We start from the raw sequence: 70,953 nt of genomic DNA, 5'->3' as shown, positions 1-70,953 counted from the left end.
CCTGTAGAGGGTGTTCCAGAGGCTGGTGAGCTAATTCCCTGGACGACCAGCAGGAGGTGCCGCAGGGGTGAGGCTGGATGTCTACATATGGTGGAGAATGCGGGCATAGGCGGTCCACCCCTGACACAAGGGGCAAGGCGAGGACAGCAGGACTATTGCCTGGACTGGGGAAACTGAGGAATGGGACAATGGATCCTGTATACCGCTGGGTATATTATGCAGAGACCCCGGGGGTTGTCCCTGGGTGGGGCCCGGCGTCAGAGGCCCAGTGGAAGGGGGATGACGGCCTGAAGGGGGCCCAGGAGACCCAGGATGGACTGTGGGAGGCGCTGTGGGCCCTCCAGGCACAGATCGGCCAGCTGGCGAAAGAGCAGCGGGCCGTGCGAACACTCCTGAGGAGGGAGTATACAAGAGACCGCGGAGGCCGTGGGCCACAGAGTGCCAGGGCCAGGAGGCCCGTGACGAAGGCTTGCTACGCCTGCGGTCAGGCTGGACGTTTAAAACTGGACTGTCCCGACGGGGCTGGAGGCAGAGGACCTCACCCCGCAACGCAACGGTGCCCGATCCCTCAAGTAGGCCGCGGGGTGAGGAAACCTTGGTGGCTGAGGGCATGTTGGGCCTGTGGGCGCAGGGGGCACTTGGAGCGGGAGTGCCCCGGCCCCAGGAATACGGCCCAGGGCAACCCACGGAGGGTTGGCCCAGTGAAGGACAAAAGGAAAATACCAAGGCCCGGAGCAGCACAGAGGCGGGATGCCTGCTGGGGCTGTAGGGAGCCCGGGCATATAAGGAGGCACTACCCCCTCAGAGGAACTGAGGAGAGGCCAGAGGAGGTGCCTGTGAGGCCAGAAGGGCCAAAACTGTGGGAGGTGGCGACAGGGATGGAGGGATCCCTGCAGGAGGCAGGAACCCAGACCAGCCCGGGGTTTGTCGCCGATGATGAGACCCAGACCGGATGGGCCCAGGAAGAGGCTGGGACCCCAAGTGGTCCACGATCAGGCCACCAAATGGATCCAGACCCTGAGGGTGGGGGGTCAGGAAGATGGCCTGGGGGACCAGGACCTGCGGACGCGGCTAGAGGCCACGGATGGCAGAGGCGGGACTCCAAAAAGCCCACCAGGAGAGGGAAGACCTGGCTGTCAAACTGAAAGACAGTGAGGAGAAGCAGGTGCGGCTGGCGAGACACCTCCGGGCCACACAGGCCAGAAGGCCCCTTGATTCCCTGGGGTGGGGGTTTTGAGGGGGGAGGTGTGTAGCGGGGTGGACACCCGCTCCCAGGGCCGGCTCCAGGCACCCAAGCTGGTGCTTGGGGCGGCACCTGGAGGGGGGCGGCGCGGCGCTCTGGCCGCCGGGGGGAGAGCCGAGCCCCAGCCGGGGCTCGCCGCCCTCTCGCGGCCCTGCCCCCGGCGCTCTGGCCGCCGGGGGGGGGGAGAGCCGAGCCCCCGCCGGGGCTCGCCGCCCTCCTCCCAGGGCTCTGGCCGCCCTCCCCTCCGGCGCCCTCCCCCCGGCCGCCAGGGGGAGAGCGGAGCCCCCGCCGGGGCTTGCCGCCCTCGCCCCGGGGCTCCGGCCGCCCTCCCCCCCCGGCGCCCTCCCCCCGACCTCCGGGGGGAGAGCGGAGCCCCCGCCGGAGGTCCGGCCGGAGGCTTTTTTGCCTGGGGCGGCAAAAAAGCCAGAGCCGGCCCTGCCCGCTCCTGCCCTGAGGGGTTGGAAAAGCCCTGCAGAGGGCTGGGGCTGGGCAAGGTAAAACCCTGGCTGACTGGGGGAAGTGGCTGCAGCTGGGCCACACCCTAATCAGAGCCCAGATGGCCGATATAAAGAGGCTGGGAGCCAGGAGCCCAAAGAGTCTCTCTCTGTGTTCAGGGAGAGAAGGGCCTGGCTGCAGGGAGCTAGACACAGGGTACCTGTAGTGGAGCAGGGCTGGGGAAAGGCTGGGGAGCGCCAGCCTGGAAAGCCCCAGGCTGCGGCCTAGTATTAGGCCAAGGGGTACTGGGGGTTGCAGAAGGCAGCCCAGGGCTAGTCCAAAGCAGCAGGTCCAAACCCCCCTTGCCAGTGATGAGTGGCCTATACTGCAGTCTGCCCCATGGAGCGGGGGCTAGTTGGTGACTGGTAGTGGCCTAGTGCTGAGGCAAGGTGGGGATAGTGGGTGGGGGTTCCCCAGGGAGGGGAGACCCAGATCTGTGGGGTACTGCCGGGGACGGCAAGTCGGATCACCGGCCTGCAGAGGGCGCTCCAGAGGCTGGTGAGCTAATTCCCTGGACGACCAGCAGGAGGCACCGCAGGGGTGAGTCCGGACGTCTACAGGGTCCTTCTAATCCCAAGAGATCAGCCACACAGCAAGGTCAATATATAGCTCAGTTCTTACCTAATAATCACGCTGTTGCCAATCCTTTAGTATCTAATATATAAAGGTTTATTTATAAGAGAAAAGAAAGAGGAGAGAGTTCAAATGGTTAAGGAAATCAAATACATATAATCCTTGCAGAGTTCTTAAATCAGGTTTGAAGCAGTGATGGAATAAACTGCTGGCTTGTAAAGTCCTCAGTTCATTGATTGGAATGCTCCTTTTAGTGTAAGTCTATAGTCCAGAGATCAGAGCAGGAAAGAGGCAAAATGGAGATGCTTTCAGGGTCCTTTATATCTTCTCCCAGGTGGAGGGCCTGCTCTCAGTCTCTTTTTGTGGAAAAGTACAGGCACAAGATGGAGTCCAGGGTCACATGCCCTTGCATTCTTTGATAACTCATAGGAGCAGCCATTACCCATATTTTGGCTAAAGCATCCACAACTCACTGGGCATCTTCTTCTATGGCCCATTTTGTCCTTTAATGGGCCATCCACTTGAATGGTCCATGTGCAATGTGCTGACTAGACTGGATGTAAACTACCTTGTGGGTGTTACCCCAGAAGCAAACACATGAAATACTGGTACATAATCAATACTTATAACTTTAGATACAAAGATGATACATGCATATAAACAGGATAATCGTATTTGATAGACTGAATCTTTTCCATTGATATCTTACATGGCATACTTTGTACAAGATTTGTTTCAATTGTCTAATAGTGGTACTATTAATCATATAAATGGTCATATTTCAATCATACAGATTCATGTGTGTTCACCAAACATACCCACTACATTAATAAGTGGGTGAAACAGTTTATCTCAGTTCTTAGGTGGCCCCATCACTCTAGTTGCTGAGTCCCTCACAGTGCAGCCGGGAGCTAGGAGCCCTGTTCTATAGCTGGACCCACAGTCATCCTTGGGTAGGGCAAATCGGGGTGACTGTGCTGGGCAGAGGACGAGGAGATTAGCAGGGAGGCTGATTTGTCCCGGGCCCTGCACCCCCCTAGGGATGGCCTTGTCTGGACCTTAGGCACAGAGAGCAGACATGACATGCCCAAGGTCACGCATTAGACCGAGCTTTCTTGAGCCCAGTCCAGTGCTTTTACCACAATGCTGACCATCCTGGCAAATACTCCAAATTTGCACTGAAATTTCAAGGCTGCCTGAGAATTAGTGATTAGGCTGAAACATCAGGAGGCCTGAGAGAGACTGAATGTAACTAACTCCTCTGGAATTGTTCCATACCACCAGAGTTAACACTTCATACCAACGCAAAAGTGCCTTTTGTGATCTTCAATGACCCCAAGTGGTCCTGGGCTGTGCTGTTCATCTCCTCTGAAAGATGAAGCATAGGAAAGACCAAACAGGGCCAAGTAAACAGCTAGACCAGATGAACTCTTAGGAAACAGAGCATCTCTTCAGACAAGTGCCCTAAGTAAAGAGAGAAGGAGAGGAAGGATATAGGAGAGCTTCTGATATGGTATCAGGCTGGCTTCTGTATTAGGGACCAGATCTGGAAATCAGCATCACTCCACAGAAGTCAGCAGAACTATGTCAATTTACATCAGCTGAGGATCTGGCCCCAGTTCCCTCATCCGAGGTGTTCTGCATGGCACCGGCCCCACTTTTGTAAGTTTTGCTCCATCCATGGTGACCTTCTAAACTCCCTCTTGCAGCTTAACCAAGATAATGACGTCTCCCTCCCGCCCCCTGAGGCTGTAGCTGAGATTCTGCCAGATAAGCAGATGCTCCTATATGAAAAGGCAGCCGCCCCAGCAGACAGTGACGTGGATGATGCGGACATGCTCAGAAGGTATGGGGAGCAGTGTTCCAGCTTGGGCTGGAAATCTTTGTCTCTGGTAGATGTGTCCTTAGCCACCTCCCCTGGTTCCTCCTGCACCAGCTTCTTCTTCCTGCCTCCCATTGGGGTCCGGATAGTCCATTGCTAGTGACATTTTACGAACATAGGGATTGGCTGATTGAACCAACCCCAAGGTCCATCTAGCCCAGTATCCTGTCTCTGTCATGGCTTCAGAGGCAGGTGTGAGATCTCTGTCTTGGGAAGCTAGGGAATAACCTGCTCATATCAGAAGTTCTCTCCTAACCCCCAGCACTTTTTTTGAGAATATTTTGCCCCTGCTAGTAAGAGAATGACAGTCCTGACTGGAGCCAACGACAGTGTGTGGAGTGGTGGGCAACCTTCCCTGTGACCCCCTCCCTGCACCCATCCTGCAGTCCTGTGCCCCACACACTTGGGCCAATGACCTTCCATCCTGATATGTCTCACCACTGAATCGTGTTGAATTGGGCCAGGCTTCCTAGTGGCTTCCTAGTGCATCCCAAGGGCTGGCTGGAAGTCTCTAGCAGACTCACTTCACTAGGGCCACAAGTGAGATTGCACCCTGGCCCCAGTGGTGCAAGGGCGCAGCATTAGCATGGGGCCCACACATCCCAGCTCACTGGGCTTTGACTGGTTTTCTGGGGAACTTCCAGCCTCCCAGCTGACTCACAGGCCCAGCCAGGTAAAGTCAAACCACCTCTCACCATCTTCTGCTCAGCCCTCTCCCCTCCTCCTCCAGTACTCCTCTGCCTCATTGGGCATAGTCTGCCCACTTCTGAGCTGGGTCTTCCTGGGGCCAGCCTGGCCAGCTGCTGGCCTGGTGGAACAGCACAGTGCAGTAGGAATCACTTCACACCACAGAGGTCTGCCCATAATGCATTGCAGTGGGATCCAGCATGCCATTCAGCAGCGGGGCCTAGTTCAGAAGGCGGTGAGCTGGACAAGTTAGTCCATGGTAGGGGAAAGAGCTAGAGGATATGGGGCGACAAAAGACAGGTGCGATTTAAGGACCCAACATCCTCTGCAAGGCAAAAGGCCCAAACCCCCCCCCCCCCCCCCCCCCACACACACACACACCTGCACCCCTCTCACAGCCCAACTTTATCCTGCCTGCCCAACTGCCAGCTTCCAGCTTGCCTGTCTTCTGGAAAGCCCTCCTCCAGCATTGGGTTTCCATCTCACCCAGTACAGTTGGCACAGGCTTCCCCAGGGCCTTGGGCAGGAGCGAGCTGGTTGAGACCCCACCTTGACAGCACAGAGCTGATGCCTGGAGACTGGGGCAAGCTGCCAGAAGAAATGGCATTCCTTAATGGGGAGTACACCTGTTTCTCTGAATGGCATGGCTAGTGACTTGGGGCTGCTCCTGGATGCTCAGTTAGCTGTGGTGGCTGAGAGGTTTTTTTTTGTTTTTTTTTTTCCATCTACCTTTGGCAAGAACCTAGGGACATCTCCACTGTCATCCAGGCCCTGTAAGATCCAAACTGGGACCTGATCCAAGGTCCATTGAAATCAACAGTCATTGACTCTGATAGGCATTGGATTAGGCCCTGGATTAGTGCAGTGGGCTACTGGCTGCCTGCCAGACTAGCAGTGGCTCAGAGCAGGTGCATGTCACCCTGTGCTCCAAGATCTGCACTGGCTCCCAGGCAGTTTGAGGTGTTGGGTTGGTTTGATGGTGCCCAAAATGGCTTGAGACCTACCTGCTTCCTCTCTCAGGCAGGGAGGGACAAGGGACACTAGTTATTTCTTGCTCTGATGGGCTTGTAGGTTGCCTGGCTCCCATCCCTGACCCTTTGCTTTCTGTTCTGCAGAACCCAGGATGTCACCAGGTTCCATCTGGATCAGGTGAGTAAATGGGGCTGCTCGTTTTCACTCCTAGAGGAGACATGATGGTAAGGTACCAGGAGGGCAATGGACGAAGCAGGCTAGAAATGTGGGTAACTGGGCACTTCAGGTCTGGCAGGGTACAGCTAACATTGGCCAGACAGGAAAGGGGTGGGATGTGAGGCAGGGAGGGAAATGAGCGAGAGGACAACATGGTGCTCAGTGGGCAATGGTTGTAACACTCTGTGGAGACTGCTGGGCTTAAGCAGTGCCAGGTGGGTGGGAAGTAAGCAGCACGGGTAGGTGGAGGCCTGTTGTTAATCAATGGCTGTTGACTGTTTCATGTTGTTCTCGAGTGAGCTGCAAACCAAACCCCCAAGGATTCATCCAGCTGTAGTGCACCATTCTGTGTTCTGGCTCTGCAGCCTGTCTGTTGGAGGAAGGGCTAAATGAAGTGTGTGGCTTGTAACTTCCCGGGATAACCATGGGAACAAGATCCATTCCATTGATAACATACAGATAAATAGCTTGGCAGCGTCATTGTGTAGGTGCAATGAGGACCTGGATTTTCCATTAAGGCTTGATCCATAGCCAACTGCAGTCAGTGAGCGTCTTTCCATTGATTTTAACAGGGTTTGAATCAAACCTGCAGCTAACTCTGTGTGTGACATGCACAGGGCCTCCCACCTAGATACCAGCAACCTACAGAGAGCAGGAGAAGCAAGAGCAAATAGTGAGACATCCCAGCCAGCAGGCCATCTTAGTATTTGCAATGAAATGCTGCCATCTGCAGAAAAGAATAGGAAGTGCCGGAGCATTATGCAGAATTGATCATGAAGGGATTTGATTTGAGCAGGGATTTGATTTTGTTTAAATTGTTTCACACTTTCAAAAGAAAAAAATCCTTTTGTAGTGGTACAAAAAAAAAAGAATTGAAATTTCCCACAGAACAAAATTCTGGGGAAAAATTGGGGCAGCTGGAGTGTGAGTGTGAGATACAAACATGGAAAGGGAATAGTCAGAGAGAGAAAGGTAACCAAGATGTGTTTCTGTATTTCCTTGCAATGAGCAACAGTACATCGGACAGGGGGTAATTAGATACAGGCTAGTCCCAGGTGGCACCAAACTCCAGGCTGGGATTTCTCATGGACCATCAGCAAGCAAAGTCTGTGTTACATAGAGCAACCTATCCAGAGTCAGGTCAGAGATTAGGGGTTCCTGGCTTCTAGTGTCATGCTCAGTCCAGTGAACCATATTGCCAGCCAGCAAAAATGAGGGGAGATAGCAGAGCAAACCCGTTCTGTGAATGCCTGTCGATCTAACTGCAGAACTCTTCTGGGTGAAGGTTTCAGATGGGGCAGCTTCCCTAGCATCCCAGACAGCACAGTTCACATGGCCATGTGCCAGCAGCAGGCTCCAGCACTTCAGGACTCTGACAGGCTCCTTCAGGACTCTGACAGGCTCCTTCCATAGCATCACAGCATGGAGAGCTCATGTAGGACCAAGAGAAATTACAGGCCCCCCTCCCCAAAATTGTTGACCTTAACAGGCTGGCCTGACCCAGCTTTCAAGCCAAGGAGGGGACTCATCAAAGCTGCTCTTGGGCCACCTCTCTTGGGTTCAGAATGGTATGAAGTACTCCCTGCCAGAAGGTCCTCTCTTGTTGATTGTGTAACTATCCTACTGGGTGCAATAGGGAAATCTGTGCTGCCTACAGGAGATGGTTTAGAAACCTTGTAAAAAGGCTCTCACTCTCTGTTAAATTCTGTAGGGTTTGGGAGTCATGTTTATCAGGATCCCATAGGTTTCATCCCTATTAAATTCTATATGGCTTTCCGATAAGGGATGCCCTGGAAGGACAGCTTGTGTGGCAGGGTGGGGGTTGCAATATTGGGGCCCCTTTGGCACATGGGTCCCAGAGTGACTAATTTGACTGACTGGGTGCTAATCGGCCGCAGTGCCTGACGCACACCGGCAAGGCTGGCGCCCCACTGAAGTGGAGAAATGGGACTCGTGCAATTTCCAGCTGATAGTCTCCCCTGTTTAAAAACAAACAGGCCTCCTCAAGGCTTCGAGCCATGCACAACTCTCCCGAAGGCCAGCACCAAGGCTGAGAGCTGCCGAGGTCAGCAGTACTGGCACACAGACAGCTCTGTCATGGCCGTCTCTGCCCAAAGCCCTGAGCAATACAGCTGTGGCAGCTGTTGGAGGGGCTGACTCCCTTTCAAATCAGACGTGACTGCTTTCTCCTGTAAAGGCAGCTGCTTGTATGTCTGGCACAACCTGTTGTCTCCTCACCTGATTCCATCAGTGCCACAAACTATTTATCTGGAGCAAATACAATGGCCTGCCAAGGTTATAGCTTCATAGATTTTTAAAGTCATTATGATAATCGACTCTGACTTCCTGCATAACACAGGCCACATAACCTCACGCAGTAATTTCTGCATCAAATCCATGACTTCAGTTGGAGCTATAGCATCTCTTTTAGAAAGAGATCCAGTCTTGCTTTAAAGACTGCAAGCGATGGAGAATCCCCCACATAATTAATTACCCTCACTGTTTAAAAAGTGCACCTTAGTCTGAATTTGTCTCGCTTTAGCTTCCAACCATTGGATCTCATTTTCTGCTAAGTTAAAAGCTGTCTACTATCAGAAATCTATTCCCTATGGAGGTAGACTGTTCTCAAGTCATCTGTTAACCTTCTCTTGGATAAACTAAATAGATTGAGCTTCTTGAGGCTCTCATTCTATAGCAGGTTTTCCAGACCTTGAATCTTTCTTGTAGCTCTCTTCTGAATCCTTTCCAATTTTTCAACATCCTTTTTGAAGTGTGGACACCAGAACTGGACACAGTCTCTAATACTGGGCTCACTAATGCAATACACAGAGGTAATTCCAGCTCCATACTCCTACTTGACATGTCCCTGCTTATACAGCCAAGTATCATGTTTGCCCTCTTAGCCACAGCATTGCACTGAGAGCTCATGTTCAGTAGACTGTCTACCATGCCCCCAAATGCTTTTCAGAGTCACCACTTTCCAGGATACAGTCACCCATCTTCTAAATGTGACCTACAATCTTTGTTTCTAGAAGTATGACTTTGTATTTGGCTGTGTTAAAACATATGATGTTCAAATGAGCAGCCCTTACCAAGTGATGCAGGTTAATCTGTATAACTGACCGATCCCTGGCTGGAAGTTGAAGCTAGACAAATTCAGACTGGAAATCAGGTGTAAATTTTTAACAGTGAGGGTAATTAACCACCAGAACAACTTATTAAGATTGGATGGGTTCTTTAAAGACATGATCTAGTTCAGAAGGAATTACTTTGGGGCAGTTCTCTGGTCTGTCTTATACAGGAGAGCAGACTAGATCATCACAGTGGTCCCTTATGGCCTTAGAAACTATGAACACCTGTGATTATTTACCACTCCACCAGTGTTCCTGTTGCCGTGCCAGGGGATGAGAGAAAGAACTGAGATTTGGGAGGCTGCTTCTCAATCCACATTTGCTCTGTCTCTCTCTGTGAAAATGGACACCTCTGGGGCCTGATTCTTAATGGAGTTACTCCTGGTTTACACTAGGCGAGATCTTACCCCTCCCATTAGGAGAGAAGGATTTTGCTGCATGCCCTTTAGCACTGCCAGTATGTAGCTGATATTGACCAGAGTTGATGTTAAGAATAGAAAGCTCGTGCACTGTGGAACAAGAGTGCATGACAATGGGATATACTGGCCATAGCTCAAACTTCATTGTCCACTCATTGTAACTTACTCCAAGGGCTTTCCCATTTCTGGTGGCTCATGGTCAAGCAACCGCCCCTCATCCATCATGAGAGCTCCAGCCATTCACAGGGCTCGAGGGACAAATCAGCATTTGCCAGACGTTCCTAGCATAGCAGCATCAGAGTGGCCACAGTCTTTCCTTCTACTTAAAGTGGGAACCCTTAGCAGATACTGCCCTTTTACTAGCGACTGCTGAGTGCAGTGTCAGAAGCCATCCAGCGTGCAGAGTACATATCACCCCATTGTTAGCTCCCATTCTATTGGAGTTCTGCTCAGAATAGTGTTGCCTCTGAGGCGGATGTTTGAAAGGATCTGAAATTGCTTTATTTCCTTGTTTTTCCTGCTACATTTTCTCCCACAACCTGTGTGCCCTGCAGCATGTGTGATGCCTCCCTGAAGGGTGGCAGAAGAGCCAAGAGTTGTGCCTGAAAAGCTGCACTGAGCTGAGACTAAATGTAGGTGTCTCGGAGGCAGTGTGCTGCTGCTTGACTTGTACTGCAGCAGAGGATTTAGCCTGGAGTCTGAGGTGCCTCTTGCTTAGGTCACAAGTTCAAACCACTCATCAGCCAGAAAGGTAATCACCCAATGCTCCTTGAAGTCGGGGGTCATATTTTGTGTATGGGAGTGAGTGTTGGCTCCTAAGAGGATGTATAAGAGACCTGCTACGCAGCTGGCATGTTCATCAGCAGATCAGGTACATTGTCCCTGGGCATGCATGGACACAGCATGGCAGGTGTGATCTGCCTGAATGTAGCTGACACGTTCATCAGCAGAGAGGTGACCAAGAATCAGACCGTGTCAACAAAGTGTGACAGCTCAGCAGGTATGATCTACCTGTATGTAGCAGGGAGCCTTGACAGCCCAGAAGTGTGCTATACCTAGGCCTAGCTGGATCTCAGGGAGGCCCAGCAGCTATGTTCTGTATATTTGGTAGCACTGTTAGATCTGGAACGCCAGGCAGCAATCTCTGCCTCACTGCAGCCTGCAGTTCTGTGTGCTGTGAAAGTGGAACTTGGCCGCACTCCCTGAGCCAGTGCTCTCCTAGCTCTAACCTTGGCCAGAGCACACGCTGCTCTTGGCTAATGCAGCTGGCTGTTGTTTTTGTTTCCTCCATTCCTGAGATAGGGCTCTGAAGTCTGCCCTTGCCCCTGGGCGCTAACTCCAAACCATGGCAACGTTATCATCTCCCTGTTTGTCTTCTACCAAGTGCCTCCATGCACAGCAGGCTGGGGGCCTTGCAGGGAGAGAGGTAGAGCTGGTCACTCAGCGGGACTCTTCTTAGAGAAACACAACAGGCCAAAGGCTATTCTCGCCCATATAAAACTCCAGTGGCTTAGCTGGAGTTATGCCAATGGGAGAGAGATCTCTTCAGATCCAGTCCCTCAGGAAAGAGTGCATTGAGGGTTAATAAATCCAGTCTGTTTCCATACCCTCATTTTGCCGTAATGATTCCCTGCTCCCTTTCCACTGGTTTATTCCTCTCTCAGGATCTTCACTGACTGTTAGTTGGATTGATATGTAGGGAATTCATTCCTATAACATAGGGCAGGCAGATGCGGGGGGATGTGGTCTAGTGGTTAGAGCAATGGATTGGGCGTCAGGCTTTTTAGATGCTGTCCCTAGTTCTGCCATTGATCTTGGGCAAGCCATGGTTAATCCCTTGGTGCCTCAGTCTCTCTGCCTCTAAAACGGTGATAGTAATGTTCACACACACCCCTTTAGAAGTATTATTAATAAGTTTTAAGGCCAGAAGGGACCATTATGATCATCTCCTCTGACTTCCTGAATAGCATAGGCCAGGGAACCTACCCCAGTGAGTCCTGCACCAAACCCTGTAACTAGGACTGGCTGGAAAACAAGGATGCGTGAAAAATTTCAAGGTTTGCAATTTTTTTTTCATTCTGCATTGGAACAAAATGGAGATCTGTGTGTGAAAGTAGCAGCCCTGGGACAGAAAGTGCTGGGATCAAATCCCTGCTCTGCATGAAGTAGAATAGGGACATGACCCACATGCTGCTGACTGCCCTAACCACTGGGCTATTGGCTGGTCTGGAATGACTCCCACCCTCATTTTGACCAGAAATTCCATCCTAGACCAGAGGCACCTTCCCAATGAAAATTTAATCCAAACTGATATATTTCCACAAAAGGTCTGGTTTTGACAAATTGGCATTTTCTGACAAAAAAAGTCTAGACGAAAAATTCGCAGGAAGCTTAGCCAATAACCTGTGTTTGAGCTGGAGCGCATCTTTTAGAGACACTTCACCTGGATTTAGAGACTTCAAGTGGCAGACAGTCCACCACATCCATCAGCATATTGTTCCAGCGCTTAATGACTCTTAATACATCTGATTTCTCATCTGAATTTGTTCAACTTCAGCTTCCAGCTATAGGATCTCGTTATGCTTTTGGCTGCTAAATGAAAGAGCCAATCAGAAACCTTCTCCCCATGAAAATACGAGGCCCCTAAGAGAGCTGTGCATCCCTTAACATGGCTTAGGCCTGGTCTACACTAGGAGGTTATGTCGAATTTAGCAGCGTTAAATCGAATTAACCCTGCACCCATCCACACAACGAAGCTATTTAGTTCGATATAGAGGTCTCTTTAAATCGATTTCTGTACTCCTCCCCGACGAGGGGAGTAGCGCTAAATTCGACATGGCCATGTCGAATTTGGGTAGGTGTGGATGGAATTCGATGCTAATAGCTCCGGGAGCTATCCCACAGTGCACCACTCTGTTGACGCTCTGGACAGCAGTCTGAGCTCGGATGCTCTGACCAGCCACACAGGAAATGCCATGGGAAAATTTGAATTCCTTTTCCTGTCTGGCCAGTTTGAATCTCACTTCCTGTTTGGACATCGTGGTGAGCTCAGCAGCACTGGCAACAATGCAGAGCTCTCCAGCAGAGGTGACCATGCAATCACAGAATAGAAAGAGGGCCCCAGCATGGACTGATTGGGAAGTCTTGGATCTGATCGCTGTGTGGGGCGATGAGTCCGTGCTTTCCGAGCTGCAATCGAAAAAACGGAATGCGAAGATCTACGAGAAGATCTCCAAAGCCATGACGGAGAGAGGATACAGCCGGGATGCAACGCATTGCCACGTGAAAATCAAGGACCTGAGACAAGGCTACCAGAAGACCAAAGCGGCAAACGGATGCTCCGGATCCCAGCCCCAGACATACCGTTTCTACGAGGCATTGCATTCTAGGTGCGGCCACCACCACTACCCCACCACTGACCGTGGACTCTGACGATGGGTTATTGTCGACGGCCGCTTCCTCGGAGATGTTCGCGGACGGGGAAGATGAGGAAGGAGATGAGGAGGACGAGGCAGTCAACAGTGCTTACAACGCTGATTTCCCCGACAGCCAGGATCTCTTCATCACCCTCATGGAGATCCCCTACCAACCCTCCCAAGGCGTTAACCGTGACCCTGAATCAGGGGAAGGATCAGTCGGTAAGTGTTTTAAACATGTAAACATTTATTTTGAACAGAACAGGAATGGAATATTAACAATGGGTTTTTCATGATTACTTTGCCCTAGGCGCTCTACTTTTTAGTCCTTGCCAGTGCAGCTACTGAAAAATTAGGTCAATATGTCCGGGGATAGAGCTGAAATCCTCCTGGGACATCTCCACGAAGCTCTCCTGGAGGTAATTTGAAAGCCTTTGCATCAGGTTCCTGGGGAGAGCGGCCTTATTGCGTCCTCCATGGTAGGAAACTTTTAGGTAGTGCCGGGCTAGCAGCAAGTACTCTGGGATCAGTGCCTCGCACAGCATGGCCGCATACGGCCCTGGTTTTTGCTGGCATTCACGCAGCATGCGGTCTTTCTCAGTGTCCGAAATCCTAATCAGAGTGATATCACTCATGGTGACCTGCTTTAAATTAGGGGAATGTTAGTATTGGGACTGCTTGCCTGTTCCTTTACATAACTGTAACCGGCGGTTTACAGCCACGCGGTGGAGGCGGGACAGGGGCAGCATACACGGATCTTTCCCGGGGACAGCCGCGAGGGGGGTGGGATAGGGGCAGAGTTCATGCTGGCCGGATTGCCGGCAGCAGGAACTGGCCAACGCTAGGGGCATTGCTTTGAACGTGAAAGGAGGGCACTGCTATAAATTAAGTTTTCAGCAAGCCAAAAGTCTACGGCTTACCATGTCCGCCTGCTACCCGAATTCCACTGTCCTGCCCCACTTGTGTGATCTGTACTCCAAGACCCCAGGCACTGAATGGGAAGGCCGAAAATTCGACCTTGTCCTGAGTGCGCATGTGATAGGTGCTGTGCATGGTCTTGTTCACAGAGAAAGACTATGTTCATTGTTCACAAAAATGTATCTTTGTGAGGAATTCACTCCCTTTTTCCCATCCCACAGCTGCAGATTAGGCACCAAAAGAGAAGGACACAGGACGAGATGTTCTCCGAACTTATGGGCTGCTCCCGAGCCGAGGCGGCACAGCAGACCCAGTGGAGGGAGAACATGTCGCAATACCAGCGATCACACAGCGAACGGGAGGACAGGTGGCGGCAGGAAGACCAGCAGGCGACTCAAACGCTGCTTGGACTAATGAGGGAGCAAACGGACACGCTCCGGCGCCTTGTAGATGTTCTGCAGGACCGGAGGCAGGAGGACAGAGCCCCGCTGCAGTCTATCTCTAACCGCCCTCCCCCGCCACAAAGTCCCATTCCCCCCTCACCCAAAGTCCCAAGAAGGAGGGGCGGCAGGGGCCGTGAAAACAGTCACTCCACCCCTGCAGACTGCTCAAGTACAGACGGCTCTCATTCCCAAAGTTTTGATAAGTCCTTTCTTTCACTCCAAAAGCACCTCACCCAAGCCCCTGTCCCAGTGTCATCCCCTACCTGTGCAGTTGTTAATAAAAAATATGTTTCTTTTAATTACTGTTTCCGTCAGGTTCTTTTAGAGGAGAGTATGTTTGAAGGGGGGAAAGGGGGTTGGGAATTGGAGAGGACAGTCACCTTTACCAGGGTACAGACATGGGGGCAGGTTCAGCAGCAGGTCTCACACACATTGCAGTCACTAGGCACCCTGGTCAGTCTGGGAGGTGGTTTTCATGTTCTGTGTGGGTGGGGGGGGGGGCTATGTGAGTTTGTGGCGGGGGAGGGAGGTTATAGATCTTATGCAGCGGTCCTTAGCCTGGATGACAGAGCCACGCAGCAGGGGATCTGTAACCGTCCTCCCCCGCCACAAAGTCACATAGCCCCCACACACAGAGTCCCGAAAAGGAGGGGTGGCAGGCTCCGTTGAAACAACCAGTCCACCACTGTGGACCACTCTAGGAGCAGGAGCCTGTCATTCCTCGAGTTTAGAAGCATCCTTTCCATCACTACACCCGCTCCCCACCACAGTCTGCGTCCCAGTTTCAACCCTTTACCACAAAACCCTTAATAAAGAAAACGGTGTTAATGAACAAGGTTCCATTTATTTTATTTTTAAAGGTGTGTTGGAAGGGGGGAAACGGGGTGAAGGGGGTATGTAACTGGAGAGGATAGTCAACATTAACTGGGTAAAGAAATGGGGGCAGGTTCAGCTTCTCTTTAAACCAACTTAATAGTCACAGGTTACCCTGCTCACTGTGGAACCTAGCTTTCAAAGCCTCCCGGATGCACAGCGCGTCCCGCTGGGCTCTTCTAATCGCCCGGCTGTCTGGCTGGGCGTAATCAGCAGCCAGGCGATGTGCCTCAACCTCCCACCCCGCCATAAAAGTCTCCCCCTTGCTCTCACAGAGATTGTGGAGCACACAGCAAGCTGCAATAACAATGGGGATATTGGTTTTGCTGAGATCAGAGCGAGTCAGTAAGCTTCTCCATCTCCCCTTGAGACGTCCAAAAGCACACTCCACCACCATTCTGCACTTGCTCAGCCGGTAGTTGAAGAGTTCTTTTTCACTGTCCAGGGCGCCTGTATAGGGCTTCATGAGCCAGGGCATTAGTGGGTAGGCTGGGTCCCCAAGGATCACTATAGGCATCTCCACATCCCCAACAGTTATTTTGTGGTCCGGGAAGTAAATACCTTCCTGCAGCCGTCTAAACAGACCAGAGTTCCTGAAAACATGAGCGTCATGAACCTTGCCCGGCCATCCGACGTTGATGTTGGTAAAACGTCCCCTATGGTCCACCAGTGCTTGCAGCACCATTGAAAAGTAGCCCTTTCTGTTAATGTACTGGCTGGCCTGGTGCTCCGGTCCCAGGATAGGGATGTGAGTTCCGTCTATAGCCCCACCGCAGTTTGGGAATCCCATCGCGGAGAAGCCATCTATGATGACCTGCACGTTTCCCAGGGTCACTACCTTTGAGAGCAGTAGCTCAACGATTGCGTTGGCTACTTGCATCACAGCAACCCCCACAGTAGATTTGCCCACGCCAAAGTGGTTCGCAACTGTCCGGTAGCTGTCTGGCGTTGCAAGCTTCCAGAGGGCTATGGCCACTCGCTTCTGGACAGTCAGGGCTGCTCGCATCCAGGTGTCCTTGCGCTTCAGGGTAGGGGACAGCAACTCACAAAGTTCAAGGAAAGTTCTCTTACGCATGCGAAAGTTTCGCAGCCACTGTGATTCATCCCAGACCTGCAGCACTATGCGGTCTCACCAGTCCGTGCTTGTTTCCCGGGCCCAGAATCGCCGTTCCACAGCATCAACATGACCCATTGCCACCATGATATCCACGGTGCGGGGTCCCGTGCTTTGCGAGAGGTCTGTGCCACTCTCAGACTTAATGTCCTCACCGCTCTGCCGTAGCCTCCTCGCCCGATTTCTCAGCATGTGCCTCTGAAAAAGGTGGATGATAAGGTGCGAGGTGTTGACAACGGCCATAACTGCAGCGATGGTCGCAGTGGGCTCCATGCTCGCAGTGCTGTGGCGTCTGCGCTGTCACTCACCAGAAAAGTGCGCGAACTGATTGCCCGCTGGCGCTTTCAGGGAGGGAGGGCGGGAGTGACGGTTGAATGACGACAGTTACCCAAAACCACCCTCGACACATTTTTTTCCCCAGCAGGCATTGGGGGCTCGACCCAGAATTCCAATGGGCAGCGGGGACTGCGGGAACTGTGGGATAGCTGCCCGCAGTGCACCGCTTCCAATGTCGATGCTTGCCCCGTTAGTGTGGACTCACAAAGTGGAATTACTGTTCTTAGTATGGATACACACCTTCGACTTTGTAATATCGGTTCCACTAATTCGATTTAAGTAAAATCGAACTACTCTCATAGTGTAGACATACCCTTATTTTGGCATGTGACCTTTTTACCTGAGGGGAGGCAAATCATAAGAACATAACATATCTATAGGGTGTGTTGAATAGGGCGGTAAATCTCCTGGCTCATCAGAGCAGCCCAAGCAGGCTTGGTTAGGAGAGACTGATATTGACAAACCAGGTATAATTGATGTGCTGTGTTCAGAACTCTGAATGTTGGATAGAAATTATCAGCTGATTTACAAAGTGCCATTTGGTCCTTTTTACACTATTGCTGGAGCGATGTTTCGTCCCATTTGCTGCCCTCTCCCCAGGTCTGCACAGATGGATCTAGGAAGGACTAGTGATGTTGTGGAGCTAAGTGGAACTGAAGCCAGGAGGGAGCACATGGTGTGCTGCTGCCCAATGCAGCTGGGTGATAATTCTTGTTCCAAGGTCTCTTCAGTAACCTTCTAGGTGAGGAATTCTACCCTGAGAACATCACTGCTGCCATGATGAGAGCTTTAAGAATCAGAGTCAAAGAATTGACATGTTCCCAGGGCTGGTTCCATCACTTAGTGGTTAATGTGGGACAGATGAACTAAGGCCTGGAGTGCCACAAATGTCTGCCAGAGGCCATATGGAGGAAGCACAGGGGCCCTTCTGAAAGGGGTGAAGATGGGTAGTGAGTAAATCTTGGAATACAGCTCCAATGTCAACTGCTCCTTGGTTAGTCCTTGTCAGTTAACAGACAGAGCAGTGATGCCTGTTTTGGGTGCAGAATACACCATGAGGGGACCACTGGGACCTGCCATTGTATGGATGGGAAGGGAGGAGGCTATGGATAGGGGCATGTGGTGGACACCCAGGATGGGAAGGGAGGATACACTTGGGGGAAGGTGGTAGTCAGGGCCATCCTTACCCATACGCAAAGTACGCAGCTGCGTAGGGAACCAGGAAATTTGGGGCACCAAATTTCCAGCCCCTGCTCCGCCTCTTCCCTATGGCCCCGCCTGAGCCCCGCCTCTTCCCGCCCCTGCTCCGCCCCACCCCACCTCTTCCCACCCCACCCCTACTCCGCCCAAGCCCCGCCCCCACTCCCCTGAGGAGTGCAACAGAGCTGGGCCTGCACTCACCGGTGGCGGGAAGTGCAGTGAATTCCCCCCTGTTCCCCAAGCCAGCCCCCGCACCCCCTGCGGAGGCCTGGGGCCAGCCCCCTCCTCCCCCCAGAGGCCTGGGGCCCCACAGAGGATGCAGATGCGGGAAGGTGGCAGCCACCTGAGATGGGAAGGGAGGAGTATATGGATGGGGGCAGATGGGGGCCATCTGAGGGATGGTGTGAAATGAGAAGATCTTATGAAGTAGAGATGGGAAGAAGACTGCTTGACTCTGGGCTCTGCTAATGAGATACAGAGCCTGTTGCCTCTGGGTCACTCTCTTTACTGCAGTTGGCTGTCTGGTGGCCCCTGGGTGATATGGGTTTGATGCCCTCAGTCCAGGGCCTAGTGGATAGGTGCTACATCACAAGCCTGTTGTTATAGCTGATGCTAGCTGGCGTTCTGGTTGGCAGCCTCTGCAGAGAGGCCAGGGACAGCCTAGGTCATGGGACATGATCTCGCCTCTCAGCCCTAGAGGTCATCCCTCAAGGTCAGCATGGAGGCACACATGTGGTGTTGGGGAAGCTTGTCACTTTGTTGAGCCAAAAGATAGGATTCAGGTCCCTGGAGTTGTCAATCTAGCCCCCCTCACTGCCCCCTACCTCCAGCACTAGATGGACACAATGCTTAAAACAAGGAAAGAAAAATTGACCCAGCTGAGCTGCTGAAACCAAACAAGAACTGACTAGAAGTTTCACCTCCAAACTTCCCCATTCCACCTGTGATCAGAAGCCTGACTGCTGAAATAGCACAAGACAGCATTCTCATGGTCTTTCCAGCCCCAACAGAGGCAGGAGGTGATGTAAACCTAGTGTGACAGCAGCTTAAGATTTCCAAGAATCTCAGATAAGCAGGGGACAGTGTGGTCTAGTTGTTAAGGCAGGTGACTAAGACTCAAGAGATTTGGACTGTAGTCTTAACTCTGCCACTAACATAGTGACCTTTGGTGAGTCATTTCCCATCCCTTCTTCCCCATCTGTAACATGAGGTCAGTAATATTTACCCAGGCTCCTAAAGTGCTTTGAGATTTATGGATGGAGAGTGCTATAAAAGTTCAGTACATTATGGTGCGTGCCTGAACACCTGGGAACTATGGCGATTGTGTCCTATAAATATTGGGTGGGAAACTTTCTGCAGCTCATCCATGTCATTTGCAGTTCACCCATCCCCACCCAGGCTCTTGCTCAGTCTGGTCCCAGGTGGCAGGAACCTTTGGCCAGCATCCTTGGTCATTGGGGTGGGTAGAAGGAAGAAAAAGGGACCTGGCTAAGCATTCGTCTCTAAGTTGAGGTTGTGCAAGCTGTAACAGGTGCTCTCCTGTGGCCAGCAGGAGCTAGATAATTACCGTACAGCCATGAAGAAGATGGCGGACGATATCCTGTCTCTGCGCAGGCATGTTGCCAGCCTAGAGGCAGAGAACAGCACCCTGCGCTGCAACCTGAGCATGCACGAGGAAGTGGGCCGCACACTGCTGAACGACGTGGACGTGGATGTCATGACCAAGGTGGAGATAGTCGACAGGATAGGTAAGGTACGCACCTCCCACCCCACCTCTGCATTGCTCAGTGGGGAGCGAAGGAAGGAAGAGGCTGACATGAGAAAGAGTGGGGCATGTCTCTGACTGTGGCATTACAGGGAGTGGGAAAGTGAAAGGTTAATAGGCTTGGCTAGAGGCAGGCACAGTGCAAGTGCCCCCCAGTCCCTGTTATCCCCATCCCAGCCCTCTCCTCCTGGACTCTCCCTCTTGGCCGATGCTCCTCAGTCCTTACCATCCAGTTTAACTTGTATCTGAATTTGTGGACCTAACAATCTGATTGGGCACTTTTGGCCTTGGCGAATAGACCTGCCCCATAGCTGTGCCCCCTATTCCCTGGGAGTCCTGGGAGCTGTTTGTATCCCTCAGACATGCCCCCATGCCACTGACCGGGCTCTGTGGTCTCTTGCAGTGGCCCTCAAGCACAAACTGGCTGCTGGGACAGTGGAAATGAGCAGGATGAAGGACCGGGTGCAACAGCTGCAAAATGAGCTGATCCGGGTAACTGTGCCGATGGCTTTGGCCTGCTTGGTCATTATTCCATAGAGGGACTCGTGAGCGTATGCAGCTCCTGTCCTGAAGGCCTCAGGGTCTAATTCAAACAGATATGATGCCCAGGGCACAAGCAGAAGGATCTGGGCTGTCCCTAGTGAGGAGAGCTCTGAAGAAGACTGCATGCAAGAAGGCAGTTTGACAAAGGAGATGGGACATCAGAGGTTGCTCCCCAGCCCTAGCCTGCGGAGCGAGAGGCCAGTCTAAATGTGAAAGTCAGCTGTGCTGCACAGCCAACACCCTCTGCCTTTCTTCTGCTGTCCCATGCTGGGGGTCTTCCCCTCCAAAGGAGAAAGGAGACCACCACTCTTTAGAGCCACACGCTAGGAGCCGCACGTTCCTGGTTACAGGTGGAAATTAACACAGACAGAGAGGTCAACCTGGTGCCCAGGAGGCCCTCACAGGGGGCGAGCAGCTTGGAGCTGGGGAGCCATCTGGAGAAGCAAATATTCCCAGACCCCTGGACAGTCTCACTAAGCTCCTGGAGACTGGGGCTGTAGTTTGAGTTCTCCGCTGATTACCCTCCTCTCCTAACCCTGCAGCCACCCTGATTGACCAAGGGAGGAGAGTGGAGTAACAGGTGAACTCCAGTAGCTTTGGCAGCTCAGTTTGGGTCACACCCTGCCATAGTTCCGCAGCCCAATCAGCGACTGCTTGGGAGCCAGAGAGAACCACAGGTCTGCCTGTGTCCATCCACCTCAGTAAAGAATCCCCTGTGCATTCTGATTCACTCCCCGAGGGATCTGATGGTTTCCCTCCCCTCTCACCCACCAGAAGAACGACCGGGAGAAGGACCTGGTGATGCTGCAACGAGCCCATCAGCAACAGCAGACGGTGCTGAGGAAGTACCACAAGAAAATCACCAAGATGAAAGCCCTGGAGGATACTGTACGGCAGCAGGAGAGGGTGAGCAGAGCACAGGTGCATGGGACGGTGCAGGGGAGAGTACCCAGCTGGGCGTCCCACAGGGCTTTGCTCCTCTTCCATGCTGGGGCAACATGCCCTGTGCTCATAGTGCACTCCCTACAGGGAAACCTTGCAACAAGCCACAGCAAAGCAAACCATCAGGGACCTGCCCTGGTGTTGTGTTTGTCAGCATCAACCAGGCCCACAGGATCTGGGCCCCATAGTCTCACTAGCAGGGTGGGATCTTCCTGCCTCCATCTGCTCCCCCTTTGTCACCCTGTCATGAATATAGGGGGAAGGGTAGCAACCTTTATGTATGCAGTAGCATAAAATCCCTCCTTGGCAGCTGTACTGGATTGCCTTACCTGTAAAGGGTTAAGCAGTTCAAATAACCTAGTTGGCACCTGACCAGAAGGACCAATGAGGAAAGAAGATACTTTCAAATCTGGGGGGGAAGGATTTGTTTGTTGTTCTCCAGCAGGTACACTATCTACGTAACAGCTGAAATGCCTAAAGACCGACCTAACTCCTGGCATAGACAGCACTATGTCGACAGGAGAATTTTTCCCACCCACATAAATACCATCTCTCGGGAAAGTGGCTTAACTACGCTGACGGGAGATGCTCTGTGCCTCTGCAGCATTTTAAATGTGGACCGGCCCATGTGCAGTGTAGACACACCCTTAAAGGACATGAGGTCCATTGTCTGTGGCCCATACACAGTCCCCTCCAGCTGGGGAACAGTGGAGCAAGCTGAACAGGAGGGAAGGCCAGCAACAGCATAGCAGAGCTAGGCCTTGTCCAGACTAAGGTTGTGATGTTAGCATGTGTGACTCACACATTTTAAAAGTCTAGTGTTGCTAAGGCCACACTGCCTTTAATGTGCCAACCTAGGCTCCCCTCTGGGCTTCACCTCAGCCTGTTTAGCATGAGTTAAAGGCAACGTACCTTCTGCAGACTAGATGTTTAGACCCTGTTAGTGACCATGTGGTAACGACATGCCCCAAATCTAGTCTAGCCAAGGCCCCAACTCTCTGCGGCACCCTGTTGCTGCAAGGGTTATGTGGGCCTTCGGGGGCTGTGATGGGAGCTCCCCTCTCCACTGAATTTCTGCCTTCCAAAGGTGATTGAGAAGATGGAGCGCATGCTGGAGGAGAAGGTGCCAGAGGCTGCTAGGACCTGTGAGCAACTGTTGGGTAAATGCCCCCCTCTCTCTCTGTGAGAGCCAGGGGGCTGGGCTGGGCCCTGTTTTATTGGGAGCCAGGTAGTTCCTGAGTGATGCAGGAGGGGAGGGAGTGGCCCAAGTTGCAGCTCAACTGGCCACATGGGAGGCAGGCGGGAGAAGCTCATAGGGACCCAGCAGAGAGGCTCATCATTCAGGGCCATACCCTGCTCCCTCCCTTACTCATGTTGGGCAGCACCAACCAACGGGGCTACTTGTGGAGTAAGTTGCTACTCCACATGACGTCTGGCCCTATGGAAGGGAAAAGCAGAGCCCCCAGTCAGGGAAGCCTAAAGCCCCCAGCTCCTTGCTGTACCCAGGGTCAGGACCAGCTCTAGGCACCAGCAAAGCAAGCACGTGCTTGGGGCGGCACATTTCCAGGGGCAGCATTCCCGCCGACATCTTCAAAAATTCCAACATCAAGCCCCAGCTCTCCTCGGGCAACAAAGTGCCCACCAACTGCCTGGATGTGGCAGGCAGCGGCCCTCCGGGCTACTGTTACAAAGTCTGCCTGGCCCTGGAGTCCGCCAAGAGCGACTTCCTGTTCCTACAGCCCGAGTCCCCCGAGGAACAACGAGAAAGCCACCAAGAACTTACCAGGGCCGGTAACCCTGCAGTACAGCTGGTGGGGCTCAGGGAGATGCACTGGGAGAGAGTGCCATGAAATACCCCTTCAGGGGTTAGCCCGGCTTTCCCCCTTCTTCTCTCCCTCCCACGCCCCCTTGGAAACGAATCTGAGCCGGGAGAAATCCTTTCATTCAGGCACAACTTTTTAAAGATAATGACCCGACCCTTTGATCAAGTGGCAGAGTCGGAATTAGCACTTGTCAGACAGCAGGCAATTCTCCAGTGCGCTCCTTACCCATTTCAGTTAATGATTTGGGGAACTTCAGGCTCATTTTAAATGAGTGAAAGTAGCAGAAAGCGCTCAGAAGCAACAGCCCAGCTCCTAGTAAGACTGAAATACGGAGCGTGCCCAGGAAAGCCAAGGGCTGTCTCCTATCACGGCTGCACAACCCCGTAGCCTTCCTTCAAGAGACCCAGGCGTGACACCGGGGCAGCAAAGCAAGCGGTGATTTAAGCCTCTTGAAATGTCACTCTCTATTCTGTATTTCCCCTCCGCACATATTACAGGCAGCATGAATTACTCAGGCGCTTTAGTGGCCCATGGGGCTTTTCAGCTCCTTCGTCTCAATACGAAATTCAGGCAGATACACCCGGCTCAAGCAGATTCAGATGCAGTTGTTGCCCAATGCTGCATCAGTACCGCACCCAGTCAAAAAAACCCAACACAACAACAACAACAAAAAACATTGCAAAGTGCAAACGTGTAAAAGCCACACAAAAAAGGGGGGGGGGGGGCAAATTTTTTTTTGCTTGGGGCAGCAAAAAACCTAGAGCCGGCCCTGCCCAGGGTGCTCCCTTTCACAGACAGGTTCTGATTCCACTATAGTAGGCTGGCAGGGGCAAAGGAGAGGTGAAATGACCTGGCCTCTCCCTGGAAGGGGGTGAGTAGTGAAAGTGCTGGAGGGTATGGAACTGAGCAGAGGTCTGAGCGGCTTCTCTGCTCTTCTCCCCCAGCTGATAGCTTCTCCAAGGAGTTCTACTCCACCCTGCTAGCTGAGAACATGAGACTGCGGGAGGAGCTGGGCAGAGCCCACTACCGCTCTTCCCCCATCATCCTGCAGCAGCAAGCCTTGCCGGTGAGATGGGTCGGCTTGGGGCCACGGCATGGGGAGGGTCTCCTGTTAGCCAGTGGGAGTGATTCACTTCATGTGCAGGACACTGTGGCTGGCAGTTTGGTTGCTTTATCAGTGTGACAGGTTCCCCCCAGGGTGCCATTTGAAACTGGGGTACCACTGAGCCCCCTGACCCACCAGTCTGGGCTCCCTCTCACACTGTACTGCTGTGAGAAGCTGCAAAACCCTCCAACCTACACATTCACCAGCATTCACACAGGCTGGGAGTCGGACCAGTGTTCCCTCTAATTTTGCCCACGCATGTGTGGAATTAATTTTGTTATATGCACCAATATGGAGGTGATGTGTGACACATCACCTCCATATTGGTGCACATAACAAAATTCATGTGGCAGGGGTCGAGAGGTTCGGAGTGTGGGAGGGGGCTCAGGGCTGGGGCAGAGGGTTGGGGTCCGTGGGGCTCCGGCTGGGGGTGCGGGCTCTGGGGTGGGGCTGGGGATGAAGGGCTCGGGGATGGGGCAGAGGATTGGGGCACGGGGGGGTGAAGGTTCTGGCTGGGGGCGCGGGCTCTGGGGTGGGGCTGGGGATGAGGGGTTTTGGGTTCAGACTTCCTGGGGCTACAGCAGGGAGAGAGGTACAGCAGCAGCAGCACCTAGGCTGGGGGGGAGGGTCGCCTCTGCCCACCATGGCAGCTCCAGGGCTGGACCTGCCTCTCCCCCAGCGACGGCAGGTCCAGGCTGGGGCTGGGTTGGGGCCAGGGAAGGGGGACCTCTTCCCCTGCTTTGGCAGATCCGGGGCTGGGCTGGGTTGGGGCCAGGGGAGGGACCGCACAGCTTAGAGGGAATTTAGGTAGGGACACACCCAGCTGCAGTTACACGCAGGCTCTCTAACCACCAGCTTCCCAGCCTGGGACCCCAGAGCTGAACCATCCTGCACTGGTCAAATCTGGCCAGTATATGGGTTTTACACCTGGTCCTCCTCTCCCTCAATGTGAGGAGAACAATGCACACTTGTGGTAACCAAGCAGAGATTTTCCCCAAGCACTCCAGTCAAAACTCATGGGTTTAGATTAAAACAAAACAAATGTATTACCTATAAAAGCTAGATTTTAAGTGATTATAAGGGGTAGCAAACAGATCAAGACAGATCACCTAGTAAATAAACAAAAATGCAAAATAAGCTTAATATACTAAATAGATTGGCTATGAATAGCAGATTCTCACCTTAATTGATGGTACAGGCAGGCTACAGATTCTTAAGGCACAAGCTGCATTAACTTTACAACTTGGGTTTCTCAGGTCTTCATACACATGCTAGAAATCCCTTTAGCCTGGGTCCAGCACTTCCCCCAGTTCAGTCTTTGTTCCTTAGGTGTTTCCAGGAGTTTTCTTGTGTGGGGAGTGAAGAATCCTGACCCGATGATGTCACTCCCTGCCTTATATAGCTTTTGCATATAGCGGGAACCCTTTGTTCCAAAGCTTGATTCCCAGACCAATCTGTGGGAAAATACTGACATCCCAAGATGGAGTCCAGCCTCATGTGGCCTGGTCACATGTCCTTGTAGAGTCATAGCAGCCATCACTTTCAGGCTGTCTGTAGAGTTCTCAGGAAGACTCACCAGGTGGGAGATAAGCTTCTCCTGAGGCCTATTGTTCTCCCTAATGGCTCATTGCCCTGAGTAGGCCCTTCCCAACCAGCTATCTAGCCTGAACACATCTTTTCTAGTGGGCGTTATCCAGGTGTAACTACATTTGAAATACAGATACATAGTCAATATTCATAACTTTAGATACAAAAATGATACATGCATACAAATAGGATAATCATATTCAGCAAATCATAACTTTTCCAATGACATCTCACATGACTTATCTTGAACAAACTGCATCATAATTATGTTATAATCATATCATAATAATATCACTATGAAGAATATGGGGGTGCAGTGTCACAATCAGGTTGTAAATGCTTTGGGACAGGGACTGTTTCTGCTGGCAGGTTTGTGCAGTGCCTGGCACAATGGGGCCTTGACCGCTGATTGGAGCCTCTAGCCACTACTGCAATGCAATATTATATTGTATTTGAAAAGCTGCCTTCACCACAGCCTCCACAGATCCAAGGCCTGCTCAGCACTGGCTTTTCTGCCCCCACTCCGACCCCACATCAGCACTCCCATTATATGGATTCCATGGAATGGTGGGGGAAAAGGGGTCACTGGCAGCCTGTGTCATGATGGGAAGGGGATGGAGGGCTAGAGTCTCTAAATCTCACTTGCCAGCTGCATTATCTGTTTGCAGGACATATTCTCCACCAACTCAGAGAAGCTGTCTTTGCTGGCCAAGGTGGAGAAGGCGCAAGGACGCATTCGTGTCCTGGAAAGCCAGGTAATTGTCATGCCCTTTCTCACAGGTCATCCCCCTAGTACACACATCCCATTCCCAATCTCCACCCGTTGCGTGGTCCTGTGGCATGAATGAGAATGAACTCTGACAACCCTGAGCACTGACTCACCCCTTGGTGTGCCCCCAGAAACTGGTGTTTCCTTCGAGGTATCTATATACATGATCACAGGTGGATTAGGGGCTAGATGCAGACAAAGCATTGTCTCATCTCTGTTCCTTTCCCAGCGAAGGGTAGGACTTGTTATGATTTATTGGCTGGTGAAGATCTGACTCTTGCGATTGGCCTGGAAGGCAATCAGTTGCTGGTCAGTTGTAACTCTTGTGGATGGGAGTTCCACAGTCAAGCACTGGCCGCTGAAAAGATCAATCTCATCCTAGTTTTCTCCTTGAGTCTCATCATTGCTCAGGAGCACAACATGGAGGGAGAGGCATCCGTTTCTGAGATAGCCTAGGCCCAGCCCATGGAGAGCTCAGAAGAGCAGCGTCAAGGCCTTAAAGCAGATATACCCAAAAGCTCCCTTTCCCCCCAGCCTCCCTGGCATTGAGCATTTTCACAGGCTTTCCCACAAATAAATCCCTGAGGGAGGCTGCAGCCATGGGTCTAGCAAGTCCCCAAATCAGCACTAACGAGGAGAAATGGGCCTCACAGGAACCCCCTGGGTGTGGCCTCAAAGACCCAGTTGCCCAGGTGCCATGTTTTCATATTCTCCAAGCTACCCCTAATTCCAGCAGCACTTTGCTGTATATGGCAGTGTATAGGTTATGGGAAGCCGCCAGCTGGGGATATGTGGCTTGGATGGGGAGCCCACAGATCAGCAGTCTGAAATGCACTAGTCAGTTTCCCATGTGTCAGTGAGCAGAGTGGCGGTGCCGTGCACCACTACTGCCTTCAAGAGCAAACCCAGGGTGAGAGGGCAGGCAGGGCAGCACTACCATAGTGCGCTGAGTATCTGTTCTCTCCCTCGCAGCTGGAGGAGTCTGCGAGGAAATGGGGGCGGGAGAAGCAGGACCTCAGCACCCGGCTCCTGGAGCAAGAGCACGGCTTTGGGCGCTCATCCAGCACCATCCTGCATGATTTCTCACTGGTCAGTGACATGCCTGCCGTGCCGGCCAACCCACAAGCTGGGCTCACCCAGCTACAGTCCGATTCCTCCCATACTCAGCTGCTCACCCTCCTGCCATGGCCACTGTCCATCTGGCTGGTGTAAGAGCCACGTTACTGGTCTCTAAAAATGTCCATCTAGTTTTCCTTAGCCAAAGATTGATGGCCAGGACAGGGGACAATGTAAGGGCTCAGCACTCCGTCTAGGGCACAGAAGTTGCTCAAGGAACCTCCCCTCCCCACAAGCATATCCAGGCTGAAAGTCTCTTTGATTTGTGCTAGTATAATGTCGACAGACTCCAGTCGTCGGCGCACGGGATCAAACCAGGGATCTCTGGAGCTTAGTGCATGAGCCTCTACTGCATGAGCTAAAAGCCAGCTGCCTCTTAGTGAAGGCTGTAGGGCAGACTCATTTTATATCTCCCTCTAAGTGGTCTCGATGCCACTAGATGGGACAGAACACCACACCCAGGAGGTGTGTGGGTTACACTAGCTCAGTATCACGCCCCCTCCATACACTCCCAGAAGGGGAGGGGAGGAAGAGGAGAACCAGGCAGAGCAAGCTAAGGTGGAAGAAGAGCAGGAAAGAGAGTGGATCCTCACAGCCAGCCAGTCCACTGCTGTGGGAAGGACTGTTGGGTTAACTCCACCCATCTGCACCACAGAGGCAGATCATTGGTCTAAATTTTGGTGCCTGAACAGCTGGTCACAACAAATTTCTGAGTCACCCATGTCCCTGCAGTGTGCAGGGTTGGGACAGGGCTACCCTCCGTTATCTGACACTCCCATGTGCTCTCTGGACTGCAGCAGTCTCTTTTAGCCTCCACACACACATGCTCTTAGGTTCCATCACTCCTGGTTGGCCAGGGCCCACTTCACCTAAGCCCTTTGACCTCTCCCCATATCACAGGGGGGCTGTTGTCAGACTTGTGACTTCCCAATCTTGTAGGGTGGCTGCATTTGTTGATTGGGGTAAGACTGAGTATAATCTGCCCCTGCCCGTTCAGCTGGGTGGACAGTCATCCACCACAGCCTGCTCTGGACCACAGACGTGGGGTTTTCAGCATAGCAGGTGGGCGAGCATATTACTGAATGGCATACAGGGTCCAGCCCAGAATCTCCTTTTTAAAGCTTTGGGAGGAGGGAGCAGGTAGCGTCAGGGCTAGCCCACAGAGCACACACTGGGAACCACGAGATTGGGGCACTGGACAAAAAGGACTCTGCCATTACAGAGGAATGTAAGGGCTGAAAGGAAGTGGGAGACAGGTGGATTAAGATTCCAGGAATATCCCCTGATGTTCATGCTCTTCTCCCACACAGAAAACTTCACCAGACCCCACAACACATATCAAGAGGCACCAAACGCTTGATCCTCTGCCCTAGCACCTTCTGCAAGATGGACTTATTGGCAGTGCTGGGGAAAGACTGTGAATGTTCTATCTGGTCTCCCCCCCGCCCCCTGAAACAGAGCTCTCCTAGGGGGTCTACTGGAGATCTTTATTAAATGCTTGATGCTCAACCCCCAAGTGCTGTTACTGCAGACTGGATGGCCAGGGAAATACCTATGCCAGTCAGAGCTCAGGGATATGCTTGGCCAAGTGATAGGATCCAGTCTGTGAAGCCCAGATCAAAGCTTGGAGTAGCGCTAACTCTGGGTTCTATCACAGGGCATTGGGGTTTGGGGACTTTGAATCTGGTCCGGGACCCTGCCCCAATAGGTCACCCCCCCCACCACCCAACCCTATCTCCTCCCCATCTTAATGACCATCTGTACGTATCTCTCCCCGAGGGCTCAAGGCAGTTTAGCTTAGGGTGACCAGATGTCCCGATTTTATAGGGTCAGTCCCGATTTTGGGGTCTTTTTCTTATATAGGCTCCTGTTACCCCCCACCCCCATCCCGATTTTTCACACATGCTGTCTGGTCACCCTAGTTTAGCTTGACTTTCAACATGTTTTCAGCAGCTGATTTTTGCTGGTCCCTTGTATGATCACTTCTGCAGTGTTCCAAGCACAGTTAGATGACAGCTGGTGTTGAGCTTATTGTATCTTCCCTTCCCCGCCTTCTCCCCCCAGGCAGTAGTGTCTTGGAACATTGCATTGCTGGGGTGGGGGGGAGAAGGGTGTGACATGGACTGAATTCATGCCCAGCAGAGGTGGCCTCCGTCTCTTTGGAAGGGTGGGTGAAGAACTCCATCCTTGGCTGTGATGATGGAACGCTGCCCGCTGTATAGCACATCAGCTATGCCCGAAGGACCAATTTGGATCAGTTTCACCCTCCAAGCGTGTGATGTTCGTGGAGGTTGACATTCCCTTTACCTGTGGTCCAATTCCTTTTATGTGTGGGACATTCCACATGGAGCTAGGCACAGTTTAGTTGGGGTGGTGATGCCAAACCGAAACTGGGACTGTGAGAAAGCACCCGCCTGCACATCCCTTGAAGATGGCTCCCACAGTCAGTCCGCAGACCAGGAGGAAATCTGAACATGTAACCAAGCCAAGGGCACTCTGCAGTAGAGCGAGTGGCAGCCTTAGAGGTGGGGGAATGGGCCACTGCACACACGGTGCATTGACTCTTTGTTGGCCTATGCAGCCTATGCCCCCTAGGGAGTCCTGAGTAGAGAAGCAAAACATCATGGGCCAAATTCATCCCTGGGGTAACCCCATTGACTTCAGCAGAGTTTCACCAGGGATGATTCTGACTCCTGGAATGGCCCACCAGGCTAGACTTAGCCCCGCAAGATGAGGTGCCCAGCTAGTACGAGTGATGAGAGCAGCAGCAGCACATGGCCATGAGGGCCCTTTGCCCTGGCTGCTATTCCTCATGTCCGCAAGGACTCGTGTGAAGCCACTGGGCTCCAGATCCTTGCAGCCAAGGTCACTTGTGCAGTGACAGAAGCTATTCATTCTTGTCACTAGCGCCGTTCCGCTGGCAACAGGTGTTAGCCCCCAGTCGGTGAGTGCTACGCATCCCGATCTGCAGAGGGAATGGGGCTGGGCCAGCTCTTAGTTTGCACTGTAGAGACTTGGGCTGTTGGCTGTTAGGTCCCTGGTTCAGTCCCCAGTATTGGCCGAGAGGGCAGCCCCCATACCTAACTGGCCTTGGGGTGTGGCAGGTTTAGTAGACAGGTGACAGCCGGGGCTGCACCCATACCAGCTCTGAGCACAGCATGCAGGTTAGCAGGTGCTGCCTGAGCCGTGCTCGCCACTGGGGCTGACTTGCTGAGTGTACCTGATACGGAAAAGGCCCCTCGGGTGCTGCCCCCAGTACGAGGGGTGTTGATTTGCAGAGCCAATGGAACGGCAGCACTTCAATGGGAAGTGGCCATGTCCCATGGCAGCAAAGGGGTGCCGTCTGCCTTGTTGCTTTAAGGGGTGGCAATTTCAATGAGAACATGACCCTCCAAGGACATCTGGTCTGGTTTGCCCCTTCTTCAGTAGCCCTTCCCTTTGCCACCCCTGTGATGTGAGCCCAGCCTGTTGGGGGGTGGAGAATATCAGCTGTAGCCTGGAGGGAGGAAAGGGGGTGGGGGACTTTAAAACTAAACAAATGAACAGGGCCCCCAGTGGTCTGCCAGGTGCAGGGGGCAGAGCAGGAGCACATAGCCAAGGCAGAGCATGGCACGGGGGTTAGCCACATCACCAGCCAGAAAGGCAGCTTTGGAACACATATCCTGGAACCTCCAGCTCTGACTGGTCAAGGCCTGCTGCCTGGGGACATGATGAGGAGCAGGATGCTGGCGTGGCCAGGTGCCTCTTTGGCATGTGAAATCAGGGCATCTCACATGTGAATTTGGCATGCCAACAGGTACTTCCTATGGGGACTGGGAGCCCTCAACATTCCAGCATCTCAACCACACATCCCAGGTCCTTCTCTAACTATTCTCCAACTGCACAGACATCCCGCGGATCTCTCCTGAGTGCAATTCCAGTGCCTTCCAATAACTGCACCTTCCCCACCCTCCTCCTGTAATACAATGGACGGAAGAGAAATGGACTTTCTGGTTCCCATCTTTTCTTAAAACATGTATTGTTTGCCCTTGAGTGGTTCTTGGTACATCATCACCCAGCCGAACTTCACCAGATATTGTTGTGTTCACATGCTAAGTTCTTAAATATCTTCCTTGAGTCCATTACAGGAGTTGTCACTGGAAAAAAAAATCACCAGCAATGACAATGTGATCCCAATAAATGGAAAGCAGAAAGCAGTGGTTGACAATTTTTAACACAATGGTACCAATCTAGTGGTATTTTCACTGACAGGTCCAGTGGTTCTTGCCAGCATCACAGTGCTTCTGTCACACCTTGGTACAAATTTGTACTACAATGTATTGTCACTGGTGGGTCTTTGGAGCAGGCATTATAGTGATCATGGCTTCCATAAAGCTAACCACAATGATAGCACCTGCCCTTGAAGACATAAACAACCTCTCAACCCCCTAGGAGTGCAAATATAATGTAAGAGGCACTTGCAATGCTGGTGCAAGCAGGTACAATTCCATTGAAGTTAGGGGGAACTCCGGAAGTGTAACTGAGATCAAAATTTGGCTCCTATTCCCATCTCCAAAATGCAGTCACCTCTGAAGTAGATGTCAGCTGCTCCTTAACAACACACAGCAATACCACACACAGTAGCTTCAGGCTTGAGTTTAGGCCTGTCAGTGAGGCACACCACCTTCCAATTGTAACTGTAAGAGGAAATGTAAGGTAGCAGAATCTAATGGCCATGACTGGGAATTTGGAAGGTGCTTAGAGTCAAATTATTAACATTCTATTACTGCTGGCCTCATGTTACAGTTGGCTCGATTGCTGTGAGAATGATGGGGAAATCAGCAATTTTGTGGTAAGGTACCATTTTTGTGGGTGTCATTTCTCACAGAGTTGGCATGTCTTGCATTTCTCAGAGTTTTGGATTCAGAAATCCCAAAGAAAGATAAAGCAAAGCTCATCCAAAATTACCATATTTTGCCTGGTCTCTGCTTGACTCGGAGTCTGGGTGGTGTCCATCAGAAACCAGAAAACAGCCTGCGTTTGGATGTCACTAACAGGAGACTTGCAAATCCCAGTGAGCATGCGCTCAGTTCTTATCCCACCTCCGCGTGTGACTGTGGGAAAGTGATGCCTCTCTGTGCCTCAGTTCCCAATCTGTAGAATGGGGCTAACATGACTGACCTACCTAACAGGAGGGGATAGGGTGACCAGATGTCCCATTTTTAAAGGGACTTTTTCTTATATAGGCACCTATTACCCCCCACTCCCTGTCCTGTTTTTTCACAGTTGCTATCTGATCACCTTAGGAGGGGATGTGAGGCTAAATTCATGCATGGTTGTAAAGTGCTTTGAACTTCCCAGGTTATGTCTGCACTGGATCTGGAGGTGTAATTTTCAGGTTGGATAGCCATATCATGCTGATTCTGATCAAACTGGCATGCAGAAAATAGCATCACAGCCTTGGCAACATAGTGCAATACAATAGCTGCCCCAAGTACAAGCCCATCTGAAATCCTAGGTATGTATACAGGGGGCTTGTTGAAGTCATTGCCCAGGAAGCCATGGCTACACTGCTGTTTTTAGCATGCTATCTGGATCAAACTAGCCTGGTGTGATGAAGTTGGGGATTTTTGTAGTGTTTTACATGAATTGTGTGTGCGTGCCTCAGTTTCCCTGTGTGCTGCAAGCGAGAGACAGGCATGCTGAAGGCTCAGAGAGGTGGAGAAGCCTACGGCTTATCCCCCGAGAGAGAGCAGACCCCCGAGAAGGGCTGTTGCAATGAAGGGGGTTCCTCCCAGGGACCGTATGGAGCCAGGAGAGAGCATAAGTCCTGTGAGTCCCTGACAACTTGGTAGCAGAGGATTGTTGGTGGATGCACCCTGTAGATGGTTGCCTGCCAGTGATAAAACAAGGGAATTGAAGGAACCAGCAAGGAAAGGGCCTAGAACCAGCTCCCTAAAAGCTGGTTTGCATGTCTGTTCAGGGAGCAAGGGCTGAGCATTGGGAGGCTCACCCAGGAGGTGTAGATTGCCTGGCTGGTAGAGAATGACCAGTCTGAGGAGCAAGTTCCAGATCCCAGCAGGGTTCTGGGATGCCCGAAGAGCCTGGGAGTAGCAGGGGGGCAGTTGGGGTAGTGGCAGGGGGTCCACCATACCCCGTTCCCCAACCAGGAGGAGGGCTTCCCAACCACAGTGGATATGAAGAGATGAAATCTGGACCTGCGAGCTAAGGAGCTGGAGCCGGAGGAGCAGAGGCTAAGTGACAGCTTGGAGCAGTGAAAACATGAACTGGAGTTGGAGGAGAGGCAGGCCAAGAGCACCTCCTATGGGGTAAGTGGGGAAAGACCACAAGATGCCAATTTGGCAGGAAGCCTAGATTCCAAAGTGTGCCCCGGTATAATGGGGGAGGTATATTGATGCCAACCTCACTGCCTGTGAGAAGGCTTGTGATTTGAACTAGGTTGACAGGCACAGCTGTCTCACACCCCCTGCTTGGTCCCAAGGCCATACGGGTGTTCAGCCAAATGGATGGTGCAGAGACTGGGGACTATAAAGGTTCAAACAGGCTTTGCCACTTAAGTTTGAATGAACCCCAAAGGCAGACAGGAAAATATTCCAGGGTGTACGAGAAACCCTGGGCATCACGTACAAGGAGGTCACCTGGTAATGCAGGCTGAGAGAGAGAGCTGGGAAGCAGTCACCCAGACAGCTCCTGGGGCAGAGCTGGCCAGGGGAGGGGGAAGGCACACGGGCTTCCACTCCAAGCCCAGCAGATATGTCTGCTTGTGACTCCTGGGCTCAGGCCCCTCTGATCCCCAGGGGGAGCCGCAGGTGGGGATCAGTGGGAAGACATTCACGGGATGAAGAGATTCGGGGACCAGGACTCTCATGGGTGTGGCGCAACCTCACCAGCTGCTGAGGGGCCATGTAACTTGGGGGAAGGCTCCCAGACAGCAGCCATTCACCTCCTGGGATCCTTCAGCACATCAGCCTTGACGTACTCTTGGGAAGTGACTGTGTCTCTTTAAGACAGGATCCGGACCCTGCACCCGTAACAGCCAAAGAGCTGACCTCAGAGATCTGAAGATGGAGAGGGCAGGAGCCAGTGAGCATGTGAATGGCCCATAAATGGCCTGGTGGCAGGGAGGGGGGTACTTTTCTCCCTGGCTAGTAGCACAAGGGAAGAACTGCAAAGCTCCCATTACCTGCCTGTCTGTAGCCAGCCCCCTGCACAGGGGAGAGGTGACACTGGCTCTGATGCAGCAACCAAAGCAGGGGGCTCGCTCCCTACCCTCACTGGGACACGGGTGCTGGGGGTGGTTGGACCCCCAGTTAAAGTCCTGTAGCGAGGATACATCTTAATGGGGGCCCCAAAGAGATTGGGGTGCATGATCAGCTACCTGCAGAAATACTGATGGGGGATGGACTGAAAAACTGGCCAGATGGCACCCTGGTCCTTGCCTGTGGCTGAGGTCAGGGAGGGCCACTTGTCCTGGCACCAGAAATCCACCCAGCAGGGGTGTGTGGAACCTCCAATGGGGGGAAGTGAGTTGCCAGGGACAGGGCTTAACAGGACTGAGACCAAGGCCTTGTCCCGAGGTGGTAAAACTAAGGCACAATAATGAGGGCTGGGCCCTAAACCCAGCAGCTGAATTCTAGAACTAACTGCAGCAGAATCCCTCCTTGAAAAAGTGGGGGCCTTGTGGCCTTGCAAGATCCTAGGGAAGGATCCAGGTGAGAAAAGTGACCCAATACTAAAAAAGGGCTCCCTGAGGGAAAAGTGAATGTGGGAGATCAGAGGATGTCTGGTGGTCCCACAGAAATACCAATGGTGGGATGTCCCTTCTTCTAAACATCAGCGCACCCGGCAAGAGCTGCTGCAGAACGTTTACTGCCCCAGAAATTCACAGGGGTCCACCCTTTTGAGTTGGTGTATGGAAGGAGAAGGAGGGGACCCCTGGACTTGATGAGAAACAAATGGGGAATCAGTTGTGGATTCTGAACTATCGTTCTGGGGAAAGCTCACTGAGCTCATGGGTTTGGTCAGGAAGAACCTAGCCGGGGCCCAGGAACGGCAAAAGGGCTGGTACAACAATGTGCCTGATCGGGGACCAGAAGAGGGGTCTCAGCTCAGTGCAAATGGTGCCTGGGAAGAGCCCTGTGAAACCAACAACGAGCTGAGTCATGTGCTGCATCTGCCCAATTGGGCAATTGTACCATGTCGACATAAAGAAGCTGTACTTTGACAGGGAGACTGTTGGTACAGCCGTGTGCGTGGATAGGGAAAGGAGAAGGGGAAAGTGAATCTCTCTTCTAAGCCAGGAGCCAACCTCCTCCTGGAATAACTTCCCCTCTCTGACCAGCTAACCTCTGCCCACCTGCAGAGCCGGGCACCACCTGGCCTGGGCTCACTAATTTAGCTGTCCATGGGGGGACGGGAGATGTTCCCCATTCACAGTCACCGGGAAAACAGCCCAGAATTTGGAAAGAGATGTCAGTGACATGCTGGCATTAGGGGTGATCCAGTCATCCTCCAGCCCCTGGGACTCACCTGTGGTGCTGGTCCCCAAGTAAGATGGGTCGATCAGACCCAGTGTGCACTATTGGAAGCTCAATACCATCACCATGTTCAATGCCTGCCCCATGCCTAGGACTAAAAAAATCCTAGACAAGGTGTGTGTGTGGAGGGGGCTTTACCTCACTACTGCGAATCTCACCAGGGGCTACTGGCAGGTGCCTTTGGACCCAGTTGCCAGGTTGAAATCTGCTCCCATCAGCCCTATAGGGCTCTGAGGTCCTGGTCCTACCTTTTGGCCTCAAGGGGGTGCCTGCCACCTCCCAGTGCCCAGAGAATCAGTTACTGAGGGGGGTGGAGGACTGTGCCCTAGCATACATTCATGATATCTGTGTCTTCAGCCCAACCTGGGAGAATCAAGTGTCCCAGTGAAGAGGAGCCTGGGACGCCTCCAGGATGGATGGTAGAGGCCGGAAAAGGTAAGATGAGGATGGCAGATGTGTCATACCTGGGCCACAAGGTGGGAAGCAGCTGCCTGAAGCCAGAACCAGTCAAGGTAACCAGAGATTGGCCATTCCTCAAATCGAGAAACAGGCCCAGATCTCTAATGGGATAGCAGGGTACTACTGAAGCTTTGTAACCCACTTTAGCTCCCATTATGAAGCTTTGTAATTTGGGCAAGCCAGACAAGATGGTCTGGACCTAACAGTGCCGGGGGCGCTCTGTGCACTGAAGGAGGCTCTAGTCCAGGGGCTCGGGGGGGGATAGCTCAGTGGTTTTTGCATGGGCCTGCTAAACCCAGGGTTGTGAGTTTAATCCTTAAGGGGGCCATTTAGGGATCTGGGGCAAAAATCTGTCTGGGGATTGGTCCTCCTTTGAGCAGGAGGTTGGACTAGATTACTTCCTGAGGTCCCTTCCAACCCTGATATTCTATGAAACCCAGACATGGACAAATCCTTTAGGGTGTTCACCAACACGCCTCAGGCAGAGGACTGGACACAGTGCTGATGCAGGCCAATACAAAGGGGGAGAAACACCCCACTGTGTACCTGAGCAAGAAGCTGCTCCTTTGGGAGCAGAACTACACAGCCATTTAGAAGGAATGCCTGGCCTTGGGATGGGCTCTTTAAAAGCTGCAGCCATATCTATTTGGGCGGTGCTTTAAGGTGTACACTGACCACTCACCCTGCCATGGCTGCACCAGATAAAGGCCTAATGCCAACCTCCTAAGGTGAAGTCTGATCCACCAGGATGATCATATGGGGGGTGGTCCATGTTAAGAGGAGCATGAATGTTATAGCTGATTCTTTGTCCTGGAGAGGGGGGCCTGAACTTCCCCAGGTCACTGGCTGGAGTGACCCCACTCAATTCAGACTTGAAGTGGGGGAGAGATGTGATGAAGTTGGGGATTTTGGTAGTGTTTTACATGAATAGTGTGTGCACGCCTCAGTTTCCCTGTGTGCTGTGTGTTTAGCAAGGTGATGAGAGAGGGTTTGTTGTTGCAGAGCACAAGGTGTTACCTCGCCTAGCAGCTAGCTGGGACTCCTGGACAACAGCCTGAAGATGGGGTACCCTAACAACTGGTGACCTGGTGACTAAGAGGCCCAGCCCAGCTTGGCAGTCAGTCAGTTTTGGCCAGTGGGAGGACAAAGGGCTGAGGAGAGAGGACCTGACCAACCAGTTCCAGCCAGAGGGGAACAAAGGCCACAGTGACCTGTTTACCTGGGACCGAAGACAAAGGACAGGGGAGGAGATGTTGGGGGAGATGATATTGGATGATTGTCTGGAAGGAGGGGGCTGCTGGACTGGACAGAGAGAGAGCAGCCAGAGCCCACTTGGATGCGGGACAGACTTAGATGTACTGTGCTGAGAGATGCTAGGCCTGAGGGCCCGGAGAGTTGTCTGTGCTGGGTTCATATGCTCAATAAACCCTTCTGTTTTACTCTAGCTGAGAGTCACTCCGGTCTAGAGATCAGGATTGCCTTATTCCCTCTGGGAGTGGAGGCCCCGGGGGTCCAGAGTGAGTGGACTCCCAGAGGGGACCCACGTTGAGAGACAGGCATGCTGAGGGTCAGAGAGGTGCAGTTCCAGGAAGCGGAGGGGCCTACGGCTTAACCCCCGAGAGAGAGTGGACCCCCCCAAGAAGGGCTGTCGCACTGAAGTGGATTCCTCCCAGGTACCGTACAGAGCCGGGAGAGAGCACGAGACCTGTGAGTCTGTGACACCTGGGTACCTCTACCCAAGGCAGCAACTACACCATCAGTGTCAACATACCTTCAGCTGACGAGTGCTATAAAAAGACAAACCATTATATTTATCCCAGCTAGACAGTGTACTGGCAAACACAATGGTGGGAGGAGGGTAAAGCAGTGGTGCCTATGAAACATTTTGCAAAGGCTGTGATGTGGGTGGGTGAAAGCTGTTGGGCATCTTCCCATTCCAATGCACGTGGGAGGGCAGCGTTGACTGTGCTGACACAGTAAGGGTGACCTTGACTAACTCTGCTAACACTCCAGAACCCAAAAGATTGGGGTTGCTTGAAATGTCTGGATCCTTTTGCCACTTCCATGCCTGGGGTTTGGGGCTGTGTTCCAGAGGTCTACAGGCCAGGGGACCTGCATGAACATTCATCTTGCACTGTGGACAGTCTCTACTTTGCCCTGAACACTGGAGGAATTTGATCACAAAGGCACATTTTATGTCCAGGATGGAGACTTCAGTTAGCACCCTTCAGCTGCCTAGCCAGATTGTATCTTCCAGTGACCATTGCATTGGTCAGCAGCAAAGGCAGTGCCAGACAAAGCCTGGGTTAGGTCCCTGGAGCTCCCACCCCACTGTGAAACACTATAACCTGAAAATAGCACCCTGTAACCCCCATTTTCACCTCTGTCATGTAATTGTGATATTTCATACAAAGCATGCCATGTAAGTTATATGAAAAATCATGCTCTGCTAAAACCCGTTCTGTCCAAATATGTATAGCATTAGTATGAGATTTTTACTGTATGGTTGTTACTTAAATATGCTGTAAGTTTGCTAGTGACATACAAAGGACCCCTGGCCAGGATGGTGTTCCATGACCATTAATCAGCAAGGATGTTGTACTCAAGGGACTTACGATTCAATGACAATTGCCCAGTCCACACAATGGGGGTTTACTTGATCACTGTGACTTAGCAAAGCTCACTGGGACATGTCTGGGCAAGTATCTTCCACACACATGGATTGAGGGTATAACAGTTGCAGCATATCTTGGCCTTTCTCCTCCCCCACCTATGCTGGAAATAACAGGCACACCAAAAAGATGACGGTCATCTGAGGAGACTGGTCCAGACTTAATGAGAAGCCTGTGTATTAAGAACTGTAACATCCAGTAGGGTGAGAAAATCGCTGATCTAAATACTGCCTGGTGTAATAAGGGTTAAGATTTAGCTTGTGCATTTAATCTTTTATTTTCTTTGATAACTTTCTCTGATCTTTATGCCTACCACTTAAAATCTATCTTTCTGTAGCTAATAAATCTGTTTTACACTTTACTTAAAATGGTGTAGTTTGCTTGAAGTGCTTAGGCAATCTCAACTCAGTTACAAAGGCTTGTGTTATATCCTCTCCACATTGAGGGAGGGGTGGATCAGGTAATAAATTTACACTGGTCAGGCTTCTAACCAGGGCAAGATGGTACAACTCTGGGGTGTATGGCTGGAAAGCTGGGAGACTTGGCTGGAGCCTCTCTATTAGTTCATGAGTGGCTTGGAGAAGCATTCATGTAACTCAGCTGGGTGTGTCCCTGCTTGTGGATGCCTGTGTAAGTGCAGTACCTGCCAGAGGTTTGTCATGGCATTAAAGTGTGAGAGGGAGCCCAGGCTGACAGGTCAGAGGGCTCAGTGGTACCCCAGTTCCAAGTTGCACCCCGGGGAATCCCATCACACCCACCCCTAGCCCCTATTCATTTCTCCTTACTAGAGTCTAATTTTTATGTCTAGAAACAAAGTTCCATCATATGTACAGATTGTCCCAAACACAGGTGACAGCTCTTCAGCTGGCTCAAGATGGGTTGACGGTGGCTCCATCACCCATTGGCCCGGCCTTGTCACAGAATCAGTGGGGAGCGGTAGCTTCTGTTCCATTCATGGCTGGGAGTCCAGGGTCCGTAACGTAAGGCATATTGGTTTGTCTGGGATCAGGATGAGGTCAAACTTGGTACCAATGTCCACTCCTCTCTTGGTTTCTATCTTGAAGTTCTCCAGCATCTGGGAAATAGAACAAAAGAGACAATGAAAATCTGTCAGAGATGCAAACTCATCTTGATTCCAACCAATGAGACAAATGGAGGAGAAGGTCTCATTGCACTGTGGCTGCAGTGAGATGCTGTGCAAGCTTCCCGCAACTCCCCAGACAGCTTTGCCAATGCCCCCACTTCTGACCTACACTAGAAGCACCATTGACTTGAGCCAGACAGTGGCAAGACACTATGTGCCACTTTTTCAACTTGTGGCACAATAATTTCTTGCCACAAGCCACTATCGCCCTCTGGAAGATTCAGAGTTGACTACCCCAGTGCAGGAAATTTGCAGGACTGAGCAAGATGTGTGGCATTACCTCCCACCACTCTCCACTAAGAAGGATGTTCAGTGGGGCCTTAGGTGAATGACCCTGATAACCAGAGGATGAGAAGGGAGCTCTCTGGGAAGAAGGCAGTGTGGGGGAGCTCCACTGTGGAATAGGGTTGAAATGACTTTATCCCTAGTCTTTGACTTCGGGGCTGGACATTCTTTAAATGTCCTTGTATTCATTGCACTAGATGGTCTTTGCTCTCCATCTGTGCATGCAGGAGATGATGTGCACACCCAAAAATGTTGCTCATTTGGGGAAGATTTTGTACCCCTCTAGTTTTGCTTTTTTATGAACTTCAAGAAAACTGGCAAAAATTCTCTGTGATCTGCCATAAAACAAACCATGTGACTTGGGAAGCCTGCATTGTGAAGCCAGCTTTTACTGGGGGGAGGGATAGTTCAGTGGTTTCAGCATTGGCTTGTTAAACCCAGGGTTATGAGTTCAATCCTTGAGGGGGCCATTTAGGGTTCTGGGGCAAAAATCTGTCTGGGGATTGGTCCTGCTTTAAGCAGGGGGTTGGACTAGATGACCTTCTGAGGTCCCTTCTAACCCTGACATTCTAAGGGGCTTATCAGCCAAAGGAAAATTCATGACCTTAGCTAGATTTTGGCAGATCATTTTTAAATTTTCCATGAAATATTATTACAAGTATCTTTTTCCCATTTTTAATTTACGATTGTCCTCACAGATGCATTATGTCAATGGGAGAGCGCTTGCCCAACGACATAATTACTCCACCTCAGCAAGAGGTGGAAGCTATGTCGGTAGGAGATGCAGTAGACACCACTGTAAGTTATGTCATTGACTTAAGCAGGAGTATAGACAAGCCCTAAGCTCCTTATGTAGCCTCCATCACCGGTGAATGTGGACATCTCAGATTCTTTAATGCATTTATTCTCACACACCCCTGGGAGGCAGGGCATTGTTATTAGTCTCACTGTACAGCTGCAGAACCTGAGGCACAGAGCGGCTAAGTGACTTACCTAAGATCATACAGGCATCCTGTGCCAGGGCAGAGAATTGAGCCTGGATCTGTGGAGCCCCAGGCTAGCACCCAACCCACCAGATCAGCCTTCCTTGCAACATGTTCATTAGCTGCAGACATCAAAGCACATTATAAAGGAAGGCAACTATTATTAGCCCCATTTCACAGTTGGGGAAACTAAGACACAGAGGCCCTGAACCTCAAAAGTATTTAGGCACCATTGAAATGAGTGGGCATTAGGTGCATAAATACCTTTGTGTATCTGGGCCAGAGAGATGAAGTGAATATCCATGAACACTGAGAAAGCTGGGCCTAGACACCAGGACTCTGAAACCAATGCACTATCTGCTGGATCATGCTGATTCCAGTGGAAAGAAAGACCTCCCTCTGATTTGGACTGGTTTTGCGTATTTGTTGCTAATCTTTTGCACGCTTCTAGCAGGACTCTCAGGGTATGGCTACACTGCATTATAAACCAGGATCTGTGGGATCTGGGCTTGTGGCCTTGGTGCTGCCAAGCCCACGCTTGAGCAGCCACACTGCATTGTAAACCTGGGTTTACAATTGCTGGAACCGGGTCTCACGCCGTACTAACATGTCCACAGTCAGTGAGCTACACAGACTGTCTGACTCGGGTCAGCTTGAGCTGTGTCCACACTGCAACATGACAGGGCTTGAGCAGGATTCCAGCTCAGCCCCACTCACCTAGCAGGGTCCTAAGATCTGGGTCCTGAGTGCTTATTGAGTCAGACTGATTTGTGTGTGGATGGAAGTGGGGGTTGGGGGCTTGGGCTCAAACCTAAATCTGATCCCAGCTTAATGTACAGTGTAGACATACCCTCAGATCCCAGTTTGGATTGCGGGGCGCTTGCTGGCACATGCACCTGCACTGTAATTTTCAGCTTTAGCTGCCTGAACCATCTACCATGCAATGCTCATTCCACTTGTGCAAGCCACGCAGACAGCCAAGTGCCTAGACCTCTGTTTCTCTCTTTCCCAACAGAGCCCTAGGTTCCCCTGGTTCTCTGTGCAGCTGCCCACAGCCCTTCTCTGGCATCGCCGGGAACTTGCCTCAGCGACAAGGTGCTTTGCAAATTCTGCAGCTTTGCCAAGGGAGGAAGGTGTCAGACTCACATGGATCAGGAAGAGCTGCATCTCCAGCTCAGCAATCCTGCGACCGAGGCACTGGCGTGGCCCAAAGCCAAAGCCCAGCCCCCTGAAGTATGTAGAGTCCATTTTCAGCCATCTTGCCGGATCAAACAGCTCTGGCTTGGTGAAGAACTTGGGATCACGGCCCATAGCGTAAATTCCAACTTGCACTAGAGTCTGCAAAGGAGAGGGGAGGGAGGGTGAGTGGACTGCTAGCAGCTCTCCCAGCAGGCATCCATCACAGGGGCTGTGCCAGACTTCAGTCATGACAGGGGAGTGACACTGCAGTCACAATGTGAGGGAACAGCATCTGCCCTTACACCAGGGGTGAGTCTGGCCCATTGTGCCACCACAAACAGAGATCTACACACAGGGCCTGGTGGGCAGCCCTCCCTCAGGGTGGGTGACACTGACTTTAATGGTATGCTCCATCAGGAGAGTGCTGCTGTATGTGCTGCGCAGAGAGGCTGTGCGCTGTTCACTCTGTAACTGGCAATGGTTTCAGAGCCTGTGTCTGCTCCAGCCAGCCACACGTTTAGTTCCCCCATTTTCTTTGGGCCCATCTAAAGTGCTCTTACAACTGAGTGTAAGGTCCATATCTACGCACGGCTTAAACTCACTAGGTGAATTCCCTCCCCCACCCCTTTACACTGGGTAAAAGGGCAAAGGGAACAGCAGAAGGGGTCCCATATCCAGCTGGGGGAGAATTCCCTCAGTGCAGGCAGGTGTGGTGGAAGGCTGCCTTCTGAAGGACATGTGTGGGGCTCAGGTGCAGCAGAGATTCTCGGCAGAGCAGTGCTCTGTGGGGCAGGCTATGAAGGCTGCTGTAGGTTAGACAGGCCCCTGGGCAGTGGACACTCCAGCCGCCAGAGCAACCCAGGATCAGGCAGGCGCAAAGGTAGTTTAAAGTGCCCCTCCCTCGCCCCCCCGGGCTGTGAGTTCTCTGCTGTGTCTCTAAAGCTCAGCCCAGATTCCCATGCCTTGGCCAGCCAGTTTGGATGGGCCCAGGCGCTTGTGCTTTGGGCTGGGTTCAGATTCATGGTAGATCTTTTCTTTAAACACCAAGCTAATGTGCCCCAACCCTGGCATCACTGACTAGCCCAAGCCTGGTACAATCCTGGTTGGCCATAAGCAAGTTTTTAAACAGTGCTTATCTACAATCTTCCCTTGGCTGTGAATGGGGCCTTTGCTACAAGCCATGGGTATTCTGCACTAGATCTGGCTGACACAATGGTTAAAATGGCCGGGGCAGCCTATCATTGCTAGCCTTACCATGAGGCGAACTGAGGCGGCCGCCTCAGGTGCCAGACTGTGGGGGGTGGGGGACCACTAGGACCCAGAGTGTAGAAAATTGTGTCTGCTGCTGGTGCATATGTATTCTCTCTGCTCTAGATGCACAGAGATGGTGGAGTGCTGTGCTGGAGGAAGAAGGGCACAAGAGACATAACAGGCAGGCAGGAGAAAAGGTGAGAGGGAATAACAGAAAGCAGCAGGAGCTGCAAGGAGAGAGAGGAGGAGGAGCCTCTTATGTACCTCTCTAGCACCCCCAGGAGCCTGGACTGATTAACAACAGCTTCTCAGGGAGCTTCCTGTTTCCTGCTGCTGCCCTGAACCCACTTGAGGAGAACAAGCAGTCAATTGAAGTAGTAGGAGCCAGTTAGGCCTTTAAGATGCCTCACTCAGGCCCTGCTACCAGCCTGCTTATTTGTCCCCTTCAATTCAGTGCTGAAAGCCACTATAGATGGCACAGAAAAGCTGAGTGAAAGAAGAAAACGCCCCTCTGGGGCAGCATTCAGAAAAAGAAAGAAAGCAAAGGAAGCTTTTCTATCTAAGCAGCAAGGAGCTCTCCTGAGATACATAGACACAAATAGAACAGGAGTACTTGTGGCACCTTAGAGACTAACAAATTTATTAGAGCATAAGCTTTCGTGGGCTACAGCCCACTTCTTCGGATGCATAGAATGGAACATATATTGAGGAGATATATATACACACATACAGAGAGCATGAACAGGTGGGAGCAGGGGCGGCTCCAGGCACCAGCGCACCAAGCGCGTGCCTGGGGCGGCAAGCCACGGGGGGCGGCCTGCCGGTCACCCTGAGGGCGGCAGTCAGGCTGCCTTTGGCGGCATACCTGCGGGAGGTCCGCCGGTCCGCGGCTTTGGCGGCAGGTACGCTGAAGGCGCGGGACCGGCGGACCTCCCACAGGCATGCCGCCAAATCTGCGTTACCAGCGGACCTCCCGCAGGCATGCCGCCGAAGGCTGCCTCACTGCCGTGCTTGGGGCGGCAAAATACATAGAGCCGCCCCTGGGTGGGAGTTGTCTTACCAACTCTGAGAGGCCAATTAAGTAAGTGAAAAAAAACTTTTGAAGTGATAATCAAGCTAGCCCAGTACAGACAGTTTGATAAGAAGTGTGAGAATACTTACAAGGGGAAACAGATTCAATGTTTGTAATGGCTCAGCCATTCCCAGTCCTTATTTAATCCTAAATTGATTGTATCTAGTTTGCATATCAATTCCAGCTCAGCTTAGGTCCTATTCACATCAGCCATACCATCAGGGGCTCATTCACCTGCACATCTACCAATATGATATATGCCATCATGTGCCAGCAATGCCCCTCTGCCACGTACATTGGCCAAACCGGACAGTCTCTACGCAAAAGAATTAATGGACACAAATCTGACATCAGGAATCATAATACTCAAAAACCAGTGGGAGAACACTTTAACCTGTCTGGTCATTCAATGACAGACCTGCGGGTGGCTATCTTACAACAGAAAAACTTCAAAAACAGACTCCAACGAGAGACTGCTGAGCTGGAATTGATATGCAAACTAGATACAATCAATTTAGGATTAAATAAGGACTGGGAATGGCTGAGCCATTACAAACATTGAATCTATCTCCCCTTGTAAGTATTCTCACACTTCTTATCAAACTGTCTGTACTGGGCTAGCTTGATTAACACTTCAAAAGTTTTTTTTCACTTACTTAATTGGCCTCTCAGAGTTGGTAAGACAATTCCCACCTGTTCATGCTCTCTGTATGTGTGTATATATATCTCCTCAATATATGTTCCATTCTATGCATCCGAAGAAGTGGGCTGTAGCCCACAAAAGCTTATGCTCTAATAAATTTGTTAGTCTCTAAGGTGCCACAAGTACTCCTGTTCTTTTTGCAGATACAGACTAACACGGCTGCTACTCTGAAATAGACACAAATGTTCACTGTGAGCCTTCCGGCCCCAGTGAGGATGTGAGTGGTGAGGAGATGCCTGATCTTCCAGTTAGTCAGAGTGCAGGTGACCTGGCAGCTACTGCAGCATCCATATCTGCATCTCAAATGGATGTAACCATGCACATTCCTGAAGAAAAGTGTAGATCGGAGAAGAGTGTGGTGGAGGCGCAAGAAATAGCTGCTGCTGAGTTTAGTTCCTTAAGTCTAGATGATCCAGGACTGTGGACCCACTTGAGCAGTAGCCTGAGGGACTTCCTTGTACTGCATGGGCCACAGCAAGTGAAAAACTTCATGTTCCCCAAAGACAATGAAAATAGAAGTTTCCATCCAACACATTACTGGCGTGAAATCCCCAATGGTGGCAAAGTGGAGAGGCCATGGCTTATGTACTCAAAAACCCAGAATGATGCATACTGTTTTTGTTACAAACTCTTCTAGTCTAATGTTCCAGCCACATTGGGTTCTACAGGAACAAAGGACTAGAAAAATCTGGCTAGAAATCTGGCATGCCATGGGAAGGCAGCAAATCACCAGAGAACATTCCATAGGTGGAAAGAGCTTGTGATGAGACTAAGGTTAAAGGCCACCATAGATGATCAGCATCAAGAGAAGATTGCATCAGATTTGCATCTTTACTGGCAAAAATGTTCTGAAAAGGCTCACTGCCATTGTGAGAATGCTTGCTACCCAAAACCTAGCACTTCAGATCAGCTGTATGTGTCAAACAACGGAAACTTCCTTAAAACTGTGGAGCTGATGGCTGAGTTTGATGCTGTACTCCAGGAGCATCTAAGAAGAGTCACCACCCAAGAAATGTACACACACCACTACCTTGGAAAAACAATTCAAAATGAGATCATACAGTTACTGACAACAAAAGTCAAACAGAAGATTGTGGCAGATCTGAAGTCAGCAAGATATTACTCTGTTATTCTGGACTGCACACCTGACATCAGCCATATGGAACAAATGACTTTAATGGTGCATTTTGTAACAACAACGGAACCTAGTGAAAATGTCCCTGCAATGGTGACTGTCAGAGAGCATTTTCTAGAATTTATTGACATTGATGATACTACAGGAGCTGGTATGACAAAAGTGCTTCTTAAAGAGCTGGAAGATATGGGAATTGCGATAGCTGACATGAGAGGTCAGGGCTATGATAATGGTGCCAACATGAGAGGAAAGAACAGAGGAGTGCAGACACAGATCCGAGAGTTAAACCCTCAAGCTTTTTTTGTCCCATGCAGTACTCATTCATTGAACTTGGTGGTCAGTGATGCAGCATCAGCTTCTAGTGAGGCTGCTGAATTTTTTAATGTAATTCAAAGCATTTATGTATTTTTCTCTGCATCAACTCATCAATGACAAATTTTGAAGCAACATCTGAGAACATCCTCTCTGACACTGAAACCACTGAGTGCCACACGATGGGAAAGTCGAGTGGAGGTGATAAAGCCTATCAAACACTAAATTGGGAAGATAGATGATGCCATAGTTGCCATTATGGAGGATAATGCTATGACAGGAACTGTTCGTGGGAGAAGAGTGGCAGAGGGAAATGGAATCACCAGAAAAATACATAACTTCACATTTCTGTGCGGCTTAGTGTTGTGGCATGACATTCTATTTGAAATAAATGTTGTAAGCAAGAGACTCCAAGGTGTTGACCTTGATATATCTGGAGCAATGGAACAACTGGACAAAGCAAAGTCATACCTACAGTCTTACTGGTCAGATGAGGGATTTCAAAACGTTCTGAAGACTGCACAGAAGTTGGCAGAGGAACTTCACACCGAAGCTATTTTCCCACCCATTCAAGAATACAAGAGTCACCGAAGAAAAAGACATTTTGATTACAAGGCACGGGATAATCCCATAAGAGACCCCAAACAACAATTCAAAGTTGAATTCTTTAACCAGGTGCTAGATTGTGCAATACAGTCAGTGAAAGAACGTTTCATGCAGCTCAAGGAACACAGCAGTATATTTGGGATGTTGTATGATATTCCAAAACTCCTCACTATACCTGAAGAAGACGTACACCAGCAATGCAGAGCACTAGAGACACATGATGACATGCGCGATATTGATGCGAGTGATTTAGGTGATGAACTGAAAGCCCTTTCAAGATACATTTCAGCAGGATCAACTCCAAAGGCTGTTCTGGAATATATGTGCACAAATAAGATGACCACCCTCTTTCCAAATGCTTTTGTTGCTCTGTGCATACTTCTAACACTTCCTGTAACAGTTGCCAGTGGAGAACGCAGCTTCTCCAAGCTGAAGTTAATAAAAACACTTCTACGCTCCACAATGACACAGGAGAGGCTGGTCGGCCTTGCAACCATCTCAATAGAGCATGAGCTGGCCCAGACTGTGGACCTTCAGGAAGCAGTTCAAATCTTTGCAACCAAGAAGGCATGGAAAGCACCACTTTGATTATTCAAATGGATAAAAATGCCAGTGTTTACTATGCAGACAAGAAAAGTTACATTTGCTGTTCAGGCGTTTGAAAGTTAAGGTTACTTAAAATTTTGGAACAAGGCATTTTAAGTTTTTAGTTCTCCTTTATTGGGGTAGGTAGCAGAGCAGTACCATGAGAGGAGTAGAACAGGAAAAAGGTAGAACTGAGACCTTTCAAAGTTTTGGCCCAAGCTAGGGGGCATGGGGGCGTCATTTGAGCTCCCCGCCTCAGGTGCCAAAATGTTGTGGGCCAGCCCTGCAGCCTATAGCTGTGCTCCCACGCTGGCCACCACCATTGGAGAGGCACCAAAAGCAGCAACAGTGGAAAATGTTAAGACATCTAGTGGAGACAAAGCCAAAGTTCCACAGGTGCCTGTTCCCCTCCTTCCGTCTGGCCCTGCCCCAATGGGAAGCTCACCTTGGCAGGGATGAAATAGTCCTGGAGGATAATCTCCTGTGTTGTGTATCTCTGTAGGGTCACTGCTACTGGATGGAGCCTGCAGGAGGAGGACACATCAGGGTGGTATTTACTCATCACTCATTTACAGTTGATATTGTCCCAATGGGCAGAGTATACAATCAGGGCTGTGCATGAGACCAGTCATCCACCTTAGAAATAAGAGCTCAGCCCAAAGATTCCCCATGTCATTCTGCTCCCACTTTGATAGAGGACCTACCTCTGTTAAACCAGGCCATCGAGCTATTGCTTGTGACAGGGTATACAAACCCTCTGCTGTCCAGGAGAAGGTTAACAAGCTGCTGTGGGCTTAATAAGCCCTGACCTGCTACACCTGCAATAGGTGTCAGGGAGGGCTGTCAAGCGATTAAAAAAATTAATTGCAATCAATCACGCAATTAAAAAAATAATCATGGTTAGTCGCATGATTAATCGCACTGTTAAACAATAAAAGAATACCATTTAAATATGTTTTTATGTTTTCTATATTTTCAAATATATTGATTTCAATTACAACACAGAATACTAAGTGTACTGTGTTCAGTTTATATTTATTTTTTATTAGAAATATTTCCACTGTAAAAACCAAAAGAAATTGTATTTTTCAATTCCCCCGTTACAAGTACTGTAGTGCAATCTTTTTATCATGAAAGTTGAACTTACAAATGTAGAATTATGTACAAAAAAACTGCATTCAAAAATAAAACAATGTAAAACTTTAGAGCCTACAAGTCCACTCAGTCCTTCTTGTAGTTCAGCCAATCATTCCGACCAGTGGTTCTCAACCAGGGTACATGTACACCTGGGGGTACTCAGAGGTCTTTCAGAGTGTACATCAACTCATCTAGATGTTTGCCTAGTTTTACAACAGGCTACATAAAAAGCACTAGTGAATTTTACAAACTAAAATTTCATACAGACAATGACTTGTTTATACTGCTCGATATACTATACACTGAAATGTAAGTACAGTATTTATATTCCAATTGATTTATAATTATATGGTAAAAATTAGAAAGTAAGCAATTTTCAGTAACAGTGTGCTGTGACACTTTTGTATTTTTGTGTCTGATTTTGTAAGCAAGTAGTTATTAAGTGAGGTGAACCTTGGGGGTATGCAAGACAAATCAGACTCCTGAAAGGGGTACAGTAGTCTGGAAAGGTTGAGAGCCACTGGCTCAGACAAACAAGTTTGTTTATATTTGTGGGAGAGAATACCACCCGCTTCTTGTTTACAGTGTCACCTGAAAGTGACAGCATGGCACTGTTCTAGCCAGTGTGGCAAGATATTTATGTGCCAGATGCGCTAAAGATTCATATGTCCCTTCATGCTTCAATCATAATTCCAGAGGACATGCGTCCATGCTGATGATGGGTTCTGCTCAATAACAATCCAGAACGGTGCAGACCGATGCATGTTCATTTTCATCATCTGAATCAGATGCCACCAGCAGAAGGTTGATTTTTCTTTTTTGGAGGTTCGGGTTCTGTAGTTTCCGCATCAGAGTGTTGCTCTTTTAAGACTTCTGAAAGCATGCTCCACACCTCGTCCCTCTCAGATTTTGGAAGGCACTTCAGATTCTTAAACCTTGGGTCAAGTGTTGTATCTATCTTGAGAAATCTCACATTGGTATGTTCTTTTTGTTTTGTCAAATCTGCAGTGAAAGTATTCTTAAAATGAACAACATGTGCTGGGATGTCATCCGAGACTGCTATAACATGAAATATATGGCAGAATGTGGGTAAAACAGAGCAGGAGACATACAATTCTCCCCTAAGGAGTTCAGTCACAAATTTAATTAATGCATTATTTTTTAACGAGCGTCATCAGCATGGAAGCATGTCCTCTGGAATGGTGGCTGAAGCATGAAGCATACGAATGTTTAGCATATCTGGCATGTAAATATCTTGCAATGCTGGCTACAAAAGTGCCTGTTCTCACTTTCAGATGACGTAAATAAGAAGCGGACAGCATTATCTCCCATAAATATAAACAAACTTGTTTGTCTTAGCGATTGGCTGAAAAAGAAGTAGGACTGAGTGGACTGGTAGGCTCTAAAGTTTTACATTGTTTTGTTTTTGGGTTGCAGTTGTGTAACAAAAAAAAATCTACATTTCTAAGTTGCACTTCCTCGATAAAGAGATTGCACTACAGTACTTGTATGAGGTGAATTGAAAAATACAGTTTCTTTAGTTTATCATTTTTACACTGCAAATATTTGTAATAAAAATAATAAATAAAGTGAGCAGTGTACACTTTGTATTCTGTCTTGTAGCTGAAATCAATATATTTGAAAATGTAGAAAAACATCCACAAATATTTAATAAATTTCAATTGGTATTCTATTGTTTAACAGTGTGATTAAAACTGCGATTAATCATCATTAAATTTTTTTTTAGTTAATCACATGATTTAAGTGCGATTAATCCACCGCCCTTGTGTCAGGAGGTGTTAAAACGGGACAGCCCAGCTTCTGTAGAGTCTGGCTGGGACGGAGAGCAGCTTCCCAGATCTTACTCTATGAGGAAAGTCTGACTTGGGGCCAGAAGCCCAGAGGAGGGAAGGTCGGCTTGACAGGGAATGTGCTCCATGTGACTTGCCTGTTGCTGCTGTGTGTGGGACCCTGCCTGAAAGGAGTGACAGCCAAAAACCCCTTTTACTTTGTGCACCTGCCTGGGAACTCAGTAGTAGTTTGGTGGGAGCCCAGCTATGGCCCTGTCACATTGCTTAAGACAGTTTCCATTGTGCACAGCATGCTGGCTGGGTAGCTGATCAAACCAGCATATTGCTTCAATGGGATGGGAACGCTAGCAAGTCATCTAGCCCATTTCCTTGCATTGAAGCATGATTGACCCTGGTTTCCAGCAGGGTCCACCAATCCAAACACTGGTCGCTGAACAGTTATTGCTAGAACTGGGGAAAATTCCCAGTGTAGATAAGACACATGATGCCTAAAGCCAATTCTGCCAGATGGGCGTAAGATCTAGTCTTGAATCACTCCATGGTAAGTGATTCCAGTGACAATTTGTGCTATCAACAAACTGGTCCTATAACACTACCCCTAATATTTAGCCTAAACTGTCCCAGCTGCAATTTAAGATGTGTTGTCCTGTCCTCCTTGATTGCATGATCACGGTCCTTTCCATGCTACCCCATGCATACAGCCGCCATGCATCACTGTGATACAGTTTTCCACAAAGGATGTGTCCAATCCTCTCAAGCTTTTTCCATGGGTCTTACATGCCAGTTCTCCCATCTTCTGAGCCATTCTCCTCTAACCTCATGTTTGTCAATGTCTCCGTTTGACTGAACCCACAATGCCAGTTTAAGAGCCTAAATACATTTCCTGATATCCTCTAGGGGACCAATTCTGCTCCTGAGGTAAATCAGGAGTCACTTGATGGTCTGTCTATGCAATTCCACTGGTGTAAATTATCAAAATCAGGCTCAAAGCACTTAACACATGAATGTGTTAGAAAAATCATTCATTATTATTTATATTATTGCAGAGCCACCTCCAGGCATGGTCTACTCACTGTACAGGTGCTGTACAGAGAATAAAAAAAACAGTCTCTGCCCCAAGATCAACATCTCTGCCAATCTAGCAGTCATTATGTGCACAGCAATATCTCATGTAGCCTTGGGTATGAGAAGCTGTTTCATTGAGAGGGTGGAGATGATGGCCATGAAACCAGAGCTCTTCCCTGTTGTCTTTGTGTTTTTTGCTATAAGCTGTTTAATGTCCACCTGGCCACCAGCAGGGAGAAGCAGAAGCTTGGGGCTAGATCTTCAGCTGGGGTAAATCTAAATAACTCCAATTAAGTCAATGAACTGATGCTGATTTGCCACAGCTGAAGATCTGGCTCTTTAAGTAATGCACATCTAGCAGCCCAGCACCCTCCCTGGCACGAGCAGTTTAGTGTCTGCAATGGGAAGGAGTCTAAGGGTACGTCTACACTACGAGATTAATTCGAATTTAGATAATTCGAATTTGGGAAACAGCTTGTATAAATTCGATTGTGCGCGGCCACACTAAGCACATTAATTCGGTTTTTAACCACATTAATTCGGTGGTGTGCGGCCACACTACCCCTAATTCGAATTAACAAAATCGATTTTGGTGCTACTCCGCTCGTTGGGGTGGAGTACAGAAATCGATTTTAAGTGCCCTTTAATTCGAAGTAACTGGCTCCGTTGTGTGGACGGGTTAAGGATTAATTCGGATTAACGCAGCTAAATCCGAATTAAAGTCGTAGTGTAGACCAGGCCTAAGTCCCAGCATGGGCCTAGATGTGCTGGCCCAGATGAAAATTCTCTTTGGACAGGTTCCCCTTCTCCCATTGTCCTGCCTGCAGAGCTGGACTCCTAGCCTTTTAAATTGATTCAGAACTTTCCTCTCTGAAGCAAGCACTGCAATCTTTGAGTAGCTTTGCTCCTGCACGTGCAGGGCTTTATTAGTTTAGTCTGCCATTTCCCAAGGTTAGATCTGGTGTCAGTGGCAGATGGGAACACACTGTTATTATGGCAGCAATCGGCAGTCCTGAAGGATCTCTTCCAAAGCTGTCTAGGTTTTCTTTGGCTTTGTGTTTGCACATAATGTGCTCAGAACTCTTGAGCACATCTCTTGCAGACCCATGAAGTTTATTATTAATCCCCATCCTTGTGCCACCTATCTCTCTGTCATGGGAGATTGATGAGGCCAATATTAGACAGACAAAAGAATTCAACTGATTTCCTGGGGTTGTCAATGTTGGAATCAATTATCAATGGTGCTATTTTTTCAAAGTTTCTTGAGTGCTTGATATTAAAGATTCTGAAATACGAGGAAGCAGTAGGAAAGCTTTCAAAAAGAGACCAGACAAAATGCCCCCTCCCTTTGATCCACAGGCACAGGTCTTCAAAGCAGCGGATGTGCCATGCGTCTCCTATGCAAGGGCAGAGTGGGTCATGGAGGAGTCGAGGAAGCTGCTCACACACAGAGAGAACCAGTTTAGTGATATCCTTACTCATGGTATCTTATGGGATGAGTGCAGGGGACTGGACCATATAAACTCTCAAGGTCCCTTCCAATCCTATGATTCTATGGTTCTAGTCTAAAACTGTATTATAATTTTCAACTGCTAGGCAGCACAGTGCATAGCATCCCTTACCAGAACTAGTAACAGCAAACCTAGCCGTGTTCTAAGGTATTTTAAAAAGAACACATATATTGGATCTCTCTGTAGCCAGGCCAAATCTGGTACAGAAGTCTGACCTGCAAGTAGCAGCCTTGCAACCTCCCGTGTACAAGGGGTACATGACACTTTGCAGCATGGGCCTATTTGTCAGTCTGCAAAGGCACTGTTCAGTGTAGCAGTGACCCAGAGTTAGCAATGACTTCATATTTGTTCTCTTCTCCTGTTTCCTTGACGCTCAGAGAAATTGTCATGGAAAAGCAAACTGGAAACTTTATGGTGAACCCACTGGGGGAGGGATGGAGGAATCTTCCAATTCTGTGAACTTATTTTTGTGGAAGGACAACAGTGCTGTGCTCTGTGGTGCTCAGATAATTGCCTTTTAAGGAGGCAAATTTATCACCCTTTGCATCAGTTTCTCTCAAAATGTTTCCATTGTTGCTAAGTCATAAACGCTGCACTGATGAAAAAGTGTGTTAGATGGACTGTAGCAAACCCACTATGCTGGCAGAGAACCAGACACCTCCAGCATCAAAAGCACAGAACCCTCCCACTAGAACTAAGGTGATAGCTCCATAGGTAAGTAGGTAGTGACCCGTTATCTTCTAATACAGGGGTTCTCAAACTGTGGGTCGGGACCCCCAAGTGGGTCACAACCCCATTTTAATGGGGTCATCAAGGCTGGTGTTAAACTTCCTGGGGCCTAGGGCCCAAGCCCAAGCCCCACCACTCAGGGCTGAAGCCCAAGCCCAAGCCCCACCGCCCAGGGCTAAGGTTACATGCCCGCCACCCGGGGCAGAAGCCCTTGGGCTTCAGCTTTGGCCCCGCCCTGCCCTGACCAGTCTTTGGTCCCCAGTTGTGGGGTCGTGTAGTAATTTTTGTTGTCAGAAGGGGGTCACGGTGCAATGAAATTTGAGAACCACTGTTCTAAGAGGATTCAAGAGCCATTCAAGGGAGACACTTGTTTTTCTTCAATGGTAAAAAACTCCAGCTCCAGTGCTCAGATTCTGTAGTGCTGGGGGTTGTATAAGTACCTAAGTACCAGGCTGAACTCCCATAGAGAGAAGGCAGGCATCTGTGGACCCACATCTGGGTAGAAAGTGGTGGGGGTCAGGAACTGATTACACTATCTTGAAAAGGAAAACTCCTTACCTGAGCGTTTCCTTGATGACAGCTTTGAGCAGCCGGATGGCTTTCAACATCTTCAGCATATCACCCTGTGCTGCCTGTCTGGCCGCAAAGATCTCCGCCCGCAGCTGCTCCTGCACCACTGGAGTGCGAGCCAGTTCGAACATGGCCCACTGGAGGGTCATGGAGGTCTAGAGCAGGGCACAGAGGATGGTCATGGGGGTCTAGAGCAAGGCACAGGGGAACCGCCTAGAACTCAACACCAACTGGGTTCTGACCCTAGGGATGTTGCTCTCTGGGTGACCCATGCATGCCATGTCTCCGCTCTGTGCCTCAGTTTCCCTTTCTGACAAGGGGGCCTGGTTGTGTGGCTTTAATGAAGCACCTTGAGATGCTCAGAGAAAAGCCCCTGTGTTGATGAAGTGTTACGGGCCGGGACTTTTAGAAGAGCCTATGGGAGTGAGGCACTCAGGTGCCAGAACTCCAGTTCCAAGCTCTCAACATTTGCCATTCTCTGCCTTGTGTACTCCACCACGAGCATCCTCCTTTGAGGAGCAGTGTGGAAAAGTCATCTGGGGGCACTTACGCCATCAGAGGGGTGCCAGAGCCAGGATATGCAAACAGGGAACTATGTTGAGGTTCCACCATTGCTCCTTAGTGAAATGCCAGGTCCAAGGTGATAATGAATTCTCTCCCCTAAACCTTCTAGTACACAGCAATTACCACAGATATTGCAATATTGCTGGCATGTTCTGTACCTTGAGAGAGCACTCTGTTTCAAAGTTTCTTCAAAGTTAAGGATAATGGTAGGTGGCTTGCCTGTAAGATTAATTCTCCACAAGAGGATGAGTGCTGACATTTATGTAGCATTCTATAACTGTGCCTCTATTTCACTTCATTGTGGAATATTTCCACAAATCCATACTGCTAAAAACAGTCATGACACTTTTAAAGTACATTTATCATGTGTGCATATTTTCCATTAATGTCAAAGTTATCACACATTTAAATATGAGCCTCTAACTCCATATTCCTCATCTGTATATAATTGTGATATTACATATAAAGCATGCCTTGTAAGGCATCCGGGAAAGGTTACGATCTGCTGAAAGTCATTTCTCTATCCATATATGTGCATCATTAATGCATGTGAGGTTATGAGAATTGTATTGTATGGTTGTCACTGAAACATGCTGTAAATTGGGGAATCAGACAGATAGCTCCCCAGAGGCAACAGCAAGAAGAGTAACCAACACCCAGGTGGGGTGTGAAACAACCCATCAACAGCCATTGTCCAGCAAGGGAGCTACAATGCAATGACTCACCTGCATGAGGCCACATCAGGGGGATTGCTCAACTTTGCCTGGAGACTCAGCAATGCCCCCCCAGACATACCTGGACTTGTGTTTTCCAGGCACATGGACTGAGGGTATAAAACAGACAGAGTGGACACATACTAGGCCCTTCTGCTCCCACCTATGCTGCAAGCACACAAGACATGGAGAAGAAGACAAGACTCCAACAGGGGAGATTGGCCCAGGTTTAAGGAACAAACCTGTATATTAAGGACTGCAATATCCTGTGGGGTGAGATAAACTGCTTAATCTAGATGTTGTCCAGTCTAATAAGGTTGAGAGTTTAGACTGCATTGCTTATATTTTATTTCTTCTGGTAACTAACTCTGACTTTTTGCCTATCACTTAATATCACTTAAAATCCATCATTTATAGTCAATAAATTTGTTTTACTGGTTATCTTTACCAGTGAGTTTGTATGAAGTGTGGGGCAAATCTGCTCAGGGTACAAAGGCTAGTGTATATCCACTTTCCATTGTTGAAGTGATGAACCAATTAATAAATTTGCACTCCTCATCTTGAGCAGTGCAAGACAGTATATTCCTGGGGTACAGTGCTGGGAGCTGGGGGGGTTGGCTCTGGTGCCTTTCTTTGTGTGATTCATGAGTGGCTCTGGGTGCATTCATGCAATCTTGCTGGGTGTGGGGTCTCCACATGTAGTTGTGCTGAGTAATAATAGCACCTGGAGGGGTTGCTGCTGGTCACAAGCAAGGCATTGTGAGATACAGCCCAGGCTGGAGAGAGTTAAGGGGGAACAGCGGTCCCACAGTCTGAGGCTGCACCCCAGGGGGGATCCTGTCACAATCACCACCACAACAATGGCACTCTCCCCAATCCCCGAGGCTCATCCTTACTGTGTCCACCCCGCCCGCCATCATCTCTGTCACGTTGGCCTTGATGTCATCGATGGGCAGCTTGTCCTGTACTAAGAGGCTGGACAGGATCCCAGTATATTCCTTGGTGCTTTTCCGGTCCAGCCGGAGCTCTCGGTAGATGTTCTGGATGCACTTGTCAGCTGAGAAAAGCGGGAGGGAGATAGGGAGAAAAAGCAAAGCAGTAAATTCAGCATCTATAAGGGCCCAGCCCTCCTCCCACTCCCCATGCCACCCCACCCCACCTCTGAGCCCCTGGTCCCTGAGACTCCTGAGAATGCTAAGGTGCTGTCACTGAGTGGCTTTTTAATGGCATCTCTTAAGTCAAAGGATCTCACCAGCCCCAGCCAAAAACTGTGTGGCTTTCCCATGGGTCAGATCATTGGGCTTTCCCAGACTGGCCAACCCTGGCTAGAATCTGGTACCCAAGGACAGTATGGGGAATCCTGCACTTTCCTGACACTTCATATCTTTCCTATAATTCCCCAACTGAAGCCACTTGAGTGATCCCTCCTGCACCACAGAAAACCCCACCAGCTCCTCCAGCAGTGCTATCCCTGCTGTCTTCCATCTAAGAGACCCTGGCAACATATCAGAGCCCTCAGTATAGCAAGGAGCAAGTATCTTGCCAGAGTCACCCCTTCCTATGAGCAAGAGCTATTTTCTGTGCAAATCCATCCTTTTCCCTGCATGATGCTCCAACAACTTCTCATCTGTGGCAGTATGATACTGACTCTGGGACCTTCCACATGACAGCATGAACGCTCCTGCTCTAGCCACCAGCCTTACTCTAAGATGGGTGAGATCTATGCAGCAGTGCACATGAGCTCTCACCATGCCTGAAAATCACATCCCAGGACTGCACATGGTCCCGCCAGGTCTTAGAGTTGATCCTGCAGAGCAGGCTGGGCGGGATGTAGAGCATGGGTGAGGTGGTGTGGAACATCAGGGTCACGGCATCGATGAACTTCTGCGCCTCGGGGTCAATTAAATCCTGCAGGAGCCCGAGGCGTGCTCCATACAGGACGTTGCACACGGCTGCAGGGGCAAGGGTTAGGGTTAGAACCCAAAACTTCCAACATCCCCAAAAATGTCACTCTGGGGTGATCGGAGGCCATTGGCCACAAGCACCTCCATTGCACAGTATGTTTATATGTAGGGCTGGTAGTGCTGTCTATTAAGGATACACAGGCAACCGTAAATCTGGCGTTTCCTAGCTTCCAAGAGCTTGGCTTTACAACCTTAATGTTCTTTTTTATGTAGTTCTATTGTGTGTAAGATATAGTATCTCTTATCCAACATCATTCCAAGATCTTCACTCCAGAGAGGGGTCATTTCTACCCATCTTTAGTCTAGCACTAACATATTTGTCGTTATATATATAAAACGCAGTGTCTAGGACTGAAATGCAACCACCTCTGTGGTGAAATGGCAGTATTTCAGGGTCAGCCGACACTGCACAACAGTTCAGGACACGAAGAAAGAGCACTACATGTAGCTGAGGCTGCAGAGAGGGTTTGGTGAGGCACGATGACTCCAGCTGAAATTTGGCCAGGACTCTGGAGCCATCAACTGTATTCTTGGAGGAAGTGCCATGAGTAGTCATAGACACAGTTCAGGGGCCAGCTGGTGTAAATTGATGTGTTTCCATTGACTTCAGTGGAGCTGTGGTGACTTAAACCAGCTGTGGATGTGGTCCTATAAATATATTTCATCCACAAGACACTCAGACACGATGGGCAGAGAGGTTCTGGATGATCCTTGCAGAACTTCGCATTGCAGTCTGAGGCATAAGGTTAGACACTGACAGATTCTAACCCATGGAGTTTTTTTCAAGCTGAAGAGGTTCTGCTGAAGGTCACTTGGGTGCTCATCCAAACAGATTTTCCTAAGCAGAAAGGGTGGATTTTCCACCTCCTAAGGGTGTTCAGACCCTATAGGTATGGTTCAACCCCTTCTAATGATAAGGGGCCATTTGCAAAGTCACAGGAATCAGTGGCATGTCTGGGGTGGCTGGTCTGCACTAGTGTAAACTGACTGAGCTCAGCAGGAGCTTTTCTCTGCTTCCCCCAGCCCCAGGTGCCCCCACTGAGCAAATGGACGCCCACAGGCAGCTGCAGCATGCCAGCCCAGCCCACTCACACTCCAGGGCGAAGCGGAACAGCTCATTGGTGAGGTCGGCCGTCCACCTCCCCCGGCCACTCTTCTCGATCTGGACTCGGACCCTCTTGACAAAGTCCTCGCCCACCTCATTCAACAGGGGCACAAAGCAGTCAATCACCTGCAGGGACAGGACCTCTTTATTCAGAATGAGGCGGTCGGAGCGCCACGCCTCTCCCTTCCTGGGAAAATCAAAGGAAGATCACTCACATCACTGTGTTCCCTGATATGTTCCACCTTTCAGGGCAGGGCACAGTATAAACCCATTCTTCCGCCCTACACCCAGCCCCTACCCACCTCTGCAACCCTCCTCATCTCGCCCACGAAGCAACACAGACTGATTTTCCCTGAGTGGCACCCACTGCTTCCTGTCCAGCTGCCATGCCCTGGCTGGTCTGTTCCCATGTGAATTCCTTCCCAGACCTAGAGTCACATGTTCCAGGCCAGAGTCCTGGCCTGACAGTCACACGGGTCCTAGCAGCAGGGAAACAAGTTGCATGGGGAGTGTAAGCTAGGGATCAAGGAGGACGGGCATGTGCTCCAGTTAAGAGACCAGACCTGACTCTCTACTACTGGTAAACCTACCTGACCCACCTGAGCCTCAGACAGTTTCCTAAGAATTAGGTGCCAACCCACTTCTCTCCCCAGCTGATGCTCCAAATTCAGAGGCATCACTATGACAATGCTCCTCTTCTCACATCATGCTACATTTCCTTCCTTCCTAGATTACTACATAAAGGTGAGCCCAGCTACTTTTGTCATTAGAAAGGGAACTTCACTCCCCAGCATACCCTTTTATAGACCTTACTTACTTGAGAAGCACTCCATATGGCTTGTTGCGGAAGTCACGGTAGGCCACCCAAGGTGGCACCATGAACCTCTCTGGGTAGTTGCCCTCCGATTTAAAGAGAGTAGCAGCATCTTCGGGGTTAATGATATTCACACTCTGGTAGAGGCCGAGTTTCTCCCTGTGACATTTGACAGGGGATCAGGACACTCCCACAAGCAAAGAGCCCTGAAGAAAACCTCACTTGCTGACCCTGATAAATGCTGAGTGGGGCAGGAGTTGTAACTGGTACCCCATGAGTAGCAATGGGGGAAATTTACAAGGGCCAGAGTCTCTGTTCAGCATAGATACACACCTAAAAGTCTGGCTGCTGATCAAAACTATGGGCCTGCTCCAAAGTTTGGAGAAGTCTTTCCACTGACACCAATGAACTCTGGATCAAGTCCTGTCTTCTGAATTATGTATTTAATTAACTTGAAATGTCTAAAACATGCCCATTGCAGTTGCCCATGGGCATATGTTGTATGTGAAAATAGGCCACTATCAAAACTCTTATGACATAAATAACACGCATAACCTCCCATACTTGAAACTCAGAGGATGGGCTTTTCAGCAGCACCCAATTGACTTAGCAGCACAAATCCCATTGACTCCCAATAAGACATATGCTCCAAAAATCACTTGGCCATTCTGACTCCAAAGGGCTTTGGACCAGCCCTTAACAAGTGCTTCATAATCTATCTGGGATTATGACTGGAGACTGCACTCAGTGACAGGGGCAGCTCTATGTATTTTGCCGCCCCAAGCACGGCAGTCAGGCAGCCTTTGGTGGCATGCCTGCGGGAGGTCCGCCAGTCCCGTGCCTTCGGCGTACCCGCCGCCAAATTGCCGCTGAAACTGAGGGACCGGCAGACCTCTTGCAGGCATGCCGCCAAAGGCTGCCTGACTGCCGCTCTCATGGCGACTGGCAGGCTGCCCCCCGCGGCTTGCCACCCCAGGCACGCGTTTGGTGTGCTGGTGCCTGGAGCCGCCCCTGCTCAGTGACCCAAGAGGTCTCTTCCCTTCTGTTTTTACTACTTCTGCATTTGTTTAGTGATTAGTGTATGGGATTGGCATCCAGGAGAACTGTCTTCTGTTATTGACTCCCTCTCTGAATCCAAGTCATGCCCCCTTCCCCTGCCTCTGTTTACCCTTCCGTAAAATTAGAACAACAATAATATTTTCCTCTCTCCTATGGGTGTTGTGAGGCTTGTTTAGTTTAATGTTTGTTGATTTTGCTCCCAGTCCTTGGACAAAAGGGGCCATCACAGGAATTAGACATGGAAATGAGTTAGATTGAATGAGCTACGATTTCCTGTCCAATACAGGGGTAGCCCCAAGCTGTTCCCATTGGGAGAGTTTTCGTTAGTCTTACACTCAGGAATTTTGGTCAGTTGATTTTATTTCCTTTCTTAATATCATACCCTGTCATAGCATGATAATAATCCTCCTGGCTGTTTGCCAAGCTAAACTGCACATATTTAGCTAATTTCATCTTCCTCACTCAACCCCTTTGCTGCTGTTCTCTGAACTGCCTTCCTGTTACCAATATCTTGCTGATAATGATTCTACCTAAAACACAGCTGGTCGCCGTTACCATGGAATCTGAGCCCGCCATGGGCTTTGAAGTATTTGTCCTAACAACTCTGTGAGGAAGGGAAATGTTAGTCCCATTTCACAAGTGGTATATTAAGGTGTAGAGAAACTAATGGCCAGATTTTGAAAGATACTTAGGCATCGGTGTTCTCAGTCTTGCAACACCTAACTCGTTGAGGAGCCTAAATCTCATTCTCAAAAGTGATTTAGGCACCTAGGATTCTAAATCCCATTGGCTTTCAATGGGAATTTGGCTCCTAAGGGCATAAATCCGTTTTGCAAATGAGATTTAGGCTCCTAAATAAATTAGGTTGCTACAACACTGAGTGCAGCAATACCTAAGTACCTTTACAAATCTGGGCGTAAGTGAGTTGCCCATGGTCACATGTGAAGTCTGTAGTTGAGCAGGAACACAGGTCTCCAGCATCCCAGGCTAGAACCCTAACTACTGAACCACCCTTCCTCTTCTGCCTGAAGACAATGAGTTGCCCAGAACCATATTTTAGGGGCACTTGCACCAATCCAAAGTATCAATTACCTGGCAGCCTTGCATGAAGCCTTGATATCAAGTTTCAACACCTTCGAAAAAAGTACCCACTTTTGAAAATGCTGGCCTTAACCTCCCTATGCCTCAGTTTTCCCACCTGTAAAGCAGGGGTAATAAGTTACCTACCTCATAGGGAGACAGTGAAGCTTAATCTATGAATGTGCCTTAACATCCTGGGCTACCTTTTGGGTTTAGTGGGGCAGCTGCTCTGGGTCTGTAACTCTTGATGTGATCAAGGGGCGATCACATGGGAAAGGGTCACTCTTCCTGTCTGCCCAGTGCACACAGTGAAGAATTTGAGCAGGCTGCATTGTGGCTTTGGAGCCACAGCCTGAGTCTGCGTGGGACAAAAGGGCTGTGCAGCTGTCAGAACTCAGCCAGAATTCCCCCTGGCGCACTGACGTGGAAGCTTTGTCACATGTATCAAGAAGGCAGCATCTATTTCCCCTCCACCCCTTCATACTGGCTCAGCTGCTCTAACTGGCACAGAGCCATGGTTGCACCATCCATTTGCCCCACAACAACCTCTTTGGGAAGGCTGGCATGGTGCATGCCACTAGCCTTTCACACGGATCATGCAAGAATTATCTGTGGCTGTCCACAGGGCCTAAGTGCAAGGAGCAGCTCCCCTTGAACACCCAGCCACAATCTGTCTTCTAAACTACATCACAGCCACATCCCACAGCCTTGTTCCATAGGGCCTCCCCCTAAATGTCCTTCCTAAGGGTCTGATCCTGGGAGCTGCCAACACCTGCAACTCCAAACCAATGGGAATTGCCGGAGATCAACACCACCCAAGATCAGACTCTAGTTACCCAGGCAAAACACCTATTGCTTCCAAAGGGAACTGAGCACAAATAAAGAATAAGGGCTTCAGGATCAGGCCCATGCAGACTAAACTAGCCCCAGCTGTGTAACAGCTATACAAGGTAGTGGGTCAAATCCCTAAGACTAAGTCTAGGGGTGAATTTGGGCCCATGAGGTTTTCTCATGACTAAAATAACCCTGGGCTAGAGAGATACTGGTGGAAGCAAAACATTGAGATGAAAAATATAAAGCCAGCACCTCAGCTGGTGTAAATGGACACAGCTCCACTGCAACCTGTAGAAATCCCCTGACTTTTGCTAGCTTAGAATCTGACCCATAGCCTTGTACTAAGTACAGTTTGGAGAGAAGTTTGCTGTTAATAATAGAGTCCCAAAGATTCTGCCAGCCAAGGGAATGTGATCAGAGCAACAATGAAAATGTATCGAACAATGTAAATGGCCACTTCGATCCCATGTTGGCTTTCTCGGTACAGTTACACGCTACAACTATTTTGATTTGCAGATAGAAGGGTAAATCCAGGGCCCCTTGCCCTGTTATATTAACTGTTGGTTGAGTTGGGCATGTGCTGCAATGACAGAGTGAAATTACACTGTGTAATGTTACATGTTCATACACTGGGGTTTTGTATTACTGCCCATCCCCATGGTGTCTGAGCTCCTAGATGTACAAACCTACATAGAGAGGAAGGGTGGCCTTCTGGTTAAGCCACCAGCTGAGACTTCCTGTCACCCCTAAAACTGGCCCAGACCAGACACTGAAGGATCTTTCAGACCTGACCCTGCTAGACTATTAGTGTTCCAGTCACTGAAATCAGGGTCCCTCTGTCCTAGGCACTGTGGGGGGGAGAGGGGCCTGCCCCAAAGACCTTACCATCTCAATAGCCAAAGGGTAGGTTGAGAAACTGAGGCACAAAGAGGCCAGTGACTTGCCCACTGTCATGCAGCAAGTCAGTTCCAGATCTGGCACTAGAGCCCAGGTCGCCTCACTCCCAGCCTTATCCACTAGACCACACTGCCCCTCAGTTTATACTACTGGAGTTGGGTCCCTGGGGACAGAGGCAAAAGTGGATCTAAATGGAGGGGCAGATGGATAAGATTGTCCCATAAGGCACTGAGAACCCAAGTTTCCAGGCTCCTGCTCTATTGCCCAACCCACTAGACCGTGGTACCTCAACACCCTACCTATACACACTTGATCCCCATATTTTCTTTTATGCCACTGAGCTGCCCTTAGCAGGGATGTGCAGAGCAGAAGGAGAGCTGTTGCTGCCCAAGTGGGGCCTGCCTCACAGCTTCTTACCTGTAAATGGGTCCAAACTTCTGGAACTTGTGGATCATGATGTTGTGGACGTTGTGGAAGCCACCCTCCTGCCAGAAGTGAAAGAGGTTAAGCCAGCCTGTTCTCCAGTTGCCTGGGAGCTCGCTGAAGGACCGGGCCACCTTCCCTTGGAGGGAAGGAGGGTACACCTCGCCAGCGGCTGTGTAAACCCTGCGGTAGCCGGGGACCTGGCCATCCTTGGTAGTGGAGAGGATCCACAGGCTGCTGGGATTGGCTAAAGCTGGCAGACGCAAGCCACCCCTGGCTAACATGGCCCTCAGGGAAGGGCGAACAAAACCAACGAGCCACCTTGTGAGGGAAAATTCCTGCAGACTGGCCCACGCTCCAAGAGCCTTGCTCTTATATTAACACAGTCTCTGTCAAGGATATGAGCTAGCCAGTTGAATCACTGCTGCAGTCCTTGCCTCCCAATCACTCTGATAATTATAGTAATGACAGTGGAAGGTTAGTGCAAGCCACGCCCATAGGAATGCAGGAGTAAGGGGGGAGCGAGGTAGGGGGTGGACATGGTTGGATACTCCCACTTCCCTTCCCAGTGAGAAGGCTCAGGAATGCATTTCTTTGCAAGGGATAGAAATCTGGTTCTGATCAGCTAGCTAACCCTAATCTTTGATGCTCCAACAATGCTGGTTAGCTTGGTTTCGTAGGGTTTCCTGGAAGAGGATTGGGTGAAACAGTATGTTTGGGGGAAGAACGAGGGGGCACAGAACAAGGACCATGACCTAGATCCTCAAAGACATTTACATTCATAACTTTCATTGAAATCAAAGCTCTATATAATTACTGTATGAGTCAAAATAACACCACCACCTACCTCTTTTAATAAGTAGATCTGAAAGCACTTTACAAAGGCGGTCAGAATTATTATCTTCCTTTTACAAACGGGAAAACTGAGGCACAGAGCGGTGATGTAACGAAGCAGGCCAGTGCTAGGAATAGATTCCAATTTCCTGACTTTTAGTCCAGTGCTCTACCCACTAGGAAATAGTACTTTTTCAAAGGATACTCTGCAAATAAAAATTGAGCTCACTCAAAATCTGCTCCGCATCTAGAGGAGAACTGGCTGTTTCAAAGCAGCCAACTCTGGTGATTTCACTGTAAGTCCTGTGACATTTGGTGTTTTTCTTAAAGTCGCACCTCCTGGAGTCCACTGGTTGCAGGAGAATCTCAGCTTTTGGGTTTTTGATTTTTTTTTAATTGCTGAGAAAATATTGAAATTGTGAAACAATGCACCGTGAAATCTCAGAAACTAGGAGGTAAGGAAAAAGACCATATAGATATAATAAATCTCATTATGTTTAAGCCAATCTCATGATTTCTGGGGGCCTGGCTCCTGATTTTTGAATTCTTGGGGATTGGCAATACTACAATTCATAAGGCCCGAGTTCTGTTTGGCTTGGGTAAACTACGTTCTGGGCAAAAAACACTTTGAAATCAAGAATATTTTTCTGCGTTTGCATAGTACAAAAGTCTGAGATGTATGGGTTTGCCAGGAAGGTTCCCCTTGAAAACAAAAACAACACAGTTTCAAGTTGTCATGGACTCACAGTACTCGTGCTCTCCCCCAGCTCTGTATGGTCCCTGGGAGGAACCCCCTTCAGTGCCACAGCCCTTTTCAAGGGGTTCACTCTCTCTCGGGGGTTAAGCTGTAGGCCCCTCCACCTCCTGGAACTGCACCTCTCTGACCCTCAGCATGCCTGTCTCTCAATGTGGGCCCCCTCAGGCAGTCCACTCGCTCTGGACCCCCGGGGCCTCCAACCCCAGAGGGAATAATGCAACCCTGATCTCTAGACTGGAGTGACTCTCAGCCAACATAAAACAGAAGGGTTTATTGAGCATCAGAACCCAGCATGGGAAACTCTCTGGGCCCTCAGGCCTAGCATCCCTCAGCACAGTACATCTAGGTCTGTCCCACATCCAGGTGGGCTCTGGCTGCTCTCTCTCCAGTCCAGAAGCCCCCTCCTTCCAACCGAGGCATTCTATATCACCTATCACAGGCCCCAACAGCTCCTCCCCTGTCCTTTGTCTTCCATCCCAGGTAAACAGGTAGCTGGGGGCCTCTCTCCTCCATCCTTTGCTCCCCCTCTGGCTGGAACTGGTTGGTCAGGTCACCCGGGTCCTCTCTCCTCAACCCATTGGCCTCCCACTGGCCAGCACTGGCTGCCTTCCAAGCTGGGCTGGGCCTCTTGGTCACCAGGTCACCGGTCGCTAGGGTCCCCCATCTCCAGACTGTTGTCTGGGGTCCCAGCTGCTAGGCGAGGTAACACCTGGTCTTCTGCAACAACAAACCCTCTCTCACCACCTTGTTAAATATTCAGCACACAGGGAAACTGAGGCACGCACACACTATTTATGTAAAACACTACCAAAATCCCCAACTTTGTCACATCTCTCCCCCTTTGAGTCTGAACTGAGCGGGGTCACTCCAGCCAGTAACCTGGAGAAGTTCAGCCCCCCGTCTCTAAGACAAGCATAGGCTTTAACATTCATGCTCCTCTTAACATGGACCATGGACCACCCCTATATGATCATCCAGAAGGAACAGACTCCACTGTAGGAATTTGGCATTAGCCCCTTTTATCCAATGCAGCCACGGCAGGGCGAGTGGTCAGTGTACATCATAAAGCGCCGCCCACATAGATACAGCTGCAGTTTTTTTAAGAGCCCATCCCAGGGCCAGGCATTCCTTCTCTATGGCCGCATAGTTCTGCTCCCGGGGGAACAACTTCTTGCTCAGGTACATGATGGGATGTCTCTCCCCCTTTGCATTGGCCTGAATCAGCACCACACCCAGCCCTGCGTCTGAGGTGTCGGTGAACACCCTAAAGGATTTGTCCAAGTCTGGGTTTGCCAGCACCAGCCCCTGGATTAGAGCCTCCTTCAGCGCACAGAGCACCCCCGGCACTACTAGGCCAGACCACCATGTCTGGCTTGCCCAAATTACCAAGCTTCATAATGCGAGCTAAAGTGGGGTACAAAGCTTCAGAGTACCCTGCCATCCCATTAGAGACCTGGGCCTGTTTCTCGATTTGAGGAATGGGCCAATCTCTGGTTACCTTCACCTTGGCTGGCTCTGGCTTTAGGCAGCTGCTTCCCACGTTGTGGCTCAGGTACAATATATCTGCCATCCTCATTTTACCCTTTCCGGCCTCTACCATCCATCCTGCATCCTGGAGGCATCCCAGCCCCCTCTTCACTGTATTCAGTTTCCTACTGTATTAGGCTTAGACTTGCGTGTTTTGTTTTATTTTGCTTGGTAACTTACTTCGTTCTGTCTGTTATTACTTGGAACCACTTAAATCCTACTTTGTATACTTAATAAAATCACTTTTTGTTTATTGAACCCAGAGTAAGTAATTAGTACCTGGGAGAGCAAACAGCCGTGCATATCGCTCTATCAGTGTTATCGAGGGAGGACAATTTATGAGTTTACCCTGTATAAGCTTTATACAGAGTAAAACGGATTTATTTGGGGTTTGGGTGCTAGGGACAGGAGCACTTCTTAAGCTGTTTTCCATTAAGTCTGCAGCTTTGGGGTGCGTGGTTCAGACCCTGGGTCTGTGTTGGAGCAGACTGGGGTGTCTGGCTCAACAAGGCAGGGTTCTGGAGGCCCAAACTAGCAGAGAAAACGGGCTCAGAGGTAGTCTCAGCACATCAGGTGACAGTCCCAAGAGGGTTTCTGTGATCAAGCCAGGTCCTGAGGTCTCCAGGACCTTTTATATTCTCTGTCTTGTGGGCGGAAACCCCTTTGTTCTTCTGTGCAAATCACAGCCACCTGGGCAAGTCACATATCCATGAATGATTCAGCTTTTTGCAGGCCGACACCATTGTTTACATGTTAATTTGAACGTTCCCAGGAAAGCTCAGATGTGTATTAGCGTCTCCCAAACTCCATTGTCAGTTAACCGTTTCTTGATTGGGCACTTACTGAGAATAGTCCTTTCTCAAGAAGCTGACAAAATGCTTCACTGAGGCTACTTAGAATCAAACACATTGAGATACAAGTACGTACCCAATATTCATAACTTCAAATACAAAAATGGGATACATACATACAGACAGCATAATTATAATTAGCAAATTACAACCTTTCTATAGACACCTTACATGACCTCTTTTGTACAAGATTTGGTGCAACTATAGGACTTTGGTTGCAACAATGATCTATACGGTCACAATTCATGTCAATAACATCACAGGGGGGTGTCAGAAGCATTAGGTGATGGGACTGAGGGATGCACAGTGTTTTGGAGGTTGTGTGTCTTGGGCAGCGGGTGTAACAAGGTCTAGATGACAGGTCCTGAGGGGCCCACAGTGTTTTGGAGGCAGTGTGTACAAAGAGGTGTCAAAAGGGCAAGATTACAGGCCCTGAGGGGTGTGCAGTATTTTGGAGACAGTGTATATGTGGGGTGTGTGTCACAAGGGCCACATGACGGGCCCTGAGGTGCATGCAGTGCTTTGGAGGAAATGTGTATGGGGGGGTGTCACAAGGGCGTCACAAGGGCCACATGACGAGCCATGAGGGATGCCTGGAGTTTTGGATGCTTTGTGTATGCGGGGTTGTCACAAGGGCAAGCTGACTGGCTGTGAGGGGCGCCCAGAGTTTTGGAGGCAGTGTGCATAAGGGGGGGTATCAGAAGGGTCAGGTGATGGGACTGAGGGATGCGCAGTGTTTGGGAGGGGTGGGAGGTGTCACAAGGGCCATGTTACAGGCCCTGAGGGGCACACAGTCTTTTGGAGGCAGTGTGTATGAGGGTGTGTCACAAGGGAAAGGTCACAGGCCCTGAGGTTCAAGGTATGAATTGATGCTTTTTCATACCTGGTTTTAAAGCTGCTTACAGCATTGCTGCTTTGTGTCTCCGCTCTCCAGAGAACAACAACAAACAAAGGGAAAGTTTTTTCCCAATTTTAAAAAGTTCTAGCTCTCCCATTGGCTCTTTTGGTCAGGTGCCCACTCCTTTCCTTTTACCTGTGGACTTGTTAATCCTTTACAGGTAAAGCAAGTAGAGAACAACTGCCAAGAGGGATTCTATATCTAACTGGCTGGCTAGATGTCCACAAAAGAGAGCTACCCCACAACTTTATTTATCACACGCCCCTCAAATCACAGATGGTGCTGGCCAGCCTGGTTCAGGTTGCGTCCACACTGGCTGGGATTTCTTCCTGGAGGTTTAAGAAATAGAGTTAATAAGATACATGCACCTCTAACTTTATTAATAATTACATGAAGAACTAAACAGTATTTTTCACATTTCAAGGACTATAATGACTTAGAATACACGATATTTTTACCTGTCTGATTCTGCAAAACCTTCCTGGGAGAGTGCATCAGCCACTTTGTTAGAGGCTCCTGAAATGTGTTGTATTTCAAAATCAAAGTCTTGGAGAGCTAAACTCCACTGAAGAAGTTTTTTGTTAGTTTCTTTGACTGTGTGAAACCACTTTAGTGCAGCATACTCAGTCTGCAGGTGGAAACGCTGTCCCCAAATGTATGGGCGTAGCTTCTCCAGAGCATACACAATGGCGTAACATTCTTTTTCTGAGACTGACCAGTGGCTTTCCCTCTCAGAAATTTTTTTGCTGAGAAATATGACAGGATGGAATTCTTGATCTGGTCCTTCCTGCATTAAAACTGCTCCTACACCATGCTCGGACGCATCTGTGGTTACGACGAAAGGTTGGTCAAAGTCCGGGGCCCTTACTACAGGGTCAGACTTAAGGGCCGCCTTAAGCTGGTTAAAGGTTTTCTGACAGTTCTCAGTCCACTCAAGCGCATTTGGCTGTTTTTCCCTGGTCAGGTCTGTCAATGGGGTGGCAATTTGGCTGTAGTGTGGTACAAATCATTGGTAATACCCAGCAAAACCCAAGAAGGATTGGACCTGCTTTGACTTAGGGACAGGCCAATTTTGGATAGCATTTACATTAGCCTGTAGGCGGTTGATAGTTCTTTGACCCACCTGGTGTCCAAAGTACGTTACCCTGTTTAGGCCTATTTGACATTTCTTGGCCTTAACGGTTAATCCTGCCTCCCTTATGGGCTGGAAGATAGCTTGGAGGTGTTCCAGGTGTTCTGCCCATGAATCTGAGAATATAGCCACATCGTCAAGGTAAGTGACTGCAAATTCCCCAAATCCAGCCAGAAGGTTATCTCAC

General features: G+C 49.9%; 2 protein-coding genes across 2 annotated transcripts in view; one reads left to right on the top strand and one right to left on the bottom strand.

Moving 5' to 3' along the window:
• CCDC33 (coiled-coil domain containing 33) overlaps positions 1 to 28,941 on the top strand; it is a 230,733-nt gene extending 201,792 nt beyond the window's left edge. Inside the window, exons 13-22 of the mRNA XM_026648566.1 lie at positions 4,021 to 4,157; positions 5,996 to 6,029; positions 19,471 to 19,666; positions 20,087 to 20,175; positions 21,001 to 21,132; positions 22,256 to 22,313; positions 23,936 to 24,057; positions 26,352 to 26,438; positions 27,425 to 27,541; positions 28,879 to 28,941. Of these exons, the coding sequence (XP_026504351.1) occupies positions 4,021 to 4,157; positions 5,996 to 6,029; positions 19,471 to 19,666; positions 20,087 to 20,175; positions 21,001 to 21,132; positions 22,256 to 22,313; positions 23,936 to 24,057; positions 26,352 to 26,438; positions 27,425 to 27,541; positions 28,879 to 28,941 (1,035 nt within the window). The remainder of the gene's footprint in view (positions 1 to 4,020; positions 4,158 to 5,995; positions 6,030 to 19,470; positions 19,667 to 20,086; positions 20,176 to 21,000; positions 21,133 to 22,255; positions 22,314 to 23,935; positions 24,058 to 26,351; positions 26,439 to 27,424; positions 27,542 to 28,878) is intronic.
• An 11,247-nt stretch (positions 28,942 to 40,188) lies between these two features.
• LOC112117230 (cholesterol side-chain cleavage enzyme, mitochondrial) lies at positions 40,189 to 65,051 on the bottom strand. The gene is made up of 9 exons (XM_024215149.1): positions 64,762 to 65,051; positions 60,478 to 60,633; positions 59,648 to 59,847; positions 58,340 to 58,543; positions 57,488 to 57,648; positions 55,303 to 55,469; positions 48,937 to 49,015; positions 42,795 to 42,986; positions 40,189 to 40,311 (listed from the first exon to the last, which is right to left on the bottom strand). Exons 1-9 carry the CDS (start codon positions 65,049 to 65,051, stop codon positions 40,189 to 40,191), a joined length of 1,572 nt encoding a protein of 523 aa, XP_024070917.1.
• Positions 65,052 to 70,953: the final 5,902 nt, after the last annotated feature.

Source organism: Terrapene carolina, unplaced genomic scaffold (assembly GCF_002925995.2).
Source record: "Terrapene carolina triunguis isolate 2854851 unplaced genomic scaffold, T_m_triunguis-2.0 Scaffold67, whole genome shotgun sequence".
In the NCBI taxonomy this organism is placed as follows: Eukaryota; Metazoa; Chordata; order Testudines; family Emydidae; genus Terrapene; species Terrapene triunguis.
The sequence above is the reverse complement of the archived record's forward strand: the minus strand, read 5'-3'. Positions and strand labels throughout refer to the sequence as shown.

Excerpts from the sequence above, each read along its gene's own strand:
- LOC112117230 (XM_024215149.1), bottom strand. The coding sequence starts at position 65,051 with ATGTTAGCCAGGGGTGGCTTGCGTCTGCCAGCTTTAGCCAATCCCAGC. Across the intron at positions 49,016-55,302 it reads GTCATCAAGGAAACGCTCAG|GCTCCATCCAGTAGCAGTGA; the intron begins GTAAGGAGTTTT and ends CTCCTCCTGCAG. Across the intron at positions 40,312-42,794 it reads TGCAGCTCTTCCTGATCCAT|ATGCTGGAGAACTTCAAGAT; the intron begins GTGAGTCTGACA and ends TCTATTTCCCAG.